Raw genomic sequence first — 68,746 nt, 5'->3', positions numbered from 1 at the left:
TGACAGTCCCAAGGGAACCCTACAAACTGACATCAGGAACCTGGGCTGGCCACTTTTCTTTCCCAAGGAAAAAGGCTGATCTTTGCCTCCAGGGGTCTGTGGCCCTGACATGCCCTTTTCCCTGGGAAAGAAAAGTGGCCAGCCCTGGTTCCTGATGTCAGTTTGCAGGTGGTGTTTGGCTTTGCCCTGTCCACTAAAATTGTATTTTGCTGCAGCTTTGGTCTGGGATATGTGGACTGCCCCCTCCAAATGTCCCTCTTCCCTCTGCCCTGTTCTGCTCTGTCCCCGTCTCCACCCCTCACCCCTACTTGTCCTTCCAGCCCACCCCTTCCCCAGTCTCTCTCCACCCTTCACCCCTCCCCATCCCGCCCCTGCCCCATCCCTCACTCCTCCCATGCCCCAGGTGTGACTCCCTGCAGCAGGACATGGGAGCCCGGACTCGTGGGGATAGTGCGGCCCTCGCAGCAGGACAACACCCAAAGAAAACAGGCAGGGACGGCGTCTGTGGGCCGCGCGGTGTCACAAAGGCACCTGGGGCTGAGGGGAGGGGGCTGGAGGGTGACACAGAAGATGGGGGCAGCTGAGAGGCAGAAGGGGTCTTTAGGAGTTAAAAAGGGGGGCTCCAGGGTGGCACAGAGACGCTGAGAGGCTGCGGTGGGAACCTGAGGGTGACACAAGGAGGCTGAGAGGCAGGGGGTGCCTGAGGGACAAAGTGGGGGGGTGCCTGAGGGTGACAGGTGAACCAGCCCTCACAGCACCCTTAACCCCACCCTTAAAACCACCCCTACAAGGGTGGAAAGTGCACGGTGGAGGTTAGGGGGCCACAGGACAGTGTCGGGGGGCTTGGGGTGACACACAGACATTGCGGGCTGAGGGGCAAAAAGGGGGGGACTTGACAGGTGGAGAGCTGACCCTGAGGGTTAGGGGTACAAAGGACAGGGCACGGGGTACCAGGAAGGGTTAGGGTACAGCAGCAGCCCTCACCCCAACCCTAAGCTCACCCTAAACACACCCCTAGAACACCAGTTTTCCTCAACAGCAGCTGCAGGCAGCAACCCTACTGCTGGGACAGCCCCAGAACCCTCCCAGCAGCTGCAGGCAGTGACCCTAATGAAAAGGTAGGGATGATGTTTGCTGGCTAGAGAGTGACTGGTAGAGGTTGGGGACTGAGCACTTTTTTAGGGGTTTTTTAGGGCTTTAAAAAGATATTTTAGGGGTTTTTTCACAGGAGCTTTTTAGGAATTTTCTGTGACTATTTAGGATACTTTTAGGGCTTTTTTAGGGCTTTTAAAAGATTTTTTTTAGGGTATTTTCATGGCTTTCTTACTACTAATTAGAATTTTTATGGGGTTTTTTTGGGGTGTTCTTGGGGCTTTTTTTAGGTCTATTGAGGGTATGTGGAGGACTCTTAGGACTAGGGTATTTTTAGGTCTTTTGAGGGAACTTTTAGGTTTTTTTAGGGTCTTATCAGGGCATTTTAAGTATTTTGGGGTATTTTTAGAGCTCTTTTAGGAATATTGAGGGATTTCTTAAAGGTTTTTTAGGGATATTTAGGTGTGTTTTAGGGTTTTTTTAAAAGTAGGGTATTTTTCTTGTATTTTAAGGGTATTCTGAGGCTATTGTTATGTTTTTGTGGGGCTTTTAGAACATTTTGAAGATGAGGGGTTTTTAGGGAAATTTTATGTTTTTTCATGGCACAGCACCTAGAGGCTGAGGGGCACTGTGGGGGCTTGAGGGTGACAGAGGCTGGGAGCTGAGGGAGGCACGGGGAAAGGGGACAGTGGGTGACAGAGAGATGCTGAGGGGGGCAGGGGCAGCTGGAGCATGACACAGAGAAGCTGGGGGCTGAGGGGCAAAGGAGAGGGATTAAGGGTGACGCACAGGAGCTGAGGGGCAGCTGAGAGGGGGCTTGAGGGGCAAAGGGGGGGCTCGAGGGTGACACACAGAGCCTGAGGGCTGGGGGGCAGAGGGAGAGGTTGAGGGGTAAAGGGCGAGGGCTTGAGGGCTGGACAGTGCAGTGGAGATCAGGGCTACAGGGTACAGCTTAGGAGGCAAGTTAGGGTACAGGAGCACCACCTCTCCCCCCAGCCCTAACCTCAGCCTAAGCAGCCCCCCTAACAAGAGCCTTTTCCCTTTTCAGCCCTGCCAGCAGCAGCACCACACAGCAACCCTAACAGCGAGAGCACACCGGAACGCTCCCGCTGGGACAAGGCAGTGACCCTCACACCAGGACAACGACAGAACCCTCAGAGGACAACAGGACCCCCTGGAGAAAGGTAGGGATGACATCTGTGGGCTAGAGAGCACCAGGAAGGCTTTGGAGGCTGAGCAGGTTTCCTTGAGTGTTTTTGCAGGACTATTAGGAATATTTAGGGGATTTTGGAAGGCTTCTTAGGACTTGTCTGGTGTCTTTTAGGGCATTGTTACACCTTCCTAAGGGCTGTTTTAGAATTCCTTAGTGCATTTTAAGGGTCAGGATGAGGGTCAAACAGGCTGAACCGCTGGAAATGCAGAGTATTACTGGAATCTAGTGAAATGCTTTGGAAAGGTGCCAGTGGAGGGCACATCCTGGCTTGTTGGGATTTTTTGGAGGTGTCCGGCCACTCAGGGCCACAGGCCCCTGGAGACACAGACCGGTCCTTTTCCCTGGGAAAGAAAAGTGGCCAGCCCAGGTTCCTGATGTCAGTTTGTAGGGTTCCCTTGGGACTGTCAGGGCAGCAGAGGTTTGAGGTGGGGGCAGCTTGGGTCTGCGACACATCTTCGATCATTTGGATTTTTGGAGGTGTCCGGCCACTTCAGGGCCACAGGCCCCTGGAGGCAAAGATCAGCCTTTTTCCCTGGGAAAGAAAAGTGGCCAGCCCAGGTTCCTGATGTCAGTTTGTAGGGTTCCCTTGGGACTGTCAGGGCAGCACAGGTTTGAGGTGGGGGCAGCTTGGGTCTGCGACACATCTTCGATCGTTTGGATTTTTGGAGGTGTCCGGCCACTTCAGGGCCACAGGTCCCTGGAGACACAGACCGGTCCTTTTCCCTGGGAAAGAGAAGTGGCCAGCCCAGGTTCCTGATGTCAGTTTGTAGGGTTCCCTTGGGACTGTCAGGGCAGCACAGGTTTGAGGTGAGGGCAGCTTGGGTCTGCGACACATCTTCGATCATTTGGATTTTTGGAGGTGTCCGGCCACTTCAGGGCCACATGCCCCTGGAGGCAAAGATCAGCCATTTTCCTTGGGAAAGAAAAGTGGCCAGCCCAGGTTCCTGATGTCAGTTTGTAGGGTTCCCTTGGGACTGTCAGGGCAGCACAGCTTTGAGGTGGGGGCAGCTTGGGTCTGCGACACATCTTCGATCGTTTGGATTTTTGGAGGTGTCCGGCCACTCAGGGCCACAGGCCCCTGGAGGCAAAGATCAGCCTTTTTCCTTGGGAAAGAAAAGTGGCCAGCCCAGGTTCCTGATGTCAGTTTGTAGGGTTCCCTTGGGACTGTCAGGGCAGCACAGGTTTGAGGTGGGGGCAGCTTGGGTCTGCGACACATCTTCGATCGTTTGGATTTTTGGAGGTGTCCGGCCACTTCAGGGCCACAGGCCCCTGGAGACAAAGACCGGTCCTTTTCCCTGGGAAAGAAAAGTGGCCAGCCCAGGTTCCTGATGTCAGTTTGTAGGGTTCCCTTGGGACTGTCAGGGCAGCACGGGTTTGAGGTGGGGGCAGCTTGGGTCTGCGACACATCCTCGATCGTTTGGATTTTTGGAGGTGTCCGGCCACTTCAGGGCCACAGGCCCCTGGAGGCAAAGATCAGCCTTTTTCCTTGGGAAAGAAAAGTGGCCAGCCCAGGTTCCTGATGTCAGTTTGTAGGGATCCCTTGGGACTGTCAGGGCAGCACAGGTTTGAGGTGGGGGCAGCTTGGGTCTGCGACACATCCTCAATCGTTTTTATTTTTGGAGGTGTCTCGCCACTTCAGGGCCACAGGCCCCTGGAGACACAGACCGGTCCTTTTCCCTGGGAAAGAAAAGTGGCCAGCCCAGGTTCCTGATGTCAGTTTGTAGGGTTCCCTTGGGACTGTCAGGGCAGCACAGGTTTGAGGTGGGGGCAGCTTGGGTCTGCGACACATCTTCGATCGTTTGCATTTTTGGAGGTGTCCGGCCACTTCAGGGCCACAGGCCCCTGGAGGCAAAGATCAGCTATTTTCCTTGGGAAAGAAAAGTGGCCAGCCCAGGTTCCTCATGTCAGTTTGTAGGGTTCCCTTGGGACTGTCAGGGCAGCACAGGTTTGAGGTGGGGGCAGCTTGGGTCTGCGACACATCTTCGATCGTTTGGATTTTTGGAGGTGTCGGGCCACTCAATGCCCCAGGCCCCTGGAGAAAAAGACCGGTCCTTTTTCCTTGGGAAAGAAAAGTGGCCAGCCCAGGTTCCTGATGTCATTTTGTAGGGTTCCCTTGGGACTGTCAGGGCAGCACAGGTTTGAGCTGGGGGCAGCTTGCGTCTGCGACACATCTTCGATCGTTTGGATTTTTGGAGGTGTAGGGCCACTCAATGCCCCAGACCCCTGGAGACAAAGACCGGTCCTTTTTCCTTGGGAAAGAAAAGTGGCCAGCCCAGGTTCCTAATGTCAGTTTGTAGGGTTCCCTTGGGACTGTCAGGGAAGCACAGGTTTGAGGTGGGGGCAGCTTGGGTCTGCGACACATCTTCGATCGTTTGGATTTTTGGAGGTGTCGGGCCACTCAATGCCACAGGCCCCTGGAGACAAAGACCAGTCATTTTTCCCTGGGAAAAGTGGCCAGCCCAGGTTCCTGATGTCAGTTTGTAGGGTTCCCATTTTTATACATCGTTTCCATGTGTTTTGCTGGAGTGTAAATAAAAAAAAATATTCAATAAATTTGAATCAACCCTAATAATGATGCCCCCCGCTCCCTCCCCTTCCCCCTTTGGCTCCTGTGTTTTTTTGGTGTGGTTTAGTAATTTTTTTTTCCCCACTGTATTTCTTCCTTTGCTTCCTCTCTTAGTTTTCTTTCTGTCACGTCATTTCTGTCCGTCCCTAACTTTGTTTCTGTTTCTCCCTGTTTCTAACTCTCTCTCTCTCTCTGCTTCTCTATTTCCCTGTATGTCTTTTCTTCTGTGTCTCTGTTTCACTATTTCTAACTATTTATTTGTCTCTCTAGTTGATGCTTTTACTCTTTATTTCTTTTTCTCTCCAGCTTCTCTTCTTTTTTTTCTCTATTCTTTTGTCCTCTTTTTCACTCTCACCCTCTTTTTCACTGTAACCCTTCTCATTTTTTTATTCTTTGCCATTCTTTTCCTATTTATTTTCCTCTCTTAAGTCGTATCTTAAGTCCTCTCTTAAGTGCTCTCTTAAGTGCTCTCTTAAGTCCTCTCTTAAGTGCTCTCTTAAGTGCTCTCTTAAGTGCTCTCTTAAGTGCTCTCTTAAGTCCTCTCTTAAGTCCTCTCTTAAGTCCTCTCTTAAGTCGTCTCTTAAGTCCTCTCTTAAGTCTGTCTTTTTCTTTCTTTCCATCTTTTCATTTCTAACTTTGTTTCCCTTTCTAGCTTTCAAAAAGCAGCAGTAGAAACTTTCAGGCTCCATGGGAGTAAAATAAAAAACAAACTTTAAATAATTATTAAAAAAAAAAAAAGAGAATTTACTCCCCGGGAGCCTGAAACTTTCTACTGCTGCACCGGACATATAGTTTTTCTTCTTTTTTATATATACCTATACAACCCCTAATTAGTGCTCCACCTGGCACATTACAATACCCACTAAACACATCACCCCCACCATGTAGACACCGCCACCTTGCTCCCCATCACGTGACCCTATGGGCGCCACCATCTTGCTCCTTGTCACATGACCACACAGGTGCTGCCATTTTACTGCCCATCATGTGACCACAGGGGTGCCACCATCTTGTAGGGTTAGGGGTTAGGGTTTGGGTTTAGGGTTTAGGGTTAGGCCCTCAGTGGCCGGCTGCGTCCCAAAATTCAAACGATCGAGGATGTGTCGCAGACCCAAGCTGCCCCCACCTCAAACCTGTGCTGCCCTGACAGTCCCAAGGGAACCCTACAAACTGACATCAGGAACCTGGGCTGGCCACTTTTCTTTCCCAAGGAAAAAGGCTGATCTTTGCCTCCAGGGGTCTGTGGCCCTGACATGCCCTTTTCCCTGGGAAAGAAAAGTGGCCAGCCCTGGTTCCTGATGTCAGTTTGCAGGTGGTGTTTGGTTTTGCCCTGTCCACTAAAATTGTATTTTGCTGCAGCTTTGGTCTGGGATATGTGGACTGCCCCCTCCAAATGTCCCTCTTCCCTCTGCCCTGTTCTGCTCTGTCCCCGTCTCCACCCCTCACCCCTACTTGTCCTTCCAGCCCACCCCTTCCCCAGTCTCTCTCCACCCTTCACCCCTCCCCATCCCGCCCCTGCCCCATCCCTCACTCCTCCCATGCCCCAGGTGTGACTCCCTGCAGCAGGACATGGGAGCCCGGACTCGTGGGGATAGTGCGGCCCTCGCAGCAGGACAACACCCAAAGAAAACAGGCAGGGACGGCGTCTGTGGGCCGCGCGGTGTCACAAAGGCACCTGGGGCTGAGGGGAGGGGGCTGGAGGGTGACACAGAAGATGGGGGCAGCTGAGAGGCAGAAGGGGTCTTTAGGAGTTAAAAAGGGGGGCTCCAGGGTGGCACAGAGACGCTGAGAGGCTGCGGTGGGAACCTGAGGGTGACACAAGGAGGCTGAGAGGCAGGGGGTGCCTGAGGGACAAAGTGGGGGGATGCCTGAGGGTGACAGGTGAACCAGCCCTCACAGCACCCTTAACCCCACCCTTAAAACCACCCCTACAAGGGTGGAAAGTGCACGGTGGAGGTTAGGGGGCCACAGGACAGTGTCGGGGGGCTTGGGGTGACACACAGACATTGCGGGCTGAGGGGCAAAAAGGGGGGGACTTGACAGGTGGAGAGCTGACCCTGAGGGTTAGGGGTACAAAGGACAGGGCACGGGGTACCAGGAAGGGTTAGGGTACAGCAGCAGCCCTCACCCCAACCCTAAGCTCACCCTAAACACACCCCTAGAACACCAGTTTTCCTCAACAGCAGCTGCAGGCAGCAACCCTACTGCTGGGACAGCCCCAGAACCCTCCCAGCAGCTGCAGGCAGTGACCCTAATGAAAAGGTAGGGATGATGTTTGCTGGCTAGAGAGTGACTGGTAGAGGTTGGGGACTGAGCACTTTTTTAGGGGTTTTTTAGGGCTTTAAAAAGATATTTTAGGGTTTTTTTCACAGGAGCTTTTTAGGAATTTTCTGTGACTATTTAGGATACTTTTAGGGCTTTTTTAGGGCTTTTAAAAGATTTTTTTTTAGGGTATTTTCATGGCTTTCTTACTACTAATTAGAATTTTTATGGGGTTTTTTTGGGGTGTTCTTGGGGCTTTTTTTAGGTCTATTGAGGGTATGTGGAGGACTCTTAGGACTAGGGTATTTTTAGGTCTTTTGAGGGAACTTTTAGGTTTTTTTAGGGTCTTATCAGGGCATTTTAAGTATTTTGGGGTATTTTTAGAGCTCTTTTAGGAATATTGAGGGATTTCTTAAAGGTTTTTTAGGGATATTTAGGTGTGTTTTAGGGTTTTTTTAAAAGTAGGGTATTTTTCTTGTATTTTAAGGGTATTCTGAGGCTATTGTTATGTTTTTGTGGGGCTTTTAGAACATTTTGAAGATGAGGGGTTTTTAGGGAAATTTTATGTTTTTTCATGGCACAGCACCTAGAGGCTGAGGGGCACTGTGGGGGCTTGAGGGTGACAGAGGCTGGGAGCTGAGGGAGGCACGGGGAAAGGGGACAGTGGGTGACAGAGAGATGCTGAGGGGGGCAGGGGCAGCTGGAGCATGACACAGAGAAGCTGGGGGCTGAGGGGCAAAGGAGAGGGATTAAGGGTGACGCACAGGAGCTGAGGGGCAGCTGAGAGGGGGCTTGAGGGGCAAAGGGGGGGCTCGAGGGTGACACACAGAGCCTGAGGGCTGGGGGGCAGAGGGAGAGGTTGAGGGGTAAAGGGCGAGGGCTTGAGGGCTGGACAGTGCAGTGGAGATCAGGGCTACAGGGTACAGCTTAGGAGGCAAGTTAGGGTACAGGAGCACCACCTCTCCCCCCAGCCCTAACCTCAGCCTAAGCAGCCCCCCTAACAAGAGCCTTTTCCCTTTTCAGCCCTGCCAGCAGCAGCACCACACAGCAACCCTAACAGCGAGAGCACACCGGAACGCTCCCGCTGGGACAAGGCAGTGACCCTCACACCAGGACAACGACAGAACCCTCAGAGGACAACAGGACCCCCTGGAGAAAGGTAGGGATGACATCTGTGGGCTAGAGAGCACCAGGAAGGCTTTGGAGGCTGAGCAGGTTTCCTTGAGTGTTTTTGCAGGACTATTAGGAATATTTAGGGGATTTTGGAAGGCTTCTTAGGACTTGTCTGGTGTCTTTTAGGGCATCGTTACACCTTCCTAAGGGCTGTTTTAGAATTCCTTAGTGCATTTTAAGGGTCAGGATGAGGGTCAAACAGGCTGAACCACTGGAAATGCAGAGTATTACTGGAATCTAGTGAAATGCTTTGGAAAGGTGCCAGTGGAGGGCACATCCTGGCTTGTTGGGATTTTTTGGAGGTGTCCGGCCACTCAGGGCCACAGGCCCCTGGAGACACAGACCGGTCCTTTTCCCTGGGAAAGAAAAGTGGCCAGCCCAGGTTCCTGATGTCAGTTTGTAGGGTTCCCTTGGGACTGTCAGGGCAGCACAGGTTTGAGCTGGGGGCAGCTTGGGTCTGCGACACATCTTCGATCGTTTGGATTTTTGGAGGTGTCCAGCCACTCAATGCCACAGGCCCCTGGAGGCAAAGATCAGCCTTTTTCCTTGGGAAAGAAAAGTGGCCAGCCCAGGTTCCTGATGTCAGTTTGTAGGGTTCCCTTGGGACTGTCAGGGCAGCACAGGTTTGAGGTGGGGGCAGCTTGGGTCTGCGACACATCTTCGATCCTTTGGATTTTTGGAGGTGTCCGGCCACTCAGGGCCACAGGCCCCTGGAGACACAGACCGGTCCTTTTCCCTGGGAAAGAAAAGTGGCCAGCCCAGGTTCCTGATGTCAGTTTGTAGGGTTCCCTTGGGACTGTCAGGGCAGCACAGGTTTGAGGTGGGGGCAGCTTGGGTCTGCGACACATCTTCGATCGTTTGGATTTTTGGAGGTGTCCGGCCACTCAGGGCCACAGGCCCCTGGAGACACAGACCGGTCCTTTTCCCTGGGAAAGAAAAGTGGCCAGCCCAGGTTCCTGATGTCAGTTTGTAGGGTTCCCTTGGGACTGTCAGGGCAGCACAGGTTTGAGGTGGGGGCAGCTTGGGTCTGCGACACATCTTCGATCGTTTGGATTTTTGGAGGTGTCCGGCCACTTCAGGGCCACAGGCCCCTGGAGACAAAGACCTGTCCTTTTCCCTGGGAAAGAAAAGTGGCCAGCCAGGGCTGTTAAGACTCGTTCTGTGCCTTCTTTGGGGGCCAGGAAAAAGGGGTGAAGACTCGGGGCTCTGGTGTCATTTGGGGCACCCTAAGGTCCCTAGGAGAGGGACGCACGCTGCGGCGGAGGAGCAGGTGGGTGGTGAATGAGGGGGAGGTCCTGCCGGGTGCCGTCCCCCCGAGGGACCCAAAGCTGCCCCAAAATGCACAGGGAGGGGGGTGTGTAGAATACTACATCCTGTCAAGTGCTTCGTTTTTATAGGTATTGGTAAAAATAGGAATTTGTCTCTAAATTCATTTGGAAAGAAAGCCAGAGCAGCCCCAGGTGTGAACTGTGAGGATAAGGAGGGGCCGGCTCCTGCCGGCGGCTGTTTTAGGGGCTTTGCCTCAGCTGATTTTACAGGGAGCTGCTGGAGAAGAGGAGTTTATGGGCGGCTCCTGGGGCTGTCCTTGCAGGGACGGTGACAGCTTCGGACAGGGTCTGCGGGATCACCTGGATACGCACTTGGATACCTGGAGCATTGCTCAGAGGAGGTGCCGAGGGACAAACCTTTGTGCCGGGTAGCGGCAGCCAAACAGGTGAGCCCATGTGCATTTGTAGCGGGGACATTTCTCCTTTCCCTTTTAAATTTCATCTTGCCAATCCCTCCCCGGTGCTCCCAGAAAAAAAAAAAAAAAAGAAAAAAAAAAAAAAAAAAAAAAAAAAAAAAAAAAAAGTATTTTGAGTACAAAAGAAATTCAAATTGAGGGTAGCGACTTGTCTTCCATTATTGACCGTGTCTGAACTGGTGGGGGATCCCCTTTCACGTGTGGTTTTGAGGGTATTGATTGAAGGAAAACCTGCCTTTTCCAGGATGTTAGGGGTATCCCAGGGGTGTCAGGGAATCCCTGTGTTCTATTTTAAATGGAAGGGGGGAAATATTGTTGTCGTATGATGGGTTTGATTTGAGGGTAACCCCCCCCCCCACACCATTTTCATCACCCTAAGGTTTAAATTTGGGTGGGCAGCCCTGTTGTCCCTACTTTTAAAGGATTTGGATGGAGGTAAAAATCCCCCTTTCCCCATCATTTCTGTCGCCAGCCGGGGGTCTATGTACAAATCAGGAACGGGACGGGACTGCTGAGGAAGGCGTCTCCAGCTGTTTTATTTTTTTGCATCACTCTCATGACATGGTTATGACAATGGGAAGGTGCCAGCAGCTCACATCCCCGCCAGCAGACCAAGAACTTAATGTTAGAATTTACTTTAAAGTTTTTTGACCAGTCACACGAAGCAAAAGCATATTGACACCCGTTCTATCCCACCACTGCAAGCACACGTACCTTTGGTTAAAACAACGCTCGCTTTTTTCCAATGCAATGCCTGCTCGTAAGCCTTAAAGCACAATGCACAGGGCTCCATTCTTAAGCTTAGAACTTCCTAACATCTCGCTAGATACACTTTTCTGTGGCTTAGGGAGTTATTCCAGACAAGCGATAATACACAGCCCATTGTTCTATTTGTAGTTAACCTCTACTTCTTATATAATTTTTCTGCTGACAAGTCTTATGCTTAGCTCGAATCGCAGTTCTGCTGTTTCTGAAGCCTGCCTTTTGCAGCTTTCCCAAAACCCTCTGGTTTGAAAGATTCCCACAACTTGAGGGATTTCATTTGAGGACAAGCCCTTCTTTTCTGCTCTTATAGGGGATGAAACTGAAGGGGAGAACACATTTATTTGCCCTTGTTGAAGTGAGGCGAGCACCTGAGTGTGGCGTAAGTTCCGGGGGTTGAATTGAAGGAGGCTGCAGCTCTCGCAGCGTTTGAAGGGTTGGAATCGGGCTGTGCCGCTGCATTGGAGGGCGCTTCTTCTGCCCCTGGCCCGGCAGCCAAGGCTGTGGCGCGGGAGCTGCTGGCGTTGCCTGGGGAGCTGCCGAGGTGGAAGGGGACTTGGGCGCGGCCGGGCTGGCGCGGGACTGCCGGAGCCGCGCCGGAGCGAGGCGTGCGGAGCCGCGGGGAGCTTTGCCGGGCCGGCGGGCGGGAGAGGCGGCGCGGGCGCTGCGCCGGTGCCGGCCGGTGCCGGCCGCTCCGTCCGCTCCGGGAGCGGGGCTCGGGCGCCGCCGGGGCCCCCTGGACCCGGTGCCGGCCCCGCCGGGCAGGGGGAGCGGGCGGGGGGCTCCCGGCGCGGCGCCGCCTCTGCCTGCCGCAGGAGCCGCTTTCCTGCCGGGAGCCGCGCTCCGCCCGGGGCCGGCAGCGCGGCTTTTCATTTTCCGAAGGTCCTTGGTGTAGCGGTTTGGAAGTGGTTCTTAGGAATTGGTTGTATCGTTTTGTTTTGTTCGTAGCTGGTGTATGCTAAGGGACATGGTGTGCTTCTTGAGTGTTATGGTTCTTGGTTCAGGTGCTGATGGCAAGGATTTATTTGGATTGAGTTTTGTTGTTGGATTTTTTTTTTTTTTGATGGTGTATTATGTTTTTAAAGGACATGTTTTTAAGTTTCACAGTGTTTTTTATGGGTCGTAGCATGAAGTCGCGGGTAGGTTTTAAATTCTGTTCTGGTGGCTCTTATTAGCGTATGTAGTGTTTGTTTTGGTGGGTTTCAGGTAGTGTCCTGGAGTTAATTAGTGAGGTTTTTAAAATATTGTTATCTGCATTATAGTTTATTATAGGGATTTTATTTCTTTGGTTGGTTTGATTGTAGTGTATGTTTTATGGTTACAGATCCTTTGGGAGATATTGTTTATGGTTACATTTATCTTTTGGCATCCTGTTTATTTCTAGGTGGTATTTTTGTTTTGATGGTTGAGGCATTGTGGGTTCATTGAGTTAGGAATAATTTTTGTATTGTTTTTAATGGAAGTGTTTTTTTGTAGTTTTATGTATTTGGTTGTTTTTTATTAGTTTTATTTTGGGAACATGGGTATTTATATGGTGGAATTTTTTAGGTAGTTTTATTTTGGTAGTGATTTTTTATTTCTTGGTGGTTTAGATTTTTTTATATGGTTAATTAGGTTGGTGGGGTTTTTTTAGTTAGTTTTATAGAGTATTGGTTGCTCTTTATGAGCTAGTGTAGAGGTAGAGTTTTGGTTATTTTTTTTTAGTAACAGTCAGTGTCTGTTGTACGGTTTGGAGTTTAGTAAGTTGGTTGGATTTATTTTTTTAGTGGCTTTTGTGATTTGCTGTGTGGGTTTCTATATGGTTGTTTTTTATTTCTGTTTCATTTTTGTGATCTGATAAGAATTGTTAGTGAAAAGAGTGTAGTGTGTTTTTTTGCTGGTAGTTGGTTCTATGGTGGCGTTTCTTTAGTGTTATTTGGTTTTGGGGGTTTTTTGTTAGTTAGAGATTAAACTTTTTATTTTGGGGTTAATTTGTAATGATTTTTAAGGATTTAGGGCAATTTAGATTTTTGACAGGGTTGTGCTGTATGATGAGAGTAATTTATTTCTTGTATTTCATTGCAGAAGTGTTGCACACACACTTGTATTTCATTATGGAAATGAAGCAAGGAAGCTGGAGAATAATCAGTATGAAAATCAGGGGCCTGGCTTCTCATTTATGTTGAAACAAGCAAAACTTTTCACCTGCTTGCTTTCCATCCAGCAAACGGCTGGACTCTAGCTGAGCCTCACAACAGCAGCTTGAATCCCAAAATCCGGATGAAGCCCCAAGTCTGGTTTGTTTTACGTGCCTTTGCTGGAACTTGGACTATTTTATGTGGCTGTTAAATATACATGTGGCATGAAATCAGTTGAAATATTATGCAGCAATCACAGATGGTGATAATTGTAGATCCAAAATAGCTTGTAAAATAATAATTAAAAAATGGTTGCCAGAAGCTGAAATTACATAGCTGGTGGCAGCTATTGCTCTCTGCTTTGAAATGGGTGGGCTGGTCTGTGTTGTGTATTTGAAAATCTGTTGCTGTTGTAGCAAAACCTGAAGTAATTTAATATGAATTTAATTTAATGAATGAATTTAATTTAGTAATTTAATATGAATTTTATGTTTTTAGAGACCATTGAGTAGAAATTAAAACCAAACACTTTTTTTCCTTCTTTATGCAGGGGATTTGGGAAGCAAGGATTCCAGTGCCAAGGTAAGCCACAACTGCTTTGCTGGCACACACAGGTGGTGGCACCTCATTTTGAAGGTACCCAAAACTCGCCAGCAGCAAGGGAGAAACAGTCCTGGGAAAACCAAGCAAACATCATTGCCTATGTGAATTCTAAAAGAAGGCAATTATTCAATTAAGTAATTAGTGATTTTTATATAATTGACATTGAACAATCAAGTAATTATTCATACTGTGATAATATAAAAGGTTGGATTTGTTTGTTGGTGTTTTTTTTTTTAATCCCAGCACAGTAAATATTGTATAATCTGCAAGATTCTACCTTTTCATGGAAATAATCTGTGCAGTTTAGCTTTGCAGAGATCATTTTTCTCATCAGAAGCTCTTGTCTGTGTGGGTGTTTTGGAACATGGATTCACTCTTTAGTCACATGGCTTCTTTTCATAACCCAAAGTCCCTGGTTTTCATTTCCCTACAATGCATGTTCAGGAGGACCTTTGGCTTTATCTCTGTATTAGGACAAGACAGTTCAGCCTTACGTAATACTGAATTACAAAAAAGAAAATTCCACCTGTATAAAATCACTGATTTAATGAATCTGCTAACCTTGAGAAACTGAAAGCTGCTGTAGTAGAACTGTAAATGCTGTATTCTCACGGAGCCTGTACTTCTGCCAAATACTTACCATTATTTAGCATTTAATCATGAAAAAAAACACGCCCAACTAGTGCAGGTTTTTTCCTTTGTCATATGGTTGCTTAATCAGGATGAGCTTTTTGATGTCCCTCTCACTTCTCCCTGTCCCTTCTGCTGCAGCTGCATGTTGGGTATTCATTAGTTGGCCTTTCCCTTCCTTCTTTCATGGCATTTCTGATGGGTATTTGCTCTTGCCTTAGAGCACGTTTGACTCTCCTGAACATTGCTCTTACTTAGCAGTTAGGGAAATGATGGATTCTGTGGTGTTTTTGTGAAAGTTGATGTGAGCTGATGCTTCTTGAAATTAAACCCCTGAGAAAGTGGATGTCAAAGACTGATGCCTATTAAAGATTAGTGATCAATAAGTTTTCTTTCTGCAAGTTGAGCCTTGCAGACACACACACAGAGCATTTCCTGATGGAGCTAAGCAGACATCCATGATTTTTCCTCTGTGCCCCAAAACATTGATATGAAATTTTGTAGCTATCGTCCAGGTTTTTGCCCCCCATCACATCCAAAGCAGCGCCGTAGATGAGTGTGCAGTGCTTAGGTGGTAATGGAATGGCATTTCCCCAGTCTCATTCAGGACAGCTCAGTGGTTACTAGTTCAGGAATTATTTAGAGGTTCATTACAGATTCCTCTTGGTATACAGAAAATAATTGGGGCTGCATTATCCAGCTTAGCTTTTGCAGCTTGCACGGTGCTGACTTTCTCCTGTCTCCCAGCTGGGGGCTCAGGCTGGGCAGGATGCCCTGCCCTGAGCCACAGATCCACCCTGGCCTGGCAGCTCATCCCCAGGCCTTTGGGTTTCCTTTCCTTTTCAGTTTCCTTTCCTCTGCCTGGAATTCCTTCTACCATCGTCATTCTGCTGAGCCAGGAGCAGTTCTGCTGCTGAGGACTGATCTGTACAGAGCCAGCTGAAGTTCTGGAGTCAGTCTTGTTTCCCCGGCAGATGCTATTCATGGATACAACCAAGAGTAAAAGCAGTAGGGCAGCTCTGTTTGTTCTTAAGTGCCTCAGAAGTGACTCTTTTTAGGAATCTACACATGGTCAAACTTGACTTTTGTCTCTATCAGAGCGAGAACCTACACTTTTTCTTTGGAGACTGCTGTATCCAGTGGTTTTGTCTGTTTTCTTGGTCAAAATCTCTGAGAAAAACTCTGCTTATACATGGTTTGTAGCAAGCTGTTGTTTGTGCTCTAACAAGTTTGAGTAATGGGGTTTTGTAACCATCATTCATTACACTTGTGTTCAAAATCAATGCGTTCGTACTCTTGGGATAATACTCTTGAAAACATAAAGCTTCCATGATAAAGTTAAGCCACCAAATCAATGTTTTTTCAGTTGAACTTTCTGAAGCTTCTGTCTAAAGCGTCACCACCTAAAGCTGGAAAGTCCAATCAGTGATCAAAGTTACTGAGAACACGTGGAATTAAAGCCAAAATTCTGAAACTAGAAGGTAGGCTGCAGAAAAAAAAACCTAAATTCTATAATCTATATATTACTGTCTTTACAGAGAAGAATGACAAATGGAGAATTAAGTGGAATTTTCAGTAGGACACGAAGGAAAGAATACTGCAGCGACAGCTCTTAGCATGACTGCAGTTCTTGGTCCTTCAGCGTTTCCATTATAAAAAGCCTTTTTTACTCTGTTTTCAAGAGTGTTGTAAAATCTCTCACTAGATACAAACTTGATCTCGGGCAGAATTCAGAGCTGGGGGTTTTGTTCTTTCCAGTTGTTTGAAATTCCCCTGGCCTTTTGATACAAAGGGGAAGAAGAGGAAGGCCCACAACAGTCACACACCACACTCAAGTGATGTTTCTACGATAAAAAACTGCAATTCTATCAGTGTTTGCATTACAGTGCTTTAATTAAACAAAAGGTCTTAGTTGTTGTGCAGTTTTAAGTATTGCAGCAAATGTAGTATGTTTTTATATATTTTTTAAACTTCCATTAAAAAAGTCACACAAAATGCAGTCCTAGTTTTATTTTTGAGATGCCCTCAAACAAAATATTTCAATATTTTAATAAAGATTTTATTAGAATTTAAACTGTGCTGTAGTGAAATGATCTGATTTTGGACCATCAATACCTTTCTTCATTGGACTTGCTTAGATCCTGTTCCCACTCGTATGTTATCACTTTGGTTTTCAGATTTTGATGCCTGTTTCTGCTGTAGTGTTCAGCTTCAGCATTCCATAAAGACATTTAAATGAGCTCTTAAGAATTGAAGAGAATTATTTCCATTTATTTTCCTAAAACATTTTGCAATATCATTATTTTCACCTCCTTATTTATGGGATCCTGATGAATTTGCAAGAGACAGCAAATTAAATTTTGGTGTGGTTTTCATGCCCTGAATGTGGCAGAGGGTCAGGTGCAATTGCATTATTACCACACAAATGCTCAGCAAGGGACAGTCCACATCCTAAGTAGTTTGTCTTTCTTGATGGGTGTATTTTAATGTGGCTGCTGAATATTCCAGCAAACAGAACCTCAGAAAGACTGCTGAGGTTTGCAGCCAGGAACTGGGATGTGTTAGTTCATGGAGAGGAGGCAGAATTCTGTTGCACGATTGAAAAGAAGTTTTTTAGATAAGGGGGTTGGGGATCATGAAGTAGCAGTGGAAAAGGTCTGTCTTTGTGGCCGTGTGTGGGCTGGAAAATCAGCTTGAAAGACTTCAGCTGGATTAGTGTTCACATAGGGATAGGATTCAGGAAGAATTTCTTCACAGGAAGGATGGTCAGGCATTGGAAGGGGCTGCCCAGGGAGATCTGGAGTCTCCTCCATCCCTGGAGGTGTCCAAGGAATAACTGGACGTGGACTCAGGTTTCTGGGCTGGTGATAAGGTGGGGATTGGTCGCAGGTTGGACTCGATGCTCTGCGAGGTCTTTTCCAACCTCAGTGATTCTGGGATTCTATGCAATTTTTATTCCTGTTACTAGAAAGCATTTTGCCATTTGATATTTGTGGTTTGTTGTTGATTTATAGAAACATGAAGTATTTTCAATATTGTGCTTGTGAAACAGGAGTTCTCATTCTGCTGTTTTGCTTTGGCTCTTTGCTGTTGATCATGTCTGTGGCAGTACAAACACGATGGGAGGATTATTCCAGGGAGTTTTGGCTTTGTTTTGTTTTCTTACATTGTCAAGCAGGCCCGCACGCTGTCTGTAGCACTGAAAGCTTTCCTCTGATGTGCACCTGCAAGAACAAGTTGAAAAACAGAATAATTTAAATCTTTTTCAATCTGCCACAGCATGAAAGTTCCTCTTTTGAGACAGCCAACTTTAAATTAAGCAAGCAATTAAGTTAAATTTTGGCTTCATCATTCTTTTGATAGACTGTTCCACTCTGAGTGTAACCTACACTTGTTTCTTTCTGTTGGATTTGTAAGAAGCATTTTTCTGGCAAACAGAGATCAACAAATAGGAACTCACTCACTAAGATGTGAGGAGCCAACATTGTAGACCATGTATTTCTGTAGAGGTTGTTGGAGGTTGTTTTAAGTTCAGCACTGAAGGCTCAGCACATTTCCTCAGGGCAGAAATATTTTTAGTTACAGTCATATAAATGTGATCAGCTCATGTTCCTGATCAAGGGTCTGTTGTTAATTCTCTCCTAAATGGTCAGAATTTGTAGTTATTGCAGCAAGGTTTCCCTCTTTTACATGGTTGCTGCAGGCTTTACTGAAGTGCAATATTCTGCTGTAGTTCACCCGTGAAATACATTTGGCTTTAGGAGAGTAATGAGCTAAGGAAGAGTTTCACATTTGTGTCCTAATTTGCATAAATAAAAATTAGAGAAATCAATTGAAGCAGATCATTATGCTTCCCTATCTGAGCAACTATTGCTCTTTCCACTGTTTTTTCCTGTCTTCCCTCAATTTCTTTTCAGATCAGCTTTCTCTGAATGTTGAATTTTACCTTCCATTCTTGCCCTAAGCTGCTTGGAACAGCTTGTGCCACGCTGGCTCTGGGCTGGGCAGACATCTACAGCAATTCCTTCAGTAAAAAGGAAAATGGGGACATTTTATTAGTTTTTAATACTCAACTATTGTAACATTGGCACATCAAACCAGCACTTCATTTCCTCTGCATTGTTTATCTTTTATCTGATGATTCTTGACCTCTCTTCTACAACAAAAAGACCAAAGAACCCCTTGGTGCCACCTCATTTTTAAATCATGTCTTTTCATTAGAAATGTTGTATTAAATGTCTGTGTAGTGATTTGGTTTTGAAACTAATTTTTCATGTTCTATGATCTGAAGATTTGAACCAATGAAAACTCTGACCACTTCCAACCCGGTTGACACACAGAGTTTTTCATCAATGCTCAGTGCTGACATATTTATAGTAGGAGCGGCACCATTCTTTTCTGTCTTTGCATCAAGACTTAATACTTGGTTTTCCATCCTGAAGGCTGTGTTTCCCCTACAGTTTCTACTTCCTTTTACAGTCTTCATTTTCCTTTGTAACCTAAGAAAAATCTATTGCCTTGTGACATTGCTTCTCATAAAAATAATTTCTCTTCCTTACTTGGAAATATTTTTGCCAAAGGTGAACAAGACATAAAGCAAGTTCTCTTTGCTATGCCAGAACTGCTGCTCTTGTGTCATTATCATTTTCTGTGGTGAGATGGGGTATTAAAGACCAGGGCTTGAACAATGGGGGTGTTTTCCTTTGTGCTCTTTATATTATTTATTAGTTATGTGCTACAGTCTACATTAACTAATGCTGCTGTAAGCCTGAGACTGAGAAATTAATTCCATGGAAGGCTGTGACTGTGGAGCTTGAAAGCCAGCGTGAAATCTTCTCCAACAGGAACTCAGTAAAAACACACTTCCAGCAGCTGCCTCATTCATGTATTTCCAGGTGCATAACTTGGAGGTATCTGTTCAAAAATGGAACCCCCCAGAGCAAAACCCAAACAGTTACACACGCTCCCCAAAAAATCACAACCCAAACAAAATAATAAACAGCACCTGGGAGCATAAATTGAATCTGCACTCAGTTTCCATGATTCCTCGCTCTCCTTTGTCCTTTCCTTTGGCCTTTTGCCCTCAGCCTGATCTGTGGACTGTGCATTTCTGGACCTCTTCTCAAAGGGCAGTAATTTTACTGACCTGCAGATAATTTGACATATACACACACAGAGATAAGATGCTTCTTGTGCATTTGTCTTGTCAGCTTCTATTTATTGTTCCTCCCTTCGTTTGGCTGTCCTTATTTTTCCGACATCTGACCCCTTTTATGAGGCAATATGGTGCCATTAATTGCTGATGCCTGTGGAAGTTGAGATTGTTCCTTTTTCTGCAGGTGAACTCTGAGCGATCTTTGAAAAATTGCCCATGTTCTGAGTTCCTCCTGAGAACGGCAGTGATGGGTGAAACTCCTGAGTCTTAATGAGTGCAGACCCATCAGTGCTGGTTCAGACCAGGAGAACCCTTTGGAAATGTGTATCCCAGTCATCCCAGCTCTGTCTGTGTTGCTGGGTGGTCCTGGGGCATGGAGCTTGTTTTTGGTTCCTGGATCCCACTGCAGCTCATTGGACATAAAAGCCCTGCCATGGAGAGCTTAGTTCACAGCATTTTCCTCCACAGATGTGCTCCCGTTGGCTGGCTCTCTGCATCTTGGAGAGCACAAGGTAGGCATTTCTGGCAGCTGGGCATCAGCAGGCCTTAAAATGGGGGCGTGTTGTGGAGCGAGCCCAGCTGAGATACCCTGAGGGGAGCCCAGTGCTCCTTGCTCCTCTCTGCTGACACGGGAGCGTCTGTCTGCCTTCGGGACGGCCCTGGCTGTGTCAGGGGTGCTACGTGGACACGAGACAGCCGGTCCTGTCCCGCTGGGTCCCAGCAGTGCCTCGCAGCAGTCCTGCATCCACGTCAGGATGCTGGCCAAGAGAGGCCCTGGAAGCTGAGGCAGCTGATTTTAAGCTTTTGCAGATACACGCAGGGGATGGCCAACAGTGCTCCCTCAGGATACTGCAGTCCTCAAGTGCCTCCCCAGAGCTGCCTGATGCTGCCCACTCCTTGTGGCACCAGTTGCTTTCCTCTGGAATGTTCTACCTCCCCCGAGAGTGAAGAGGGAGCTGGAGAAAGAGCTTGCCAGGCTGCTCTCCATCCTTTCCCAGCAGCCCTGGCTGAGTGGAGAAGCCCGAGCTGAGCGCAGATGTGCCAATGGAACAGCCGTGCACAGGAAGGCTCGGTGGGAAGGATGAGCCAGGATCCATAGGCCTGGCAGCCTGAGCTTGCTGCCAGGGAAGGCCTTGGAGCAGATGCTCCCGAGTGCCATCCCACGGCACGTGCAGGGAACCAGGGGGTCTGCTGGAGGGTGGGAAAGCTCTGCGGAGGGACGGGGACAGCTGGGGCTCCTGGTGGGCTGTTGAGGGCTTCTGTGGGAATGTTTGCGGGGGGTTGGTCTTGGGGAGCGTGTTGGGGAAGGAGTTGTCTGCAAGGTGAGAGGTCTAGGCTGGAATTGGAGTCAGCTTGAAGGCAGCATCTGTGCTTTGGCACAGCTTTGCTTATGGAGGGCAGCAAGAATATCTGTGACTATTTCTGTTCATGGTCCTGATTCTCCTGCAGGGAACAAGATGGGAGAGCTGTACTTTATTGGCCACTTAGATATCTGTACTGGGGGAGGATGAGCCCTTCTTCCATCTACTCATTTGTTTGGGCTACTTTTGTAAGACTGAGTGGACTTTCATTCCTTGAGAGCTTTCATTCCTTAAGAGAATCACAATATTATCATCCCTTCATCGAAAACCATTTGCACTGAAACATAAACTTTAAGAGATTTAGAGATTCTAGAGGAGCTAAGATTTTAGTTAGAGATAAGCCTTTCTAGAGTTAATTAAAATAAAGGGATTCTGTAAGTAGGCCTTGATGAAGTTAAGGGTTAGTAGTTAACTAAGAATTGATTGCTTGTCAACACAATGTTTAGTGAGCTGAGTTTATAATGAAGACTATAGAAACTGACAAATAGCTTTTAGGAACATAAGACAATTGTGGGCCTCCTCTCTTCTGAAACCAATTGAAGACAAGGAATGGGAGTTCTACCAAGGTTCATATTTGCATTGAAAAGGTAGAAAGGTCAGAATGAGGAAGACTTCATTGACTTCCTCATTTTGGGACCCCTCCCCATGAAAGGGACCACCGACCCATTTCAAGGAACAAACTACGCATGCTTAATAGCTTTTGAAATGATTAGCACAGGAAGCGAGGAATGGGATGTACCAAAATTATGAATATGTCTTTGTATTTTAAATATTCAATTCTTGTGTGGATAAAAGGACTCTGTAATCATTGGAAAGGTGCGGTGGGTATTTGGGAGCTATCCCGCACGCTGTCCGGCATCGCAATGAACATACACTTTCTAACTTTAAACTGTTAGAGAGTTTTTGTCCGTCACAGTTGGATATTGGTGCTAGATCAATATCCATATTTCTTTAATAAATCAGCACACCAAAGAATGGCCTTCTTTTTGCCTCTGTATAGTGCTATGTTTCCAAAGTGACTTTCAATGGAATGTGTTAAGGCAAATTAATTGCTGCTTTTAGATGGGAACAAACTTCCAAATCCTTCACATTCTCCGGCAATCGCTATTAATTTGAGAAGTTTGCAAATGTTGGAAACTCCTTCAGTTGTGCAATGAGAAGTAAAGCCTTTAAGAATTGAGGATTCTTAAATGCCCTGATCCCGCAGAGCAGGGCAGGGTTTGCTGGTGGTTTGAGCTGTTCCTAAAGATCCTGTCGGGCTGTCTAAGACACTTGGAGCCAGGGATTCCTTCCAAGCTGGGCCATTTTGGGGGGGCTGGGGGTGGCCCCAGGGCAGGTGACGGTGTGTGCAAGGTCCCTTTGTGACATGCTGCACCATGGTCAGCCTGGAATGGAACAGGACAGGGTTTCCAAGGGCCCTCCCTTTGTGACACGTGGTGACATAGGAGCTGGCGGTGACAAGAGCACGCCACAGTGCTTGGTGCACGCATCAGGACAGGACAGAACCGAGTAGTGCTGTGAGGAGCCCCCCCACAGCGTGCTCATTTGTGTCTGACCCAGCAATTTTCCAAGGCGTTATTCCTGCAGCTGACCTCGCGACCAGACTGTGGGACTTGGTGATCAGAATCATTTACGAGGAGTCTCCTGTCATTGTGGCAGGAGCCCTCCAGACCAGAGTGCAGGACTTGCTGTCCTGCAGCCTTCCTGAGGCTCCTCTGTCTCAGGTGTCTTCAAGGGTCAACTGCAATTGTTGACTTGGATATATCCTGAGGCATCTCTCTAGAAGGTGCCTTCAAGGCTAGCTGGTGGAATGGCGGGCAGATTTCTCAGCCTGTGCAAAGTGTTCAGGAGGGGAAAAAAGAAAGGCCCTGGAGTTGCCCCAGCACAACAGCCTGAAGAGCCAGAGCAGATCCAGACACTGCAGGATGGTGAGTGGCAGAGTGGGGCCACAGGGCTGATGCCTGCAGCCAGCTTGACCCCATCCTATCTCATCCCATCCCATCCCATCCCATCCCATCCCAGCCCATCCCCTGGGGACATGCCCATGGACAGGACAGAAGAGGGGCCGTGCTCCATCCCCTGGGGCATCCCGGGGCTCTCCCTGCTTGGGGAGCGCAGGGCTGGGCTGTGTTCTCCGGCCTCTCCCGCAGCCCCTCAGCTCTGGCTGCGCTCGCTCTTTGCCAGATGCAGCCCTGGGCCGGACACAGGAGCGGGAACCCGCCCGTGGCCGCTTCCACAGAACCCTGAAGGTACCAGCAGCCATCCCCACCTGGGCTGGGCCTGCTGTCACTGCTCAGCCCAGCACCACGCTTGGAGCACTCCATGGAACACTCCCGGCTTCCCTGTCCTTTGTTCTCCTGCAGATGTTCCGGAGGTTACTGCACATTCGGCGTAGAAAGACCTCAGTGAATGAGGATGTGGCCATCACAAACACCAAAACGAGGGAGACTCAGGGCCTCACAAATACTGGTACCACGCCTGCTCCAACTATGATTCCCGCTCCCACTATGGATTTTTTCAAAGAGACTGCTGTTCCTTCTCAGCAGCGGGTAAGCAGCCGGGGGCCAGGCCTGGAGGCCTCCCAGGATGGTGTGTCCCCTCAAGCCAGGGTCACTGGGCCCCTCAGCCTTTGAGGCCAGCACAGTGTGGCAGGAACAGAGGCACTTCTTGGGGGAAGCTGGGCAAGTTTCTCCCTTGGACAGTGCTCCAAGTCTCCCCCATGTCTCCTCCAGGTGCCAGCCAAGGTGAAGGACATCCACCAGAGTCTCCTGTCCCACGTCTCTGCAGATGCCAGGCTGCAAAGGGACATTGTGAGGCTGGCTGAAGAACACCCTGCTGACGTGGTGCTGACCCTCCTGCGCTGTGCCCCAACATGTGACAGGTACGGGGCCCACGAGTCTTGAGAGCTCAGGGCTCAGCAGCCTTTAGGGCCCGTGGCCCTGCGCAGCCTGTCCAATGGGGTCTGCCAGACAGGCAGAGAGGCCCAGGACCCTCGGGCCCCTCTGTTTCCTGAGCCTGCTGCCAGTGCTCCTTCCCTGCCCTTCAGGGCACCGGGGCTCTGTCACCTGGGCCCCCACAGCTGCACAGGGCATGGTGCTGTGACTGAGATGCCCCTGACACAGAGCTCCCATCCCACAGAGCAGCTGCAATGATGTGGAGAGCCATAGGCTCATCGGGACCAGCAGTGGAGAAAGTGCTGCCAACACTGCTCTGTGTGATGGAGGACTGGCCACAGCACAGAATGTGCACCTCCGATGGGGACAACGAGGCTGTTTTTGCCCTGGCTGTGAGTTTCTGGACCTGGCCTCTACTCGCCCCCAGGTCACCTTTCCAGCAGCACTCCATCCTCTCCATGCCCCAGGCGCTGGGCTGAAACCGGGGCTAGGGGCAGGCTCAGGGGGCACCAGGCCCGCTGCTCCCCCTGCCTCTGCCCTTGGGCCCTGCCCATGGACACCTCGGCACTGAGCGCTGCCTTGGGCTGCTTCTTTTGCAGGCAACTCTGGTGATCTGGGTGATCGTGCCCGTGTACAACAAGGCGACGATCCCTTTTACTGGGCGATTGTTTGTGGCTCTGCTCTTCCATGTTGCCATCGCCACACAGCAGATGCCACCAGAGGAAGTTGCTAACTTCTGGAGGGCGTGCCGGGAGGAACACCGCCTTCCCAGCAAGCCCAACAGGTCCCAGTCCTCCTGTCCTTCCCGTGCCCTGGTGGCCAGTGCCAGTGCTCCCAGTGTGACCTGGGCTTTGCTCTGCACACAGGTTTGCAGTGCAGGCCATGAAGGCTCTGCTCTACCGACTGCCGTGTGACAAGCTGGTGATGGCTATGGAGCGCAAGCGTGGCTGGGACACGCTGCTGCGTGCTCACACCCAGCACTATGCCGTGGGTCTGCTGGCCAGGTGAGACCCCCTTCTCCCCACTGCCCCCGGCATTTGTGCCCTGTCCCCAGGTGCCACTCACAGTCCCTGTGGTCATGGGCCAGAGGGCCTTGTCACCGAGGAACAGCCGAGCAGACTGGAAAAGGCTGGGAAAGGAGGGTGCCCAGAAAGGGCTGCCTCACAACGTGCCCACATCCCCTCCAGGGATGCTGGGGAAAGACCAGAGCTCTGTGACTCAGTCCTGGGAGAGGATTGGTCTCCCCACCTCAGCGCCTTTTTCCCCCCTGCCAGGGAGATGCACCGTGTCTCGATCCTTTTCTGTTCTTGCATCGCACCCCACGTGCTCTGGCACCTCAGCAGGGAGGAGCCGTGCTGGGATCTGCCTGCCCTGGCATTCCTTGTGGAGGTGAGCCTGTTGGTCAGCGCTGCCTCGCTCAGCTGCCTCCCAGCTCTCTGCCCTCTCGTAGCCACAGCTGCCTGGGACAGTGCCCACGCCCTGTGCTGCTGCCTGGGCCCAGCCCTGTGCGCTTCTGGGCTCCTGCCGGCCGGCTCCCCTGTCACTGCCCTGTGCCTTTCAGGTCCTGGATTGCCTGGACTTCAGTAAATGTGGTGGCAGCGTCCTGAACATCATGTCAAGGCACCTCCAGAGTGAATGCAGTCAGAGGCGTCGCCTGGCACTCAGAGGCCTCGTGCTGCTCAGCAAGGATCCCTCGATGGTGAGAAGGGGGCAGCAGCTGAAGCTGCGCCAGGCAAAGCAGCCCCTTGGGCTGGCAGGGCTTCAGGAGCTGAGGCAGCTACTCCCAGCTCTCCTGCCTCACCTGCCCCAGTGCTTTGGGACAGGCCTTTGGCCTGTGGGCCCTGCAGCAGCAGGGTGGGGTTGCAGTGCCAGGGCGGTGTTGGCCATGCAGCCGTCCATGGCTTCCCAGCACAGCCTTGTGTTCCACACAGGCCGGAAGGATGTGCAGTCTGTCTTGCAGCCTTCTGGAGCTGCTGAGGGATGCAGATGGAGAGGTGGTCAGCATGAGCCTCCGTGTGCTCACGAATGTGCTCCCGCACCACGGCATCCTGCGATCCAGCATCATTGCCCCAAAGCTGGCTGAGGTGCTCCTGCTGCTCTTTGACCACGTAAGGTTCTGCATCCTGAGCCACAGGCATCGGGTGCTTCCCAGAAACTTTGTGCCCTGTGGATTTTCAGGCCTTTGCCCAGGTGGGCCTGGAGTAGCTGGTGTAGGTCTTTTCCTTTCCTCTAGAAAAACAGCCACGTGCAGTTGCTCTGTATTCAGCTCTTCTGTAAGCTGATGGAATTGGTAGTGGATGAGGGGAAAAAGCCCCTGAAGACAATTGTGAACAAGAGCCTGTACACACTTTTAATCTACTGCCATGATGACAACTGGCACGTGGCAAAGGTGAGCATTTCTATGATGCTGGGAGGGGGCTCGGCTGCCTCCTGCCCTGGCGCCTGGCGGGCTGCAGCCTCCTCCAGGCCTTGGCACAGGGACACAGGTCTTGTGCCCTGGGCTGTGGGGCCATCTCTGGGTCTCTGCTGCTCTCCAGGCCTCTCGGGAAACGCTGCATTGTGCGGCCAAGTTCCTGATGAGGAGAGATCTCGAACAGCTGGTGGAGAAGGAGCAGCTGTCAAAGTTTGTCAAGTGCCTGGTAAGAACGGCCTGGAAGGCCCAGCCTCAGCCTGGAGAAGCCCCCTGAGCGCGGTGCTCAGTGTGTGGGCTGGCAGCTGTGCCCCTGCCCGCTGCTGCACCCAGAGGCCGCGCGGGCTCTTCTCCAGGCTCCCGTGGGCCCCAGCCGGGTGCCGATGGAGCCCCGGCCCGGCGGGGCTGCAGGGCGGCCCCGCAGCTCCCCGGGCAGCAGCCGGCCCTCTGCCCCCTCCAGAGCCCGGCGCCAGCGGCTGCTGGCCGGGCCTCAGGGCTGTGCGGGCAGGGGAGGCCGGGGCTGGGCGCAGGGAGCGGCCGGCCCAGGGGCTGAGCCCGCGCCAACTCTTCCCTCCTGCCGCTCTCTCCAGCTGGCAGAGGACAGGAGCCGAGCGGCCGAGCACCTGCGCCCTAACACTGAAATTCACGCCAAGTTAGCCCTAAGAGCTGAAGAAGTGGGGTCATCCTCTGGATCCCGGCAATCAGTGTCCCAAGAACAGCACCAGGAGACACTGAAGAGCACATCACCTCTTAGTGCTGCTGGCGCTCCAGGCAGAGCTGACGCTGGCCACAATTCTTGTGGCTTCAGCCCTCTCCCTGCCTCTACATAGCTCCCTCCCTCTAGATAGCTCCCTCCCTCCAGCCCTCAGACACTGTCCGTCCCCATTTTTTCCCTCCACTCTTCCTGCCTTTTGACAGCTCCATTCCTCTAGCCCTCAGACCCTGCCCATTCCCTTTTTTTACCTCCCCGCTCATCCCTTTGTTTCATCTTCCATTAATAAAGAGTTTGGCTTTTTCACTTTGCCTCCGTCTCTGTGGAGATGAAACTACGCCAATCCCGAGCCCTGGGACACACAGACCCCTGCTGCCGTTCTCTTCCACACCGTCTTTTGTGCACACACACAGAGGAACGAGGGCAGATCAGGCTGGAAAGCTGCCTGTGCTGAAGCTGCAGTTCCACAGCACTGTGGAGCTGCAGATCTTGCTGAGCACCCTGGAGCCCCTGGAATTTGGAAGAGCCAACCTGAGGATGCTCTGAAGCCAGCTGTGAGGGATTCCATGGCAAGCATCCACGGAGGGCAAAGGAGCTTGGAATGCTGGAAGGTTTCAAGAATAGCTTCCTGAAAGCACAGCAGTGCTCCATCCCTGCACAGCATGAGGAAGAGGACAGAACCAGCGACCATCTGGGCTTAACAGGGAGCTTTAGGTGTGCCTAAGAGCAAATGAAGCAGCAGCGCAGTGCCCGAGACTGGGACGCGCCACCGTGCCAGTGCCCGGAGCGCTGTCAGGCAGTGCTGGGATCCCGGGTGTGGTTCTGGTCTCCAGAGGTGAGGAATGGCAGCCCCAGGCTCGGAGCCAGTCAGAAAGCCAACCAAGTGAGCCCACAGAGAGGGCACCCTTCCAGTTTCTCTTGGGCATGGCTGCAAAACAGCCCCTGCTGCTTCTTCCTCCGCCTGTGTTTGGGGTGTGCTGCTGGCAGAGGCAGCCAGGTTGTGCTCTGCCTTCCAAAGCCTGTTGGGAGCGGGCATGAAAAGCGCTGCCTGCACAGCGGAGAGTCCTGGAAGGTGCTGGTAAGAGCATCCTGTGGGAACAGGGCTCTGGTCTGTGGCCGGGAACAGCCTGGTTTTGGTGCCGTGAGCGCAGGCAGGAGTTGAGGCAGGTGAAGAGGCAGTGAGCAGCTTGTGTTTGTAGAGGGCCTGGGGCTGCACGTCTGAACCTCCACCTGGAAACACACTTGGGGGAATAGGAGCGAGAGCTGGAGTGCCTGGCCTGAAAGGACATGAAGTCCTTCAGCCTTGCCAGCGTTCCTTAAGGGTGTGTTGGTGTTCCCCAGAAAAGCTGCACCTTTGGGAAAACGCCTTTGGAGGAAAGGGGCTTGCTTCTCAGGGAAAGCGCTTCCCAGGGAGCTCCCAGTGAGGCAGGTGCAAGTGGGCACCGGCGGAGGCGCGGTCGCAGCGCTCACGGGCCGGGGGCGGCGGGCGAGGGGCGAGCGGCGTCGGAAGAGGGCTGCACCCCGCTTTCCTGACCCCCGCACGCGTCCCTCTCAAGACGCTGGAAGCGACCGCGTGCTGGAAAATCTCGCGGGGTGGCGTGCAGGCGGCGCAGGCGGCGGAGCGGGGCCCCGGCTTTCCCCGCCCTTTCTGCCGGCATCTGTGGAAGGTCAAGCGAGTCGTCCCCGTCCCGCCGCGTCCCTGTCTCGTCCCGCCGCGTTCCCACTGTCTCCACTCTCACACAAACCGCCCCCGTCCCGGACCCCCTCCGCTGCAGGGAAATGCAGGAGAACGCGAAAGCATCGGGGCAGAGCAGCCGCTGGAGGTGCCCGAGCCGTCTCCCCCTTGCCCGCAGGGCCGGAGTTGCCCACCGCCGGGAGCTGACAGGTACGCTGACAGCACGGGCGGCTCCGGCACGCTTTGCCTCGCTGTGTTCCGGTGCCGTGCTGCTGCGGGAGGACGGGGCCAGCGCTCCAAAGGCCAGAGCAGAGCGCTGGCGAATGGGAGGCGAGGAAGGCTTGGGCTAAGGATGGATTTGCAACTGGGCTGCCTGTAAGTGCGCAGAGAGACCTTTGTCGTCCACGCTGCCAAAAGGAGCACCTGGCACACCCTAGGTGTGCCTTGTGTTTCACGTGTTTTCATTTCCTGTTTGTGTCATCCCAAAAAGCAGGGACGGAGCAAATGGGACTGATTTCCATTATTGCTGTGTGAAGGCTTTTTACAGGCTGCTGTATTGATGTCATCTTTTTTTCACCCCAAGCTTGGCTTCTCCCATCCTTTTCCCGTGGCTGCTGAATTGGGTGTCCCCAGGAGGGCTGGGTTCCTCAGCAGGGGGTCTTAGGAGTTGCTGTGGATTCTGATTTTTCTGAAGCTGTATGGAGGCGTGCTAGCGAATCATCTCTTTTCTCTCCTGAAAAGCTTTCCATCTATGTCCACCCGTGCGTCTCTGTGTTTTAATCACATAGCCGGACGCACTGAGGTTTTTACTTTCTAAGCCAAAAGCTGAAGCAGATGAGTGTTTGCTTTGTGTGTGTGAGGAGTGGCATTTGTGCTGGAGAGCTGCGGTTGGGAACAAAAGATGGACTTAATGTGCTCTGGGGACGGGCACGGGAGGAAACGCACAGAAAGGCAAGCAGTGATGATTGCGGAGGAGAAATGAGAGGTGGTTGCTTCCGATCCGTGGGGACTTTCCTTGGGAATGATCGATCAGAGAGCATATGGAAGTAGAGAGCATCTTCTGGCTGCTTCTGTTCTGTAAACTTCTCCCTGGCTTCACAGGTCCGTGCTGGAGAGCAGGAGAAGGGTCCCTGCTGGCTGCCGTGTCCTGGGTGGGCACAGAGCTCTGACCTTGGCCAGATGGGCTGGTGAGTATTGAATCAATCCCTGCCTCCTCGTGAACAAGTTGTTTGAAGGAGTTTGAGGCAGGGACGGCTTTTAGCCGGCTGCAGTTCGGTTTCTTTCTCACAGGTTTCCGGGTGTTTTGATCCTGACGTCACCAAACCCTCAGATTTGCTGAACTGGGGCTCTTACCTGTGTGACCCGTGAAATGTCCCGGAAGCTGATCGATGTCTTTGTGCTCCCGCTGTGTTCATTTGGGCTGTGCTTCAGGCTTCTCTCCCAGGGCCCTTGCCGTTGCTGTATCTCTTGGATGCCGTGCAGAACGGAATCAGGCAGCCAAGCCTCAGGTTCACCTTCTCCCTCACCCTCTGCGCTGCTCGTGTGGCACAGCAGATCCTGAAGCCAGGTACTGGAACGTGCTGCGTGTGTCACTGCTGGGGTGAAAAACAGAGCCCTGGGGAGTGTCGATCCCCTCACCTGCTCTGTGCTCGTGCGCTCTTGCCTGAGCTTTTCCTCCTGGGCAAGAGAAGGGGAGGGTGGGCAGCAATGGGAACGCGCCTCAGAGCAAAGGCCTTCTGCAGTTGCCGGGCTGTTCTCCCAGCTCGGAGCGCTGCACGCTCACTGACTGCAGCTTCCACGAATTGTCGTCCGTGCTTGTGGATTGGGAGCGCTGTCCTCCTCCACCATGCCAGCTTTTTCTCTTTACAGAGGAGCACGTGTACATAAGGGTAAAGAGATTCCTTCTGTCACACCGGTGTTTGGACCTGAGGAAGGTACCAGGTTTTCTCCAGCTTTTCTACAGTTTTGATTTTGAGGTAAGAGTCCCATTTTAGGTACCCAGTAATTCTTCAGAAATGTATTAGAAACAGCCGCAAAAATACAATGAAACCTCATTCTCCCACAGGTAGTTAATTAGAAGCGTCTTTCTTCTGTTTCATATAGGAATTCAAAATGTTATTTCTGTGAGGTTTTTGTTGTCTTCTTGATACTAATGCACAATGAGTTGTGCTGTGTATGCTCTGTGAGCACAAGAAAAGAATGTTCTGCCCCGGCTAGCTACAATTCCTCTTTGAGTTTAGGTTAGTAACTTTGAGTTCAACTGAAGTCTTTTAGAAACAGCAACTTCTAAAATTCCATTTCCACTGCATGTTTGGGCTGCAGACTGACTGTTCCCAATGGATGTTAGCGATTAAATTTGATAGGAATGGAAAATTGAGAAGTCCAGAACAAGCTGTGGTAATTCCTGAGCTGGCACTCGGAGGGAACCGGGGTTTTGTGCTCTTAGGAGCATGTATCCTTTGGAAATGTCTGAATGTCTGACGGTGGTATTTTTCTTTGTGGCTTCCAGTACAGAACAGCACGAGTGGATCCTCAGATTTCTTGGGGAAGGGCTGCGTGACAAACATTGCTGTGAGCTCTATGTCTACCAGAGGATTTTCCAGGTCATTCTTGCCTTTTTCAGCAGTCCTTTGTGTGACCAGGGCTCCCAGGTAAGAATTGAAAAAGAACAGTTCCCAAATACCCCAAACCACAAAAGCTTGTATTGGCCTCGAGATCTCAAGTACCAAACAGAAAGGAATAGCTGATTCTGCCTTGGTCCTCTTGAAAATCTGTTCCTTGTTGGTTTTGTGGATGTGTGGAGGGAGAAATAATTTTGCTTGTGTCTAAACCGGTCCCATCCTTATCCCCTGAAACTGGGACCGGTTCCTGCCTTCGTGGAGCCTCACGGGGGTGCCGTGGTTTTGCTCCTGCAGTCGGGGCCTTTTCTTTTTGGGGTCTCTATTTCCCCAGCCAGCACGTTTGTCACCTGCACAGTGCTTCGGCAGGAGGGAAACTCGCCTGCCGGGAGCTCTCAGGTTTGGGAGCATCCACCCTGAGGATTTCAGGTATCAAAACCTCGGACAAAAAGAGAAAATTGTCTTGCTACCTGAATACTTCTTGTAAGAGCAGCACCTGTGGTGCGAAGCGTTGAAGGGAGAATGTCTTTCCTTCTCTGGAGTTGCTGAGAACAGGCGGTGTTCATTTTAGCTGGGAGTTGATCGGGTACCAGCCAAATTGCTCATTTTATTTTAGATAATCAGATCTTGGCTGTAAAAGAACAAGTTGCATTCTCTGTTTCAGCGTCGTATTCTGGAGATATGACAGAGTGCTGCCCGTGTCACCTCTAGAGCTGCCCATGAGCTGATAGAGGATCACAGCCTCCTCTCGGGGGTCCTGCACGGCTTAGAGAAAAGGTAACCAGCCAAGTACGGGAGAAATGGGGACAATTTCCTGTCCACGGCTGAAGAATGACGTGGCTGAGGATGAAAGCAAGGGGGACAGACCTGGAGACAGGGGCACCGAGGGCTGCACTGGCAGAACTTGCTGAACTCTGAGGTGTCCCTTGTGTTTTTGAGAAGAGAATCAAGAGGCTTTCAGGTGGTGGTAGGAGGGACGATGGTGGGGGGGCTGTGTGATTTGGGAATCACTTCCTTGACAAAGCAAAAGGACACCTTGTGCTGGTGTCCTTAGCTTTTAAATTTCAAGCAGCCTCAGTTCCCATCCTGTCACAGGACCTGCTGCACAGGAAGTGGCACAGTAATGGATTTGAGCTGTCTCGAACGTTATTTCTCCTCCCCTTGCCTCTCCCTGACAAAAAAAAATCTCTTCTGCAGGCACAGAGTGCCCTGACAGGTTCAGGCAAGTGCACCAAAAGTGCCCTAGAATATGGTCCCCCGTAGGAGATGGACCAGCTGCTGGTGAGGATCTGCCTTTCAAATGTGGTTTTCTTTTTTTTTTTTTTTTTCTTCTGTTTTATTTTGTTTTTCAGGTTTCTGGAGAACAAGGTGATAAATAAAATAATTTCCTTACTCCATCCTCTATGGCTAATAAATTTAGGAGACAAGAGAGAAAACAGGAATCGGTCCCAGATGCTGCTGTTGAGATGGATATATGATCTATCTATCTATCTGTAGATAGATAGATGTATATACGTATATCTGTGTAGTGATAATAATGGGATTTTTTATGATACGTTGCTTCACCGTTTTATATTTTTAATAAAGTGAGATTTTAAGTTATTAGTTATGATATTTTATTATAGTTTTTGGCTAAAGTAACATTTTCTTGTATTTTATTGGTATCAAGTAATTAATGTTAATCATTAATTGGTAAGAGTTTGTAATGAATTATTAAGGTGTGAATATGTTCATTAAGGTACGTCTTTTTTAACTGTAGGTATTTTCATGTGTTTATATGGGTTTTTATGTTAATGATTTGGGGTTTTGATGTTATGAATATATTAGTATTTTATTAGGTTTTTCTTGTTAGTTTAGTTGTTTGGTGTGTAGATTATTCATGAAGTATGTTTATCTATAAATGTTTTAAATTTAAGTTATAAATCTACTTGTTAAGGATTTTTGTAGAGTTCTATGTAAAAATTTAAATCGGTAGGGGAGATAAAAAGCGGTAATTATTAATAAGATGAGTATTTTAGTTTTTAATAATGATTTAAGTTATTTAGTGATGTTTTAATTCTTGAAAATATTATTTCGTTATTTTTTATTTATGTGTGATTGATTAATTTAAAATTTTTGTAATGTTTTTGTAAATTGATTTCTTGTGATTTCATCAATTTATATATTTTTTTAATGTTTTATATTTATGATTGTGTGTGAATAATAAAAAATGAACAGTTGTTTTATTTTGTAAGGTAGTATGTTTAAAGATGTTCCTATTTGGCAGTCATTTATTTAATGTTATAGATGTGTTATTGTTTCATTTGGCTAGTTAATAAGTAAGTTCATTTAATGTGGTTCAAGTGTGAGTTGTAGTTATTTTAGGTGTTAAAAGAGATGCAGAAATAATAGAATTAGGTTATTAAAAGGTCGTACTGTTTTGATACTGAGAAGTAAATTTGTGTTGGAGCGATTGGGTATTTTTGGGTGGGTGTTCTTTTTTTTTTGGTTGTTTGTTTGTGGTTTTTTTGGGGTTTTTTTTGGTGTTTTTTTAATGTATTATTGTTAAGTTTGGTCTTAGTGGATTAATTGTTTTAAATTGTAGGTTTGCTGTTTTGAGGTAACTTCTTTGTGGTTTTGTGTGGTTTGGGGGTTGTTTTGTAACTAAATATTGTACAAGTATTTGTTTGTAATGATTTGAGTAATTTGACTTTTGGTGGTTTACCTGTCATTTGGGGTATGAGTGTATAAACGTTATTTGAAGAGTTTATGTTATGTGTAAGTTTTTTTTGATTTGCAATTTAGTGTTTGTAAAGGATAAGGTTAGTTGTGAGGAGGTATACAAACGAGACACGTTGAAAAGAGATTTTTCGGATTGTATTTGGATGCGTGGTTTTAGTTAGTGTTACTTGTTTGTTCTGTTTTGGTTGTGGAACTATTTCTTTTAGGGTTTTTTTTTGTGTGTTTTAAATAAGGCTTGACACAGTGAGTAGGACTCGTGTGTGATTTTTCTTTTTTTAAGTGTGGAAACTTAAGTATAACGTGTTCTTTAGGTTCTGAAATTGACGGGACTACTTTCTCGGCTACTTACTGAGTCTTGTAGTTGAGTAGGTTTTTGTAACTCTGATTTTGAACTCAAAGAAGAAAACTGAGGAGACGAAGGAGCTAGAGGAGTTGATCTCCTTCTAGGACAGAAAGGGTTTAGCGCAGAAACTGCTGGCTCTGATGTGGCGCGGGGGTTTCCGTGCGCCGGCCGGGCCGGGCGCGGGGCTCGGCGGCAGGAGAGCGGCGAGCTGTGCGCGTGCGCGGGAGGCGCGCTGCCGCGGGGAGCCGAGCGGAGCCGAGCGGAGCCGAGCGGCTCCGAGTTGAGGCGAGCCGAGCTGCGCCGAAGAGGCGAATCCAGCCGAGTCTAGCGGAGAACAGCCCGAGTGTAGGCGAGGAGCCGAGTGGGGCCGAACCGAGCCGAGCTCCGCCGAGCGCAGCATCCCGTGCAGGGCGGGCCGCCGGGGCGGGCTCGGGGTGGATCGGCGCTCTCTGAGGCTCCCCCTCTTGTCCCTCTCTCTACCAATCCTTCTTCCTTTCTTCCTCCTTCCCGTATTCCCCTTCTTTCTCTCTCTATCCCTTAGTTCCCTCTCTCCCCAAAGCCGACCCCTTTCTCTCCCTTTTCGGTCTCCCCTCCCGTCCCCCCGTCTACCCTTCCTTCCTCCTCCCCGTATTCCTGTTCTTTGTCCGCGGACCCTCCCCTCCTCTCCCTCGCAAACCCGACCCCCACTGCCCTGTCCCTATCCCGCTCCTCCGTTCTATTCCTCTTCTCTCCCTCCTCTGTGCACCGTCCCTCTTCCCCGCTCCCGGCCTTTCCCTTGCCCTCCCGCTTTCCTCCACAGCCCGACCTCCCTCCCTCCATACGCTGTCTCACGCCCTGCTAGCCCTCCTCTCTTGCCGTCGCCCCGTTCCTTCTTTCCCCGCAGCCGCGGGGCCGGGGGCGCCGGAGCATAAAGCCCAGAGGGCCGGAGCCCGGCGGCCCCGGGCCCTTGCGGGAGTCCCCGCACGGGGCCGGAGGCTCTCGGCGGATCCCCCCGTGCCGGTCAAACCCCGCCCGGCCCCGCCGGACCTGCGGCTTTGCCGGCATCGCGCTGAGAGCGGCCCCCGCTCGGTGCCGTGCCGTCCGTGCCGCGTCCCCGCCGTCTCTGCCGCTCCCTCTCTCTGCCCCTCGCCCGTGACAGCGAGGCTGGGCAGGAGCTTCGACCCTTCTGGCGGCTGCCCCCCTTTCTTGTTGCGGCAGAGTCCCTTTCGGGGGGGATGTACATGTGGAAAGGGATGGAAGCAAGTGCTGGGCTGCTGTCCGGGGCAGTTAGACTCGTTCTGTGCCTTCTTTGGGGGCCAGGAAAAAGGGGTGAAGACTCGGGGCTCTGGTGTCATTTGGGGCACCCTAAGGTCCCTAGGAGAGGGACGCACGCTGCGGCGGAGGAGCAGGTGGGTGGCGAATGAGGGGGGGTCCTGCCGGGTGCCGTCCCCCCGAGGGACCCAAAGCTGCCCCAAAATGCACAGGGAGGGGGGTGTGTAGAATACTACTAAATCCTGGCAAATGTTTCGTTTTTATAGGTATTGGTAAAAATAGGAAAGTATTGCTAAATTCATTTGGAAAGAAAGCCAGAACAGCCCCAGGTATGCGCTGTGAGGATGTAATGTATAATTAATATACGTGTATATAGAAATAGAAATAGAAAATAGAAAAAAAATACAAAATCACAGAAATCGATACAATACCTAATAGATATTCTAGTGTATATGTCTTATTATACCACATTACATGTAATATATTATATCTATCTAAATATAGTACGTCAATATACTGTAATATAATATACAAGAGCATATAGATGTAAATATCAAAAGCATGAATATAGAAATATTCAAATATAGTTTAAAATAAAAGGATTTTTAAAATTTTGTATTTGTTAGTAGGCAGGGTTTTTATTGTAAAAATTAGAAATATAAATAAGTTAGAAATCTATGTATAGAAGTATATCATACGTACATTAAAATCTATATAAAAATTAAAATGTAAGTAAATAGAAGTATTAGCAGTATGTATGAAATATAATATATATAATATTTTATCTATCTTGTTATCTTATTATATATATGATATCCATTTATAAATATAATCCATCCATAGAAAGTATAAATGCAAATGTGATTATAATGATGAAAATATGCTATAAATATTTAAATATTGTTTAAAGAAAGGGCTTTTTTGGTTTTTATTTGGTTCGAGGCAGGGTTTTTATTAAAAAAAATATGAATATACATTTTATTTTGATAGACTTCTAAATATAAAAATATATAATCAATGTATAAAGATAGATATAAAAATATAAAATATAAGTAAAAATAAGTAATAGGAAGAGATAGAATATAAATAACGACATATATCAATCTACCTTTAAAATGCAAATTTGAATATAAATGCGAAAAATATATAGATAAATTTACAAACAGTTTAAAAGAAAGTGGGGTTTTTTTTAGGTTTTTACTTGGATAGATGCAGGGATTTTATTTTTAAAAATATAAACCTTTTAGAAATATCAATCTAAATATAGAAATATGTAATCCATATATTAAGACATGCATAAAAATATAAAATAAAATAAACTTTAAGTAATATGAATGAATGTAAGAAATTATAAAATGATCATTATACATCAGTATACATTTTAAATCAAAATGTGAATATAAATATTAAAAATATAAAAATAATATAGATTGAAATATAGCTTAAAAGAAAAGATTTTTTATTTTGGTTATTATTGGGTTAGAGGCAGGTTTTTTTTGTTGTTTTTTTTTTTTGTCGGTGTTTTTTGGTTTCGTGCGGGCTGTTTAGGGGCATTTATTGCAGAGGATGTTTTGAAGGGGGTCGCGCCTGTTCTTCTTTGCGCGCCTTCCCCGCCTGCAGCCCCAGGGCGGGCGGCAGTGCCGCCGCCTTGTGGCCAGAGTGCGGGACTGCAGCCCTCGCCCGAGGTCCTCCCGCGGCCGCCATCTTGGGAGTGGGTTGTCGCGGACTCGCTTGACCTTCCCAATATGGCGGCAAAAAAAGGCGGGAAAAACGAGGACGACGGTCTGTTTACTGCACTGCCTGCACGCCACCCTGACGCCGGCGCCGCCCCGCGGGATTTTTTTCGCTTTTTCCCGTGTCGTGGCCACGGACTGTGAGCTCAGCGGCTGCGCGGGCGGTCAGGTTGTGAGCGGGCGCCGACAGGCATCGGCATAATCGCCTCTCCCTTCCGAGGGCCTCACCCTGCCGCCATCTTGAAAGTGTCGCGGCGGCCAGGACACTCTTGACCTTCTCAATATGGCGGATAGAAGGAGAAAAAAAAAAAAAAAAAAAAAAAAAAAAGCGCGGGAAAATCGTGGTCCGCGTGCTGCACTGCCCGCGCGCCACGCAGGCGCCGCCCCGCCGGGATTTCCCGCGGCCTTGCCAGTACTGCGGACACGGGCTGTTGCCACACTTGCGCCGCGGGCGGGTGGGTTTCAGGCAGCATTTTTCTTTTAAATAAGAGATCGTTAATATTAATATCATAGAGCTAGAATTTGGTTACAGGCAGGGCTTTTATTTTAAATAACAGAACTATTTTTGCAATATAAATATAGAAATGCATAATATATATATCTAGATCTATAAAAAGATAAAATAGAAATAAATTGAAGTCATAGGAAGATATTTAATATAGAATCGAAATAACATCATGCATCAATATACATGATAAATGGGAATGTGAAAAGTATAAATATGAAAGATAGTTAGAGAGAGTTTAAAAGAAAAGGATTTTGGAGGGGTTGTATTGGGTTAGAGGCAGTGTGTTTTAGTTTGTGTGCGGGTGGGTTTGGGCCATTTATTTTTCAGGATTTTTCCAAGGGGATCGCCCCCGTTCTTTTCTGCCTCCCTTCCCTCCGGGCGAGCGGCAGCCCCCGGCTGTGGCCGGCGGCGGTGCTGCCGCCTTGTGGACAGAGAGCGGTACTGCAGCCCCCCCCAGCCAGCGCCCTGCCCCTCGCCGCTGGGTGCCGGCTGAGGGGGGAAGGACGGCCGCCGAGCGTGGGAAGGGCGAGGCGCGGGAGCGAGCGGCAAGCGGGGCGTTGTCTGTAAATAGAGGGGAGGGGTGAAGGAGATTCGGGAGAGCAAAGGGACCCGATGACCGAGAAGAACGGCAGCGGCGAGGGCGGCCCGGCGGGGCCGCTTTCGGCGGGCGGCGGAGGCGCGGTCGCAGCGCTCACGGGCCGGGGGCGGCGGGCGGGGGGCGAGCGGCGTCGGAACAGGGCTGCACTCCCCTTTCCCGATCCCCGCGCGCCTCCCTCTCTAGACGCTGGAAGCGACCGCGTGCCGGAAAATGCCGCCGGGGCGGCGCGCGGGCGGCGGAGCGGGGCCCCGGCTTTCCCCGCCCCTCCTGCCGCCATCTTTGGAAGGTCAAGCGAGTCGTCGCCGTCCCGCCGCGTCCCCGTCTCGTCCCGCCGCGTTCCCGCCGCCTCCCCGAGCTTCCCCGCCGTCTCCACTCTGACACGATCCGCCCCCGTCCCGGACCCCCTCCGCTGCAGGGAAATGCAGGAGAACGCGAAAGCATCGGGGCAGAGCAGCCGCTGGAGGTGCCCGAGCCGTCTCCCCCTTGCCCGCAGGGCCGGAGTTGCCCACCGCCGGGAGCTGACAGGTACGCTGACAGCACGGGCGGCTCCGGCACGCTTTGCCTCGCTGTGTTCCGGTGCCGTGCTGCTGCGGGAGGACGGGGCCAGCGCTCCAAAGGCCAGAGCAGAGCGCTGGCGAATGGGAGGCGAGGAAGGCTTGGGCTAAGGATGGATTGAAACCGGGCTGCCTGTAAGTGCGCAGAGAGACCTTTGTCGTCCACGCTGCCAAAAGGAGCACCTGGTACGCCCTATAGGTGTGCCTTGTGTTTCACGTGTTTTCATTTCCTGTTTGCGTCGTCCCAAAAAGCAGGGACGGAGCAAATGGGACTGGTTCCCACTGTTGCTGTGTGAAGGCTTTTTACAGGCTGCTGTATTGATGTCATCTTTTTTTCACCCCAAGCTTGGCTTCTCCCATGCTTTTTCCGTAGCTGCTGCATTGGGTGTCCCCAGGAGGGCTGGGTCCCTCAGCAGGGGTCTTAGGAGTTGCTATGGATTCTGATTTTTCTGAAGCTGTATGGAGGCGTGCTAGCGAATCAGCTCTTTTCTCTCCTGAAAAGCTTTCCATCTATGTCCACCCGTGCGTCTCTGTGTTTTAATCACATAGCCGGACGCACTGAGGTTTTTACTTTCTAAGCCAAAAGCTGAAGCAGATGAGTGTTTGCTTTGTGTGTGTGAGGAGTGGCATTTGTGCTGGAGAGCTGCGGTTGGGAACAAAAGATGGACTTAATGTGCTCTGGGGACGGGCACGGGAGGAAACGCACAGAAAGGCAAGCAGTGATGATTGCGGAGGAGAAATGAGAGGTTGTTGCTTCCGATCCGTGGGGACTTTCCTTGGGAATGATCGATCAGAGAGCATATGGAAGTAGAGAGCATCTTCTGGCTGCTTCTGTTCTGTAAACTTCTCCCTGGCTTCACAGGTCCGTGCTGGAGAGTGGGAGAAAGGTCCCTGCTGTTTGCCGTGTCCTGGGTGGGCACAGAGCTCTGACCTTGGCCAGATGGGCTGGTGAGTATTGAATCAATCCCTGCCTCCTCGTGAACAAGTTGTTTGAAGGAGTTTGAGGCAGGGACGGCTTTTAGCCGGGTGCAGTTCAGTTTCTTTCTCACAGGTTTCCGGGTGTTTTGATCCTGACGTCACCAAACCCTCAGATTTGCTGAACTGGGGCTCTTACCTGTGTGACCCGTGAAATGTCCCGGAAGCTGATCGATGTCTTTGTGCTCCTGCTGTGTTCATTTGGGCTGTGCTTCAGGCTTCTCTCCCGGGGCCCTTGCCGTTGCTGTATCTCTTGGATGCCGTGCAGAACGGAATCAGGCAGCCAAGCCTCAGGTTCACCTTCTCCCTCACCCTCTGCGCTGCTCGTGTGGCACAGCAGATCCTGAAGCCGGGTACTGGAACGTGCTGCGTGTGTCACTGCTGGGGTGAAAAACAGAGCCCTGGGGAGTGTCGATCCCCTCACCTGCTCTGTGCTCGTGCGCTCTTGCCTGAGCTTTTCCTCCTGGGCAAGAGAAGGGGAGGGTGGGCAGCAATGGGAACGCGCCTCAGAGCAAAGGCCTTCTGCAGTTGCCGGGCTGTTCTCCCAGCTCGGAGCGCTGCACGCTCACTGACTGCAGCTTCCACAAATTGTCGTCCGTGCTTGTGGATTGGGAGCGCTGTCCTCCTCCACCATGCCAGCCTTTTCTCTTTACAGAGGAGCACGTGTACATAAGGGTAAAGAGATTCCTTCTGTCGCACCGGTGTTTGGACCTGAGGAAGGTACCGGGTTTTCTCCAGCTTTTCTACAGTTTTGATTTTGAGGTGAGAGTCCCATTTTAGGTACCCAGTAATTCTTCAGAAATGTATTAAAAACAGCTGCAAAAATACAATGAAACCTCATTCTCCCACAGGTAGTTAATTAGAAGCGTCTTTCTTTTGTTTCATGTAGGAATTCAAAATGTTATTTCTGTGAGGTTTTTGTTGTCTTCTTAATACTAAGGCACAATGAGTTGTGCTGTGTATGCTCTGTGAGCACAAGAAAAGAATGTTCTGCCCCGGCTAGCTACAATTCCTCTTTGAGTTTAGGTTAGTAACTTTGAGTTCAACTGAAGTATTTTAGAAACAGCAACTTCTAAAATTCCATTTCCACTGCATGTTTGGGCTGCAGACTGACTGTTCCCAGTGGATGTTAGCGATTAAATTTGATAGGAATGGAAATTGAGAAGTCCAGAACAAGCTGTGGTAATTCCTGAGCTGGCACTCAGAGGGAACCAGGGTTTTGTGTGCTCTTTGGAGCAGGTATCCTTTGGAAATGTCGGAATGTCTGACGGTGGTATTTTTCTTTATGGCTTCCAGTACAAAACAGCACGAGTGGATCCTCAGATTTCTTGGGGAAGGGCTGCGTGACAAACATTGCTGTGAGCTTTATGTCTACCAGAGGATTTTCCGGGTCATTCTTTCCTTTCTCAGCAGTCCTTTGTGTGACCAGGGCTCCCAGGTAAGAATTGAAAAAGAACAGTTCCCAAATACCCCAAACCACAAAATATATATTTGTGGCCATATTTGAGGCCAATATATTTGAGGCCATATATTTGTATGGCCTCAAGATCTCAAGTACAAACCAGAAAGGAATAGCTGATTCTGCCTTGGTCCTCTTGAAAATCTGTTCCTTGTTGGTTTTGTGTATGTGTGGAGGGGGAAATAATTTAGATTGTGTCTAAGCCAGTCCCATCCTGATCCCTTGAAATTGGAACAGGTTCCTGCCATCGTGGAGCCTCACGGGGGTGCCGTGGTTTTGCTCCTGCAGTCGGGGCCTTTTCTTTTTGGGGTCTCTATTTCCCCAGCCAGCACGTTTGTCACCTGCACAGTGCTTCGGCAGGAGGGAAACTCGCCTGCCGGGAGCTCTCAGGTTTGGGAGCATCCACCCTGAGGATTTCAGGTGTCAAAACCTCGGACAAAAAGAGAAAACTGTCTTGCTACCTGAATACTTCTGGTAAGAGCAGCACCTGTGGTGCGAAGCGTTGAAGGGAGAATGTCTTTCCTTCTCTGGAGTTGCTGAGAACAGGCGGTGTTCATTTTAGCTGGAAGTTGATCGGGTACCAGCCAAATTGCTCATTTTAAGTTAGATAATCAGATCTTGGCTGTAAAAGAACAAGTTGCATTTTCTGTTTCAGAGTCGTATTCTGGAGATATGACAGAGTGCTGCCCGTGTCACCTCTAGAGCTGCCCATGAGCTGATAGAGGATCACAGCCTCCTCTCGGGGGTCCTGCACGGCTTAGAGAAAAGGTAACCAGCCAAGTACGGGAGAAATGGGGACAATTTCCTGTCCACGGCTGAAGAATGACGTGGCTGAGGATGAAAGCAAGGGGGACAGACCTGGAGACGGGGGCACCGAGGGCTGCACTGGCAGAACTTGCTGAACTCTGAGGTGTCCCTTGTGTTTTTGAGAAGAGAATCAAGAGGCTTTCAGGTGGTGGTGGGAGGGACGATGGTGGGGGGGCTGTGTGATTTGGGAATCACTTCCTTGACAAAGCAAAAGGACACCTTGTGCTGGTGTCTTTAGCTTTTAAATTTCAAGCAGCCTCAGTTCCCATCCTGTCACAGGACCTGCTGCACAGGAAGTGGCACAGTAATGGATTTGAGCTGTCTAGAACGTTATTTCTCCTCCCCTTGCCTCTCCCTGGCAAAAAAAAATCTCTTCTGCAAGCACAGAGTGCCCTGACAGGTTCAGGCAAGTGCACCAAAAGTGCCCTAGAATATGGTCCCCCGTAGGAGATGGACCAGCTGCTGGTGAGGATCTGCCTTTCAAATGTGGTTTTCTTTTCTTTTTTTTCTTTTTGTTCTGTTTCATTTTGTTTTTCGGGTTTCTGGAGAACCAGATGATAAATAAAATGATTTCCTTACTCCATCCTCTGTGGCTAATAAATTTAGGAGAAAGAGAGAAAACAGGAATCGATCCCAGATGCTGCTGTTGAAAGGTTTGTTTAAAAGGTCTTCATCCTGGATTTAGTTCATGTGTTTTTCTGTAATAGTAGTAGTTTAATAAAGTTTTTTTCCTTTGTTATTAAGCTTGGCCTGCTCTGCTCTGTTCCTAATAACATCTCACAGCATTTATTTAGAAAAGGTGCGTTTTCATGGGGACGCTGGCATTGCGCCAGTGTCCAACCATGACATCTTTGTATATGATCTACCTGTATATAGATATATGTGTATCAATGTATATCTGTGTAGTGATAATAATGGGAGTTTTTATGATACGTTGCTTTACTGTCTTATATTTTTAATAAAGTGTGATTTTAAGTTATTAGGTATAACATTTTATTCTGCTTATTGGCTAAAGTAACATTTTCTTGTATTTTATTGGTATCAAGTAATGTTAATCATTAATTGGTAAGAGTTTATAATGAATTATTAAGGTGTGAATATTGTTCATTAAGGTACGTCTTTTTTTTTACTGTAGGTATTTTCATGTGTTCGTATGGGTTTTTATGTTAATGATTTTGGGTTTTTGTGTTATGAATATATTAGTATTTTATTAGGGTTTTTTTGGTTAGTTTACTTGTTTGGTGTGTAGATCAGTCCTGTTAAGTATGTTTATCTATATATGTTTTAAAATTTAAGTTATAAATCTACTTGTTAAGGATTTTTGTAGAGTTCTATGTAAAAATTTAAATCGGTAGGGGAGATAAAAAGCAGTAATTATTAATAAGATGAGTATTTTAGTTTTTAATAATGATTTAAGTTATTCAGCGATGTTTCAATTTTTGAAAATATTATTTAGTTATTTTTTATGTGTGATTGATTAATTTTTTTTAAAGAATTAGTAATGTTTTTGTAAATTGATTTCTTGTGATTTCATCAATTTATATATTTTTAAAAATGTTTTCTATTTATGATTGTGAATAATAAAAAATTAACAGTTGTTTTATTTTGTAAGGTAGTATGTTTAAAGATGTTCATATTTGGCAGTAATTTATTTAACGTTATACATGTGTTATTGTTTCATTTGGTTAGTTAATAAGTAAGTTCATTTGATGTGGTTCAAGTGTGAGTTGTAGTTATTTTAGGTGTTAAAAGAGATGTAGAACTAATAGAATTAGGTTGTTAAAAGGTTGTACGATTTTGATCCTGAGAAGTAAATTTGTGTTGGAGTGATTGGGTATTTTTGGGTGGGTGTTCTTTTTTTTTTTGGTTGGTTTTTTTTTGGTTGGTTTTTTTTATGTCTTATTGTTATGTTTGGTCTTAGTGGGTTAATTGTTTTAAATTGTAGGTTTGCTGTTTTGAGGTAAAGGATAAGGTTAGTTGTGAGGAGGTATACAAACGAGCTACGTAGAAAAGAGATTTTTCGGATTGGTGACTGATAAACAGAGCGTATTTGGACGTGTGGTTTTAGTTAGTGTTACTTGTTTGTTCTGTTTTGGTTGTGGAACTATTTCTTTCGGGGTTGGGTTTTTTGTTGTTTTTTTTTTTTTTTGGTGTGTTTTAAATAAGGCTTGACACAGTGAGTAGGACTCTTGTGTGATTTTTTTTTTTTTTTAATTGTGGAACCATAAGTATGACGTGTTCTTTAGGTTATGAAATTGACGGGACTACATTATTGGCTGCTTACTAAATCTTGTAGTTGTGAGTAGGTTTTTGTAACTCTGATTTTGAAATCAAAGAAGAAAACTGAGGAGACGAAGGAGGTAGAGAAGTTTATCTCCTTCTAGGACAGAAAGGATTTAGCGCAGAAAGTGCTGGCTCTGATGTGGCGCGGGGGTTTCCGTGCGCCGGCCGGGCCGGGCGCGGGGCTCGGCGGCAGGAGAGCGGCGAGCTGTGCGCGTGCGCGGGAGGCGCGCTCCCGCGGGGAGCCGAGCGGAGCCGAGCGGAGGTGAATGGAGCCGAGCGGAGGTGAACGGAGCCGAGCGGAGGTGAACGGAGCCGAGCGGAGCCGAACGGAGCCGAGCGGAGGTGAATGGAGCCGAGCGGAGCCGAACGGAGCGAGCGGCTCCGAGTTGAGGCGAGCCGAGCTGCGCCGAAGAGGCGAATCCAGCCGAGTCTAGCGGAGAACAGCCCGAGTGTAGGCGAGGAGCCGAGTGGGGCCGAACCGAGCCGAGCTCCGCCGAGCGCAGCATCCCGAGCAGGGCGGGCCGCCGGGGCGGGCTCGGGTGGAGTCGGCGCTCTCTGAGGCTCCCCGTCCTGTCCCGCTCTCTACCCCTCCTTCTTCCTCCCCGTATTCCTCTTCTTTCTCTCTTTCCCCCATTTCCCGCTCTCCCCAAAGCCGACCCCTTTCTCTCCCTTTTCGGCCTCCCCTCTCGTCCCCCCCTCCATCCTTCCTTCCTCCTCCCCGTATTCCTGTTCTTTGTCCGCAGACCCTCCCCTCCTCTCCCTCCCAAACCCGACACCCCGCGCCCCCCCCCCCCCCACTCCTTCCTGCTCTGTCCCTATCCCGCTCCTCCGTTCTATTCCTCTTCTCTCCCTCCTCTGTGCACCGTCCCTCTTCCCCGCTCCCGACCTTTCCCTTGCCCTCCCGCTTTCCTCCGCAGCCCGACCTCCCTCCCTCCCTACCCTTTCTCACGCCCTGCTGTCCCTCTTCTCTTCCCGTCGCCCCGTTCCTTCTTTCCCCGCAGCCGCGGGGCCGGGGGCGCCGGAGCATAAAGCCCAGAGGGCCGGAGCCCGGCGCCCCCGGGCCCTTGCGGGAGTCCCCCCGCACGGGGCCGGAGGCTCTCGGCGGATCCCCCCGTGCCGGTCAAACCCCGCCCGGCCCCGCCGGACCTGCGGCTTTGCCGGCATCGCGCTGAGAGCGGCCCCCGCTCGGTGCCGTGCCGTCCGTGCCGCGTCCCCGCCGTCTCTGCCGCTCCCCCTCTCTGCCCCTCGCCCGTGACAGCGAGGCTGGGCAGGAGCTTCGACCCTTCTGGCGGCTGCCCCCCTTTCTCGTTGCGGCAGAGTCCCTTTCGGGGGGGATGTACATGTGGAAAGGGATGGAAGCAAGTGCTGGGCTGCTGGCCAGGGCAGTTAAGACTCCTTCTGTGCCTTCTTTGGGGGCCAGGAAAAAGGGGTGAAGACTCGGGGCTCTGGTGTCATTTGGGGCACCCCGAGGTCCGTAGGAGAGGGACGCACGCTGCGGCGGAGGAGCAGGTGGGTGGTGAATGAGGGGGGGTCCTGCCGGGTGCCGTGCCCCCGAGGGACCCAAAGCTGCCCCAAAATGCACAGGGAGGGGGGTGTGTAGAATACTACATCCTGTCAAGTGCTTCGTTTTTATAGGTATTGGTAAAAATAGGAATTTGTCTCTAAATTCATTTGGAAAGAAAGCCAGAGCAGCCCCAGGTGTGAACTGTGAGGATAAGGAGGGGCCGGCTCCTGCCGGCGGCTGTTTTAGGGGCTTTGCCTCAGCTGATTTTACAGGGAGCTGCTGGAGAAGAGGAGTTTATGGGCGGCTCCTGGGGCTGTCCTTGCAGGGACGGTGACAGCTTCGGACAGGGTCTGCGGGATCACCTGGATACGCACTTGGATACCTGGAGCATTGCTCAGAGGAGGTGCCGAGGGACAAACCTTTGTGCCGGGTAGCGGCAGCCAAACAGGTGAGCCCATGTGCATTTGTAGCGGGGACATTTCTCCTTTCCCTTTTAAATTTCATCTTGCCAATCCCTCCCCGGTGCTCCCAGAAAAAAAAAAAAAAAAAGGAAAAAAAAAAAAAAAAGTATTTTGAGTACAAAAGAAATTCAAATTGAGGGTAGCGACTTGTCTTCCATTATTGACCGTGTCTGAACTGGTGGGGGATCCCTTTTCACGTGTGGTTTTGAGGGTATTGATTGAAGGCAAACCTGCCTTTTCCAAGATGTTAGGGGTATCCCAGGGGTGTCAGGGAATCCCTGTGTTCTATTTTAAATGGAAGGGGGGAAATATTGTTGTCGTATGATGGGTTTGATTTGAGGGTAACCCCCCCCCCACACCATTTTCATCACCCTAAGGTTTAAATTTGGGTGGGCAGCCCTGTTGTCCCTACTTTTAAAGGATTTGGATGGAGGTAAAAATCCCCCTTTCCCCATCATTTCTGTCGCCAGCCGGGGGTCTATGTACAAATCAGGAACGGGACGGGACTGCTGAGGAAGGCGTCTCGAGCTGTTTTATTTTTTTGCATCACTCTCATGACATGGTTATGACAACGGGAAGGTGCCAGCAGCTCACATCCCCGCCAGCAGACCAAGAAGTTAATGTTAGAATTTACTTTAAAGTTTTTTGACCAGTCACACGAAGCAAAAGCATATTGACACCCGTTCTATCCCACCACTGCAAGCACACGTACCTTTGGTTAAAACAACGCTCGCTTTTTTCCAATGCAATGCCTGCTCGTAAGCCTTAAAACACAATGCACAGGGCTCCATTCTTAAGCTTAGAACTTCCTAACATCTCGCTAGATACACTTTTCTGTGGCTTAGGGAGTTATTCCAGACAAGCGATAATACACAGCCCATTGTTCTATTTGTAGTTAACCTCTACTTCTTATATAATTTTTCTGCTGACAAGTCTTATGCTTAGCTCGAATCGCAGTTCTGCTGTTTCTGAGGCCTGCCTTTTGCAGCTTTCCCAAAACCCACTGGTTTGAAAGATTCCCACAACTTGAGGGATTTCATTTGAGGACAAGCCCTTCTTTTCTGCTCTTATAGGGGATGAAACTGAAGGGGAGAACACATTTATTTGCCCTTGTTGAAGTGAGGCGAGCACCTGAGTGTGGCGTAAGTTCCGGGGGTTGAATTGAAGGAGGCTGCAGCTCTCGCAGCGTTTGAAGGGTTGGAATCGGGCTGTGCCGCTGCATTGGAGGGCGCTTCTTCTGCCCCTGGCCCGGCAGCCAAGGCTGTGGCGCGGGAGCTGCTGGCGTTGCCTGGGGAGCTGCCGAGGTGGAAGGGGACTTGGGCGCGGCCGGGCTGGCGCGGGACTGCCGGAGCCGCGCCGGAGCGAGGCGTGCGGAGCCGCGGGGAGCTTTGCCGGGCCGGCGGGCGGGAGAGGCGGCGCGGGCGCTGCGCCGGTGCCGGCCGGTGCCGGCCGCTCCGTCCGCTCCGGGCGCGGGGCTCGGGCGCCGCCGGGGCCCCCTGGACCCGGTGCCGGCCCCGCCGGGCAGGGGGAGCGGGCGGGGGGCTCCCGGCGCGGCGCCGCCTCTGCCTGCCGCAGGAGCCGCTTTCCTGCCGGGAGCCGCGCTCCGCCCGGTGCCGGCAGCGCGGCTTTTCATTTTCCGAAGGTCCTTGGTGTAGCGGTTTGGAAGTGGTTCTTAGGAATTGGTTGTATCGTTTTATTTTGTTCGTGGTTGGCGTATGCTAAGGGACATGGTGTACTTCTTGAATGTTATGGTTCTTGGTTCAGGTGCTGATGGCAAGGATTTATTTGGATTGAGTTTTGTTGTTGGATTTTATTTTTGTGGAATTTGTTGGATTTTTTTTTTGTTGTTTTGATTTGTTTTGATTTTTTTGGTTGGATTTTTAAATAATATTTTTATATTATAAAAAGATAATTTAAAATTATATATTTTAAGGTTTACAATGTTTTTTATGGGTCGTGGCATGAAGTAGCGGTTAGGTTTTTAATTGGATTGTGGTGGCTTTTATTAGCGTGAGTATGTAGTGTTCGTTTTGGTGGGTTTGAGGCAGTGTCCTGTAGTTAATTAGTGAGGTTTTCGTAATATTGATGATTGCATTATTGTTTATTGTATTATAGAGGTTTTATTCATTTGGTATGTTTGATTGTCGTGTATGTTTTGTTGTTGCAGAGAATCTGGGAGATATTGTTTATGGTTACATTTATCTTTTGGCTTGGTGTTTATTTCCAGGTGGTATTTTAGTTTTGATGATGGTTTGAGGCATTATGGGTTTATTGAGTTAGGAATCATTTTGTTGTTGTTGTTAATTTAAGTTTTTATAATTTTTTGTAGTTTGATGTATTTGGTTGCTGGTTTTTATTCGTTTTATTTTTGGGAACATGGTTGTTTATATGGTGGATTTTTTTGGGTAGTTATTTTATTTGGGTGGTGATTTTTTTGTTTCTTAGTGGTTTAGATTTTTTTATATCGGTAATTGGTTTGGTGGGTTTTAAAGTTTATTTTATAGCGTATTGGGTTCTCTTTATGAGTTAGTGTTGAGGTAGAGTTTTGGATTTTTTTTTTTTTTTTTTTTTTTTTTTTTTTTTTTTAGTAACGTTCAGGGTCTGTTGTAGGGTTTGGAGTTTAGTAAGTTAGTTGGATTTTTTTTTTTCTTTTTAGTGGTTTTTGTGATTTGCTGTGTGGGATTCTATAGGGGTTTTTTTCATTTTTGTTTAATTTTTGTGATGTGATAAGAATTGTTAGTGAAAAGAGTGTAGTGTGGGTTTTTTTTTGCTGGTAGTTGGTTGGCTGGTGGAGCCATTCTAATATTTTTGGACGGTATGGGTGGGAATTTGTTGCTGTTTGTATTGGCATTTTAGTTTTAGGTATTGGATCTTAAATGCAAAATTATAACTATAACTATAATGTAAGAAAACAAATCTAGAAATATAAAAATGGGAATATAAAACTTCCATTTTAAATATAAATAGAATACATATAAATAGAACATGTAACATAAATAATATCATCTATCACCGTAAGATGTTATAATGTTTGATATAGAGTATTTTATACTCTATAGAGTATTTTAGAGTATGTTTATATAAGTACATATGAATATAGATTATACATATAAATCAAATCCATAGAAAATATCAATATAGAAATGTATAATTAATATATGTAGATAGATATAAAATACAAAATCATAGAAATTGATACAATACATAATGGATATTATACTGTATATGTCTTATTATACCACATGACATGTCATATATTTTATATATCTAAATATAGTACATCAATAGACTGTAATATAATATGTAAGAAACTATAAATGTAAATATCAAAAGCATAAATAGAAAAATATTCAAATATAGTTTAAAATAAAGGGTTTTTTTAAATTTTCTATTTGGTAGTAGGCAGGGCTTTTATTATAAAAATTAAAAATATAAATAAAATAAACTAGAAAGGGCTTATTTGGTTTTTATTTGGTTAGAGGCGGGTTTTTATTTTAAAAAATATGAATATACATTTTATTTTGATACAATTCTAAAAATAGAAATAGATAATCAATGTATAAAGATAGATAAAAAATAGAAAGTGTAAATAAAAATAAGTAATAGGAAGAGATAGAATATAAATAACAACATACATCAATCTACATTTACAATGCAAATTTCAATATAAATGCGAAAAACATAGATAAATTTAAACACAGTTCAGAAGAAAGGGGTTTTTTTTTAGGTTTTGACTGGGGTAGAGGCAGGGGTTTTATTATAAACAATATAAACCTTTTAGAAATATTAATCTAAATATAGAAATATGTAATCAATATCTTAAGATATGTATAAAATATAAAATAAAATAAATTATAAGCAATAGGAAAGAATGTAAGAAATGATAAAATTATCGTTATACATGAATATACATTCTAAATCAAACTGTGAATATAAATATGAAACATAAGAATAAAATAGATTGAAAAATAGTTTAAAAGAAAAGATTTTTTATTTTGGTTCTTATTGGGTTAGAGGCAGGGTTTTCTTTGTTGGTGTTTTTTTTCGTGCGGGCTGTTTAGGGGCATTTATTGCAGAGGATGTTTTGAAGGGGGTCGCGCCTGTTCTTCTTTGCGCGCCTTCCCCGCCTGCAGCCCCAGGGCGGGCGGCAGTGCCGCCGCCTTGTGGCCAGAGTGCGGGACTGCAGCCCTCGCCCGAGGTCCTCCCGCGGCCGCCATCTTGGGAGTGGGTTGTCGCGGACTCGCTTGACCTTCCCAATATGGCGGCAAAAAGGGCGGGAAAAAGGAGGACCACGGTCTGTTTACTGCACTGCCTGCACGCCACCCTGACGCCGGCGCCGTCCCCGCGGGATTTTTTACGCTCTTTCCCGTGTCGTGGCCACGGGCTGTGAGCTCAGCGGCTCCGCAGGCGGTCAGGTTTTCAGCGGGCGCCGACAGGCATCGGCATAATCGCCTCTCTCTTCCCAGGGGCCTCACGCGGCCGCCATCTTGGAAGTGTCGCGGCGGCCGGGACATTCTTGACCTTCTCAATATGGCGGATAGGAGAAAAAAAAAAAAAAAAAAAAAAAAAAAAAAAAGCGCGGGAAAATCGTGGTCCGCGTGCTGCACTGCCCGCGCGCCACGCAGGCGCCGCCCCGCCGGGATTTCCCGCGGCCTTGCCAGTACTGCGGACACGGGCTGTTGCCACACTTGCGCCGCGGGCGGGTGGGTTTCAGGCAGCATTTTTCTTTTAAATAAGAGATCGTTAATATTAATATCATAGAGATAGAATTTGGTTACAGGCAGGGCTTTTATTTTAAATAACAGAACTATTTTTTGAATATAAATATAGAAATGTATATTAATATATCTGGATATATAAAAAGATAAAATATAAATAAATAGAAGTCATAGGAAGATATTTAATATAGAATCGAAATAACATCATGCATCAATATACATGATAAATGCGAATGTGAAAAGTATAAATATGAAAGATAGTTCTAGAGAGTTTAAAAGAAAAGGATTTTGGAGGGGTTTTATTGGGTTAGAGGCAGTGTGTTTTAGTTTGTGTGCGGCTGTGTTTGGGCCATTTATTTTTCAGGATTTTTCCAAGGGGATCGCCCCCGTTCTTTTCTGCCTCCCTTCCCTCCGGGCGAGCGGCAGCCCCCGGCTGTGGCCGCCGGCGGCGGTGCTGCCGCCTTGTGGACAGAGAGCGGTACTGCAGCCCCCCCCAGCCAGCGCCCTGCCCCTCGCCGCTGGGTGCCGGCTGAGGGGGGGAAGGACGGCTGCCGAGCGTGGGAAGGGCGAGGCGCGGGAGCGAGCGGCAAGCGGGGCGGTGTCTGTAAATAGAGGGGAGGGGTGAAGGAGATTCGGGAGAGCAAAGGGACCCGATGACCGAGAAGAACGGCAGCGGCGAGGGCGGCCCGGCGGGGCCGCTTTCGGCGGGCGGCGGAGGCGCGGTCGCAGCGCTCACGGGCCGGGGGCGGCGGGCGGGGGGCGAGCGGCGTGGGAACAGGGCTGCACTCCCCTTTCCCGATCCCCGCGCGCGTCCCTCTCTAGACGCTGGAAGCGACCGCGTGCCGGAAAATGCCGCCGGGGCGGCGCGCGGGCGGCGGAGCGGGGCCCCGGCTTTCCCCGCCCCTCCTGCCGCCATCTTTGGAAGGTCAAGCGAGTCGTCGCCGTCCCGCCGCGTCCCTGTCTCGTCCCGCCGCGTTCCCGCCGCCTCCCCGTGCTTCCCCGCCGTCTCCACTCTGACACGATCCGCCCCCGTCCCGGACCCCCTCCGCTGCAGGGAAATGCGGGAGAACGCGAAAGCATCGGGGCAGAGCAGCCGCTGGAGGTGCCCGAGCCGTCTCCCCCTTGCCCGCAGGGCCGGAGTTGCCCACCGCCGGCAGCTGACAGGTACGCTGACAGCACGGGCGGCTCCGGCACGCTTTGCCTCGCTGTGTTCCGGTGCCGTGCTGCTGCGGGAGGACGGGGCCAGCGCTCCAAAGGCCAGCGCAGAGCGCTGGCGAATGGGAGGCGAGGAAGGCTTGGGCTAAGGATGGATTGAAACCGGGCTGCCTGTAAGTGCGCAGAGAGACCTTTGTCGTCCACGCTGCCAAAAGGAGCACCTGGTACGCCCTATAGGTGTGCCTTGTGTTGCACGTGTTTTCATTTCCTGTTTGTGTCATCGCAAAAAGCAGGGACGGAGCAAATGGGACTGGTTCCCACTGTTGCTGTGTGAAGGCTTTTTACAGGCTGCTGTATTGATGTCATCTTTTTTTCACCCCAAGCTTGGCTTCTCCCATCCTTTTCCCGTGGCTGCTGAATTGGGTGTTCCCAGGAGGGCTGGGTTCCTCAGCAGGGGGTCTTAGGAGTTGCTGTAGATTCTGATTTTTCTGAAGCTGTATGGAGGCGTGCTAGCGAATCAGCTCTTTTCTCTCCTGAAAAGCTTTCCATCTATGTCCACCCGTGCGTCTCTGTGTTTTAATCACGTAGGCGGACGCGTTGAGGTTTTTACTTTCTAGGCCAAAAGCTGAGGCAGATGAGTGTTTGCTTTGTGTGTGTGAGGAGTGGCATTTGTGCTGGAGAGCTGCGGTTGGGAACAAAAGATGGACTTAATGTGCTCTGGGGACGGGCACGGGAGGAAACGCACAGAAAGGCAAGCAGTGATGATTGCGGAGGAGAAATGAGAGGTTGTTGCTTCCGATCCGTGGGGACTTTCCTTGGGAATGATCGATCAGAGAGCGTACGGAAGCAGAGAGCATCTTCTGGCTGTTGCTGCTCCGTAAACTTCTCCCTGGCTTCACAGGTCCGTGCTGGAGAGCGGGAGAAGGGTCCCTGCTGGCTGCCGTGTCCTGGGTGGGCACAGAGCTCTGACCTTGGCCAGATGGGCTGGTGAGTATTCAATCAATCCCTGCCTCCTCGTGAACAAGTTGTTTGAAGGAGTTTAGGTTAGTAACTTTGAGATCAACTGAAGTATTTTAGAAACAGGTACTTCTAAAATTCCATTTCCACTGCATGTTTGGGCTGCAGACTGACTGTTCCCAATGGATGTTAGTGATTAAATTTGGTAGGAATGGAAATGGAGAAGTCCAGAAGAAGCTGTGGTGAGCCCTGAGCTGGCACTCGGAGGGAACCGGGGTTTTGTGCTCTTAGGAGCAGGTATCCTTTGGAAATGTCGGAATGTCTGACGGTGGTGTTTTTCTTTGTGGCTTCCCGTAGAAAACAGAGCGCGAGTGGATCCTCAGATTTCTTGGGGAAGGGCTGCGTGACAAACATTGCTGTGAGCTCTATGTCTACCAGAGGATTTTCCGGGTCATTCTTGCCTTTTTCAGCAGTCCTTTGTGTGACCAGGGCTCCCAGGTAAGAATTGAAAAAGAACAGTTCCCAAATACCCCAAAACCACAAAAGCTTGTATTGGCCTCGAGATCTCAAGTACCAAACAGAAAGGAATAGCTGATTCTGCCTTGGTCCTCTTGAAAATCTGTTCCTTGTTGGTTTTGTGGATGTGTGGAGGGAGAAATAATTTTGCTTGTGTCTAAACCGGTCCCATCCTTATCCCCTGAAACTGGGACCGGTTCCTGCCGTCGTGGAGCCTCACGGGGGTGCCGTGGTTTTGCTCCTGCAGTCGGGGCCTTTTCTTTTTGGGGTCTCTATTTCCCCAGCCAGCACGTTTGTCACCTGCACAGTGCTTCGGCAGGAGGGAACCTCGCCTGCCGGGAGCTCTCAGGTTTGGGAGCATCCACCCTGAGGATTTCAGGTATCAAAACCTCGGACAAAAAGAGAAAATTGTCTTGCTACCTGAATACTTCTTGTAAGAGCAGCACCTGTGGTGGGAAGCGTTGAAGGGAGAATGTCTTTCCTTCTCTGGAGTTGCTGAGAACAGGCGGTGTTCATTTTAGCTGGAAGTTGATGGGGTACCAGCCAAATTGCTCATTTTATTTTAGATAATCAGATCTTGGCTGTAAAAGAACAAGTTGCATTGTCTGTTTCAGCGTCGTATTCTGGAGATACGACAGAGTGCTGCCCGTGTCACCTCTAGAGCTGCCCATGAGCTGATAGAGGATCACAGCCTCCTCTCGGGGGTCCTGCACGGCTTAGAGAAAAGGTAACCAGGGAAGTACGGGAGAAATGGGGACAATTTCCTGTCCACGGCTGAAGAATGACGTGGCTGAGGATGAAAGCAAGGGGGACAGACCTGGAGACGGGGGCACCGAGGGCTGCACTGGCAGAACTTGCTGAACTCTGAGGTGTCCCTTGTGTTTTTGAGAAGAGAATCAAGAGGCTTTCAGGTGGTGGTAGGAGGGACGATGGTGGGGGGGCTGTGTGATTTGGGAATCACTTCCTTGACAAAGCAAAAGGACACCTTGTGCTGGTGTCTTTAGCTTTTAAATTTCAAGCAGCCTCAGTTCCCATCCTGTCACAGGACCTGCTGCACAGGAAGTGGCACAGTAATGGATTTGAGCTGTCTAGAATGTTATTTCTCCTCCCCTTGCCTCTCCCTGACAAAAAAAAAATCTCTTCTGCAGGCACAGAGTGCCCTGACAGGTTCAGGCAAGTGCACCAAAAGTGCCCTAGAATATGGTCCCCCGTAGGAGATGGACCAGCTGCTGGTGAGGATCTGCCTTTCAAATGTGGTTTTCTTTTTTTTTTTTTTTTTCTTTTTGTTCTGTTTTATTTTGTTTTTCAGGTTTCTGGAGAACAAGGTGATAAATAAAATGATTTCCTTACTCCATCCTCTCTGGCTAATAAATTTAGGAGACAAGAGAGAAAACAGGAATCGGTCCCAGATGCTGCTGTTGAGATGGATATATGATCTATCTATCTGTAGATAGATATATGTATATACGTATATCTGTGTAGTGATAATAATGGGATTTTTGATGATACGTTGCTTCACCGTTGTATATTTTTAATAAAGTGAGATTTTAAGTTATTAGTTATGAGATTTTATTATAGTTATTGGCTAAAGTAACATTTTCTTGTATTTTATTGGTATCAAGTAATTAATGTTAATCGTTAATTGGTAAGAGTTTGTAATGAATTATTAAGCTGTGAATATTGTTCATTAAGGTACGTCTTTTTTAACTGTAGGTATTTTCATGTGTTTATATGGGTTTTTATGTTAATGATTTGGGGTTTTGATGTTATGAATATATTAGTATTTTATTAGGTTTTTCTTGTTAGTTTAGTTGTTTGGTGTGTAGATTATTCATGAAGTATGTTTATCTATAAATGTTTTAAATTTAAGTTATAAATCTACTTGTTAAGGATTTTTGTAGAGTTCTATGTAAAAATTTAAATCGGTAGGGGAGATAAAAAGCGGTAATTATTAATGAGTATTTTAGTTTTTAATAATGATTTAAGTTATTTAGTGATGTTTTAATTCTTGAAAATATTATTTCGTTATTTTTTATTTATGTGTGATTGATTAATTTAAAATTTTTGTAATGTTTTTGTAAATTGATTTCTTGTGATTTCATCAATTTATATATTTTTAAAATGTTTTATATTTATGATTGTGTGTGAATAATAAAAAATGAACAGTTGTTTTATTTTGTAAGGTAGTATGTTTAAAGATGTTCCTATTTGGCAGTAATTTATTTAATGTTATAGATGTGTTATTGTTTCATTTGGCTAGTTAATAAGTAAGTTCATTTAATGTGGTTCAAGTGTGAGTTGTAGTTATTTTAGGTGTTAAAAGAGATGCAGAAATAATAGAATTAGGTTATTAAAAGGTCGTACTGTTTTGATCCTGAGGAGTAAATTTGTGTTGGAGCGATTGGGTATTTTTGGGTGGGTGTTCTTTTTTTTTGGTTGTTTGTTTGTGGTTTTTTTGGGGTTTTTTTTTTTGGTGTTTTTTTAATGTATTATTGTTAAGTTTGGTCTTAGTGGATTAATTGTTTTAAATTGTAGGTTTGCTGTTTTGAGGTAACTTCTTTGTGGTTTTGTGTGGTTTGGGGGTTGTTTTGTAACTAAATATTGTACAAGTATTTGTTTGTAATGATTTGAGTAATTTGACTTTTGGTGGTTTACCTGTCATTTGGGGTATGAGTGTATAAATGTTATTTGAAGAGTTTATGTTACGTGTAAGTTTTTTGATTTGCAATTTAGTGTTTGTAAAGGATAAGGTTAGTTGTGAGGAGGTATACAAACGAGACACGTTGAAAAGAGAGTTTTCGGATTGTATTTGGATGCGTGGTTTTAGTTAGTGTTACTTGTTCTGTTTTGGTTGTGGAACTATTTCTTTTAGGGTTTTTTTTTGTGTGTTTTAAATAAGGCTTGACACAGTGAGTAGGACTCGTGTGTGATTTTTCTTTTTTGAAGTGTGGAAACTTAAGTATAACGTGTTCTTTAGGTTCTGAAATTGACGGGACTACTTTCTCGGCTACTTACTGAGTCTTGTAGTTGAGTAGGTTTTTGTAACTCTGATTTTGAACTCAAAGAAGAAAACTGAGGAGACGAAGGAGGTAGAGGAGTTGATCTCCTTCTAGGACAGAAAGGGTTTAGCGCAGAAACTGCTGGCTCTGATGTGGCGCGGGGGTTTCCGTGCGCCGGCCGGGCCGGGCGCGGGGCTCGGCGGCAGGAGAGCGGCGAGCTGTGCGCGTGCGCGGGAGGCGCGCTGCCGCGGGGAGCCGAGCGGAGCCGAACGGAGCCGAGCGGCTCCGAGTTGAGGCGAGCCGAGCTGCGCCGAAGAGGCGAATCCAGCCGAGTCTAGCGGAGAACAGCCCGAGTGTAGGCGAGGAGCCGAGTGGGGCCGAACCGAGCCGAGCTCCGCCGAGCGCAGCATCCCGAGCAGGGCGGGCCGCCGGGGCGGGCTCGGGGTGGATCGGCGCTCTCTGAGGCTCCCCCTCTTGTCCCTCTCTCTACCAATCCTTCTTCCTTTCTTCCTCCTTCCCGTATTCCCCTTCTTTCTCTCTCTATCCCTTAGTTCCCTCTCTCCCCAAAGCCGACCCCTTTCTCTCCCTTTTCGGTCTCCCCTCCCGTCCCCCCCTCTACCCTTCCTTCCTCCTCCCCGTATTCCTGTTCTTTGTCCGCGGACCCTCCCCTCCTCTCCCTCGCAAACCCGACCCCCACTGCCCTGTCCCTATCCCGCTCCTCCGTTCTATTCCTCTTCTCTCCCTCCTCTGTGCACCGTCCCTCTTCCCCGCTCCCGGCCTTTCCCTTGCCCTCCCGCTTTCCTCCACAGCCCGACCTCCCTCCCTCCATACGCTGTCTCACGCCCTGCTAGCCCTCCTCTCTTGCCGTCGCCCCGTTCCTTCTTTCCCCGCAGCCGCGGGGCCGGGGGCGCCGGAGCATAAAGCCCAGAGGGCCGGAGCCCGGCGGCCCCGGGCCCTTGCGGGAGTCCCCGCACGGGGCCGGAGGCTCTCGGCGGATCCCCCCGTGCCGGTCAAACCCCGCCCGGCCCCGCCGGACCTGCGGCTTTGCCGGCATCGCGCTGAGAGCGGCCCCCGCTCGGTGCCGTGCCGTCCGTGCCGCGTCCCCGCCGTCTCTGCCGCTCCCCCTCTCTGCCCCTCGCCCGTGACAGCGAGGCTGGGCAGGAGCTTCGACCCTTCTGGCGGCTGCCCCCCTTTCTCGTTGCGGCAGAGTCCCTTTCGGGGGGGATGTACATGTGGAAAGGGATGGAAGCAAGTGCTGGGCTGCTGTCCGGGGCAGTTAGACTCCTTCTGTGCCTTCTTTGGGGGCCAGGAAAAAGGGGTGAAGACTCGGGGCTCTGGTGTCATTTGGGGCACCCTAAGGTCCCTAGGAGAGGGACGCACGCTGCGGCGGAGGAGCAGGTGGGTGGCGAATGAGGGGGGGTTCCTGCCGGGTGCCGTCCCCCCGAGGGACCCAAAGCTGCCCCAAAATGCACAGGAAGGGGGGTGTGTAGAATACTACTAAATCCTGGCAAATGTTTCGTTTTTATAGGTATTGGTAAAAATAGGAAAGTATTGCTAAATTCATTTGGAAAGAAACCCTCTCTCTATCCACTCATTTGTATCCAGGAATGTAGGAAACTCTGACTGGGCATGGGTAGTAGTTTTGAAAATAATGCCATAACGTTTTGATCTAGGAATGAACCAAGCAAGTGCCCTGAAACCATCAGAACAGCTGCAGGGGCTGAAGGGAATAGAAAGGACGCTCTGGCACCTTTTGCCTCCATTCTCTGCCAGTCCCCAAAACGTGTCGCAGTCCCGTAAGAGGCGTTTGTCATCCAGACTGCCAAAATGAAGACCTGTAAAATCCTAGCTCTGCCTTTTGTTTAACGTGTTTTTACTTCATATTTATGTCATCACAGAAAGCAAGGAAAGGAGAAATGTGACTGGTTCCCACTATTGCTGTGTGCAGGCATTTTGAAAGGCTGGTGTACTTATGTTCTCTTTTTCCACTCCAAGCTTGACTTTTCCCCTCCTTTTTCGAGGTCTGCTGCTTTGGGTGTCCCAAGGAGGGCTGGGTTCCTCAGCAGGGGTCTTAGGAGCTGGTGCTGATTCTGCTTTTTCTGAAGGTGTATCAAAGTGTGCTTCCAAAATGAGTATTTTCTCCACTGGAAAGCTTTCCCTCAATGACCATCAATGCACGTGCGTGTTTTAATCGTCCAACCAGACGGACTAAGAAAAGCCAACACCCCTAGTGGATTTCTGCTTGGTGTGTGTCTGTGAGAAGTGGGCTGTGTGCTGGACAGGGAGAGGCGCTGTTGGAGAGTGGCAACAGCACCAGGTGTGAGCTGTGAGGATGATGAGGGCTCAGAGCAGCCCCAGGTGTGAGCTGTGAGGATGATGAGGGCTCAGAGCAGCCCCAGGTGTGAGCTGTGAGGATGATGAGGGCTCAGAGCAGCCCCAGGTGTGAGCTGTGAGGATGATGAGGGGGCGGCCCCTGCTGGCGGCTGTTTTAGGGGGTTTGCCTCAGCTCACTCTTGCACGGAGCTGTTGGAGAAGAGGAGTTTGCGGGGGGGGCTCCCGGGGTTGTCTCATGGAAGGACGGTGAGAGCTTCAGACAGGGTCTGGGGGATCGCTTGGATACCTGGAGCATTGCTCAAAGGAGGTGCCGAGGGACAAACCTTTGTGCCGGGAAACAGCAGCCGAACAGGTGAGACGGTGTGCCTTTGTAGTGGGGACTTTTCTCCTTTCCCTTTTAAATTTCGTTTTGCCAATCCCTCCCCATTGCTCCCCGAAAAAAAAAAAAAAACCACCAAAAAAACCAAAAAACCAAAAAAAAAAACCCAAACAAACTAGGGTTTATTAAGACAAAAGAAATTCAAAATGAGGGGAAGCAACTTCTCTTCCATTATTGCCTGTGTTTGAACTGGGCGGGATTCCCGTGCACTCGTGGTTTTGAGGGTCTTGATTGAAGGAAAACATGCCTTTTCCAGGGTGTTAGGGGTATCCCGGGGTGGCAGCAAATCCCTGTGTTCTATTTCAAATAGAAGGGGAAAAATATTGTTGTTGTATGCTGGGTTTTAACTTGAGGGTAGCCCCCCCCCCCCCCCCCCATTTTCATCATCCTGAGGTTTAAATGGAGGGGGTAGCTGGTAGGGGACGTGTTGTCCGTCCTTGTAAAGGGTTTGGACTGCGGTAAAAATCCCCCTTTTACCATCATTTGAGGAAAGTACTTTCTTTTCTGCTCTTATAGGGGCTGAAACTGAAGGGGAGAACACATTTATTTGCCCTTGTTGAAGTGAGGTGAGCACCTGAGTGTGGCGTAAGTTCCGGGGGTTGAATTGAAGGACGCTGCAGCTCTCGCAGCGTTTGAAGGGTTGGAATCGGGCTGTGCCGCTGCATTGGAGGGCGCTTTTTCTGCCCCTGGCCCGGCAGCCAAGGCTGTGGCGCGGGAGCTGCTGGCGTTGCCTGGGGAGCTGCCGAGGTGGAAGGGGACTTGGGCGCGGCCGGGCTGGCGCGGGACTGCCGGAGCCGCGCCGGAGCGAGGCGTGCGGAGCCGCGGGGAGCTTTGCCGGGCCGGCGGGCGGGAGAGGCGGCGCGGGCGCTGCGCCGGTGCCGGCCGGTGCCGGCCGCTCCGTCCGCTCCGGGCGCGGGGCTCGGGCGCCGCCGGGGCCCCCTGCAGCCCTCAGGAGCCGCCGGAGGAGCCACTTTCTTACCGGAAGCCGCGTTCCGCCCGGTGCCGGGAGCGCGGCTTTTAATTTTCCAAAGTTTCTTGATGTTGTGACTTTGAGGTGTTTTTTAGGAATTGATTGTATCGTTTTATTTTGTTCGTAGTTGATGTATGATAACGGACATGGTGTACTTCTTGAATGTTATGGTTCTTGTTTCAGGTGCTGATGGCAAGGGTTTTTTGGGATTGAGTTTTGCTGAACATTTTTTGTTGTGGAATTTGCTAGATTTTTTTGTTTTGATATTGTTTTTTACTATGTAGTAATATTTTTATGCTATAAAAATATAATTAAAACAGTAAAATTTTAAGAGGATCTGTTGTTTAAGGTCTACAAAAGTCTATATGGGTCATACCATGAAGTAGAGGGTAGGTTTATAATTCTGCTGGACTGGGTTTTATAAGTGTGGGTAAGTAGTGTTTGTTTTGATGGTTTTAGGTACTGTCCTGTAGTTAATCAGTGAGGTATTTATAATATTGGAAATTGCATTATTATTATTTATTGTATAATAGGGGTTTTATTCATTTAGTTTGTTTGGTTGTCGTGTATGTTTTGTTTTTTGTTGCAGAGAATCTGTGAAATACTGATTATGGTAACAGGTTTCTTTGGTGTTCTTGATTGTAGCTGAGCAAGGGGCCACAGTCAGTGACTCTAGGAAACTGGGAGTGGGCGAGGCGGCCTTCCTCAGCACCGGACGTGGATTCTCGTCCCCGGACGTCCGAGAGATAAGTCGAGGGCTGGGACCCTGAGAGGGGATGGAAGCGAGGCGCTGGGAGGGCTTTTGGAGGCAGCTTTGGAGATGGGGGTGGCCCTTTAGGCCACATAAAGGAAAAGCCTCACAGTGCTGAAGTGCTCAGGGCAGAGCAGTGCCGGTGCACGGTGTGTCACTTGTCTGTCGTGCCTTCTGTGTCTTTTGCCTTAGTCCTTTGAGGGGCTTCTCGGAAGCCCGGGCGTCCATCTTAGCATCTCTCATCTCTGTGTTCCTCGGCCCCGTGCTGATTCCTTCTTACCTTTGGCTCGGGAGCCCGGACAGGCCTCGGAGTAGCATCCGGTCAGCTGTCTTTTGAGGTCTTGTTCTGGGCTGTTCTCGACAGCTGTGATTTGTGACCATTGTGACAGCAAGGATGCGTTCTAGCAGATTAGGACTCGTAGCAATGCGGAGATCCGTAGAGCATTCTGACGCTAGGATTCTCGGGCATCCTTCTCTGCCTTGCTTGGAATAGGTCATTCAGTTAGCATCTTGTTCCTGCAGGGTTCTCTGAGCCTTAGAGGCTCGCCATCAGTCTCAGCTAGGTCATCTCATTCTGCAGTCTCTGGCTCCCTGAGGGCATTCTTCTCGCTCAGAGCTTTCTCCCCCTGTTGTGTCCCCTTGTTTGTCTTGTTCTGTGTCACGGGTGTCTGGGTATTTGGCTGGAGCTGCTCTGCCCTGCTGCATAGCCTGGTGTAGGTCTAGAATGGGGCGTGTCCTGGGGCCTGGAAATTTGTAATGTGGGGTGTATTTGGACTCTAGATGGGATCTGTAGATTGATGAAGGCTATCTGGAGCTGTTCAGTTATCCTGCAGTGCTCTGACTTTTGTGCTAACGTTCTTTCAGACGCAGCCAGATGGAATCCGTGGCAGAGGGCCCCGTCCCGGGTGAGGGGGGTCCCCCGAGAAGGTCAGTCACCGTTTGTCTTTGCAGGGGGAGTATAAATGGTTGCCTCTGTATTACAGCTATTTTCTTTGTTGTTATTTTTAGGAACTAAAGCCAGATACTAGCGGTCAAGGTAAGTGGGCAAGGTGAGCAGTGAGCGGTGGCAGGCAGCAGTTGTTCTTGCTCCGGTCTCAATTCCCGGTGCAGCTCTTAGGCTCCGTTCTTGTTTGCGTGCTCTAGGCGGTCCGCTCGTATGACGCCGAGACCCCCCTCAGCAACGGGGCCGCAGACCCGCTTGGTCACTCTCGTGGGAATTCGGGAAGCAGCGCACGGATCTGTGATGAAGCCTTGATCCTTGTCATTTGAAGGTGTCACCCGGGGAGCCTTCAGGAGCGGCCGAGGAGTTGCTGTAAGTCGGGGAGCTAGGGAGGAGGAGCCGGGGTCCACTCGAGTTTCAGCAATGCCACGTCACCTCGTCTCCTCTTCACCCAGGCAGACCCTGCCGCGAGGGCATCGGCCTCCGGGCGCGGCCAGATGAGGCGGACGTTCTTAGGAGAATGGTGAGTAGCAGAATTGTTATTGGTTATTGGCCGCTGTGCAGCTAAGATCCTGCAGTGATGTTTGGTGTTCTTGATTGTAGCTGAGCAAGGGGCCACAGTCGGTGACTCTAGGAAACTGGGAGCGGGCGAGGCGGCCTTCCTCGGCACCGGACGTGGATTCTCGTCCCCGGACGTGCGAGAGATAAGTCGAGGGCTGGGACCCTGAGAGGGGATGGAAGCGAGGCGCTGGGAGGGCTTTTGGAGGCAGCTTTGGAGATGGGGGTGGCCCTTTAGGCCACATAAAGGAAAAGCCTCACAGTGCTGAAGTGCTCAGGGCAGAGCAGTGCCGGTGCACGGTGTGTCACTTGTCTGTCGTGCCTTCTGTGTCTTTTGCCTTAGTCCTTTGAGGGGCTTATCGGAAGCCCGGGCGTCCATCTTAGCATCTCTCATCTCTGTGTTCCTCGGCCCCGTGCTGATTCCTTCTTACCTTTGGCTCGGGAGCCCGGACAGGCCTCGGAGTAGCATCCGGTCAGCTGTCTTTTGAGGTCTTGTTCTGGGCTGTTCTCGACAGCTGTGATTTGTGACCATTGTGACAGCAAGGATGCGTTCTAGCAGATTAGGACTCGTAGCAATGCGGAGATCCGTAGAGCATTCTGACGCTAGGGTTCTCGGGCATCCTTCTCTGCCTTGCTTGGAATAGGTCATTCAGTTAGCATCTTGTTCCTGCAGGGTTCTCTGAGCCTTAGAGGCTCGCCATCAGTCTCGGCTAGGTCATCTCATTCTGCAGTCTCTGGCTCCCTGAGGGCATTCTTCTCGCTCAGAGCTTTCTCCCCCTGTTGTGTCCCCTTGTTTGTCTTGTTCTGTGTCACGGGTGTCTGGGTATTTGGCCTGGAGCTGCTCTGCCCTGCTGCATAGCCTGGTGTAGGTCTAGAATGGGGCGTGTCCTGGGGCCTGGAAATTTGTAATGTGGGGTGTATTTGGACTCTAGATGGGATCTGTAGATTGATGAAGGCTATCTGGAGCTGTTCAGTTATCCTGCAGTGCTCTGACTTTTGTGCTAACGTTCTTTCAGACGCAGCCAGATGGAATCCGTGGCAGAGGGCCCCGTCCCGGGTGAGGGGGGTCCCCCGAGAAGGTCAGTCACCGTTTGTCTTTGCAGGGGGAGTATAAATGGTGCCTCTGTATTACAGCTATTTTCTTTGTTGTTATTTTTAGGAACTAAAGCCAGATACTAGCGGTCAAGGTAAGTGGGCAAGGTGAGCAGTGAGCGGTGGCAGGCAGCAGTTGTTCTTGCTCCGGTCTCAATTCCCGGTGCAGCTCTTAGGCTCCGTTCTTGTTTGCGTGCTCTAGGCGGTCCGCTCGTCTTACGCCGAGACCCCCCTCAGCAACGGGGCCGCAGACCCGCTTGGTCACTCTCGTGGGAATTCGGGAAGCAGCGCACGGATCTGTGATGAAGCCTTGATCCTTGTCGTTTGAAGGTGTCACCCGGGGAGCCTTCAGGAGCGGCCGAGGAGTAGCTGTAAGTCGGGGAGCTAGGGAGGAGGAGCCAGGGTCCACTCGAGTTTCAGCAATGCCACGTCACCTCGTCTCCTCTTCACCCAGGCAGACCCTGCCGCGAGGGCATCGGCCTCCGGGCGCGGCCAGATGAGGCGGACGTTCTTAGGAGAATGGTGAGTAGCAGAATTGTTATTGGTTATTGGCCGCTGTGCAGCTAAGATCCTGCAGTGATGTTTGGTGTTCTTGATTGTAGCTGAGCAAGGGGCCACAGTCGGTGACTCTAGGAAACTGGGAGCGGGCGAGGCGGCCTTCCTCGGCACCGGACGTGGATTCTCGTCCCCGGACGTCCGAGAGATAAGTCGAGGGCTGGGACCCTGAGAGGGGATGGAAGCGAGGCGCTGGGAGGGCTTTTGGAGGCAGCTTTGGAGATGGGGGTGGCCCTTTAGGCCACATAAAGGAAAAGCCTCGCAGTGCTGAAGTGCTCAGGGCAGAGCAGTGCCGGTGCACGGTGTGTCACTTGTCTGTCGTGCCTTCTGTGTCTTTTGCCTTAGTCCTTTGAGGGGCTTATCGGAAGCCCGGGCGTCCATCTTTGCATCTCTCATCTCTGTGTTCCTCGGCCCCGTGCTGATTCCTTCTCACCTTTGGCTCGGGAGCCCGGACAGGCATCAGAGTAGCATCCGGTCAGATGTCTTTTGAGGTCTTGTTCTGGGCTGTTCTCGACAGCTGTGATTTGTGACAATAGTGACGGCAAGGATGCGTTCTAGCAGATTAGGACTCGTAGCAATGCGGAGATCCGTAGAGCATTCTGACGCTAGGGTTCTCAGGCATCCGTCTCTGCCTTGCTTGGAATAGGTCATTCAGTTAGCATCTTGTTCCTGCAGGGCTCTCTGAGCCTTAGAGGCTCGCCATCAGTCTCAGCTAGGTCATCTCATTCTGCAGTCTCTGGCTCCCTGAGGGCATTCTTCTCGCTCAGAGCTTTCTCCCCCTGTTGTGTCCCCTTGTTTGTCTTGTTCTGTGTCACGGGTGTCTGGGTATTTGGCTGGAGCTGCTCTGCCCTGCTGCATAGCCTGGTGTAGGTCTAGAATGGGGCGTGTCCTGGGGCCTGGAAATTTGTAATGTGGGGTGTATTTGGACTCTAGATGGGATCTGTAGATTGATGAAGGCTATCTGGAGCTGTTAAGTTATCCTGCAGTGCTCTGACTTTTGTCCTAACGTTCTTTCAGATGCAGCCAGATGGAATCCGTGGCAGAGGGCCCCGTCCCGGGTGAGGGGGGTCCCCCGAGAAGGTCAGTCACCGTTTGTCTTTGCAGGGGGAGTATAAATGGTGCTTCTGTATTACAGCTATTTTCTTTGTTGTTATTTTTAGGAACTAAAGCCAGATACTAGCAGTCAAGGTAAGTGGGCAAGGTGAGCAGTGAGCGGTGGCCGGCAGCAGTTGTTCTTGCTCCGGTCTCAATTCCCGGTGCAGCTCTTAGGCTCCGTTCTTGTTTGCGTGCTCTAGGCGGTCCGCTCGTCTTACGCCGAGACCCCCCTCAGCAACGGGGCCGCAGACCCGCTTGGTCACTCTCGTGGGAATTCGGGAAGCAGTGCACGGAACTGTGATGAAGCCTTGATCTTTGTCGTTTGAAGGTGTCACCCGGGGAGCCTTCAGGAGCGGCCGAGGAGTAGCTGTAAGTCGGGGAGCTAGGGAGGAGGAGCCGGGGTCCACTCGAGTTTCAGCAATGCCACGTCACCTCGTCTCCTCTTCACCCAGGCAGACCCTGCCCCGAGGGCATCGGCCTCCGGGCGCGGCCAGATGAGGCGGACGTTCTTAGGAGAATGGTGAGTAGCAGAATTGTTATTGGTTATTGGCCGCTGTGCAGCTAAGATCCTGCAGTGATGTTTGGTGTTCTTGATTGTAGCTGAGCAAGGGGCCACAGTCGGTGACTCTAGGAAACTGGGAGCGGGCGAGGCGGCCTTCCCCGGCACCGGACGTGGATTCTCGTCCCCGGACGTGCGAGAGATAAGTCGAGGGCTGGGACCCTGAGAGGGGATGGAAGCGAGGCGCTGGGAGGGCTTTTTGAGGCAGCTTTGGAGATGGGGGTGGCCCTTTAGGCCACATAAAGGAAAAGCCTCGCAGTGCTGAAGTGCTCAGGGCAGAGCAGTGCCGGTGCACGGTGTGTCACTTGTCTGTCGTGCCTTCTGTGTCTTTTGCCTTAGTCCTTTGAGGGGCTTATCGGAAGCCCGGGCGTCCATCTTTGCATCTCTCATCTCTGTGTTCCTCGGCCCCTTGCTGATTCCTTCTCGCCTTTGGCTCGGGAGCCCGGAGGGGCATCAGAGTAGCATCCGGTCAGATGTCTTTTGAGGTCTTGTTCTAGGCTGTTCTCGACAGCTGTGATGTGTGACAATAGTGACAGCAAGGATGCGTTCTAGCAGATTAGGACTCGTAGCAATGCGGAGATCCGTAGAGCATTCTGACGCTAGGGTTCTCGGGCGTCCTTTTCTGCCTTGCTTGGAATAGGTCATTCAGTTAGCATCTTGGTCCTGCAGGGTTCTCTGAGCCTTAGAGGCTCGCCATCAGTCTCAGCTAGGTCATCTCATTCTGCAGTCTCTGGCTCCCTGAGGGCATTCTTCTCGCTCAGAGCTTTCTCCCCCTGTTGTGTCCCCTTGTTTGTCTTCTTCTGTGTCACAGGTGTCTGGGTATTTGGCTGGAGCTGCTCTGCCCTGCTGCATAGCCTGGTGTAGGTCTAGAATGGGGCGTGTCCTGGGGCCTGGAAATTTGTAATGTGGGGTGTATTTGGACTCTAGATGGGATCTGTAGATTGATGAAGGCTATCTGGAGCTGTTAAGTTATCCTGCAGTGCTCTGACTTTTGTCCTAACGTTCTTTCAGATGCAGCCAGATGGAATCCGTGGCAGAGGGCCCCGTCCCGGGTGAGGGGGGTCCCCCGAGAAGGTCAGTCACCGTTTGTCTTTGCAGGGGGAGTATAAATGGTTGCCTCTGTATTACAGCTATTTTCTTTGTTGTTATTTTTAGGAACTAAAGCCAGATACTAGCAGTCAAGGTAAGTGGGCAAGGTGAGCAGTGAGCGGTGGCCGGCAGCAGTTGTTCTTGCTCCGGTCTCAATTCCCGGTGCAGCTCTTAGGCTCCGTTCTTGTTTGCGTGCTCTAGGCGGTCCGCTCGTATGACGCCGAGACCCCCCTCAGCAACGGGGCCGCAGACCCGCTTGGTCACTCTCGTGGGAATTCGGGAAGCAGTGCACGGAACTGTGATGAAGCCTTGATCTTTGTCGTTTGAAGGTGTCACCCGGGGAGCCTTCAGGAGCGGCCGAGGAGTTGCTGTAAGTCGGGGAGCTAGGGAGGAGGAGCCAGGGTCCACTCGAGTTTCAGCAATGCCACGTCACCTCGTCTCCTCTTCACCCAGGCAGACCCTGCCGCGAGGGCATCGGCCTCCGGGCGCGGCCAGATGAGGCGGACGTTCTTAGGAGAATGGTGAGTAGCAGAATTGTTATTGGTTATTGGCCGCTGTGCAGCTAAGATCCTGCAGTGATGTTTGGTGTTCTTGATTGTAGCTGAGCAAGGGGCCACAGTCGGTGACTCTAGGAAACTGCCAGCGGGCGAGGCGGCCTTCCTCGGCACCGGACGTGGATTCTCGTCCCCGGACATCCGAGAGATAAGTCGAGGGCTGGGACCCTGAGAGGGGATGGAAGCGAGGCGCTGGGAGGGCTTTTTGAGGCAGCTTTGGAGATGGAGGTGGCCCTTTAGGCCACATAAAGGAAAAGCCTCACAGTGCTGAAGTGCTCAGGGCAGAGCAGTGCCGGTGCACGGTGTGTCACTTGTCTGTCGTGCCTTCTGTGTCTTTTGCCTTAGTCCTTTGAGGGGCTTATCGGAAGCCCGGGCGTCCATCTTTGCATCTCTCATCTCTGTGTTCCTCGGCCCCGTGCTGATTCCTTCTCACCTTTGGCTCGGGAGCCCGGACAGGCATCAGAGTAGCATCCGGTCAGATGTCTTTTGAGGTCTTGTTCTGGGCTGTCCTCGACAGCTGTGATTTGTGACAATAGTGACAGCAAGGATGCGTTCTAGCAGATTAGGACTCGTAGCAATGCGGAGATCCGTAGAGCATTCTGACGCTAGGGTTCTCGGGCATCCTTCTCTGCCTTGCTTGGAATAGGTCATTCAGTTAGCATCTTGTTCCTGCAGGGTTCTCTGCGCCTTAGAGGCTCGCCATCAGTCTCAGCTAGGTCATCTCATTCTGCAGTCTCTGGCTCCCTGAGGGCATTCTTCTCGCTCAGAGCTTTCTCCCCCTGTTGTGTCCCCTTGTTTGTCTTGTTCTGTGTCACGGGTGTCTGGGTATTTGGCTGGAGCTGCTCTGCCCTGCTGCATAGCCTGGTGTAGGTCTAGAATGGGGCGTGTCCTGGGGCCTGGAAATTTGTAATGTGGGGTGTATTTGGACTCTAGATGGGATCTGTAGATTGATGAAGGCTATCTGGAGCTGTTAAGTTATCCTGCAGTGCTCTGACTTTTGTCCTAACGTTCTTTCAGATGCAGCCAGATGGAATCCGTGGCAGAGGGCCCCGTCCCGGGTGAGGGGGGTCCCCCGAGAAGGTCAGTCACCGTTTGTCTTTGCAGGGGGAGTATAAATGGTGCCTCTGTATTACAGCTATTTTCTTTGTTGTTATTTTTAGGAACTAAAGCCAGATACTAGCGGTCAAGGTAAGTGGGCAAGGTGAGCAGTGAGCGGTGGCAGGCAGCAGTTGTTCTTGCTCCGGTCTCAATTCCCGGTGCAGCTCTTAGGCTCCGTTCTTGTTTGCGTGCTCTAGGCGGTCCGCTCGTCTTACGCTGAGACCCCCCTCAGCAACGGGGCCG

General features: G+C 49.7%; 1 protein-coding gene and 3 long non-coding RNA genes across 6 annotated transcripts; all 4 read left to right on the top strand.

Moving 5' to 3' along the window:
* The first annotated feature begins 13,060 nt into the window (after positions 1-13,060).
* LOC128806622 (uncharacterized) lies at positions 13,061-15,337 on the top strand. The gene is made up of 3 exons (XR_008436886.1): positions 13,061-13,088; positions 13,480-13,511; positions 15,009-15,337. It is a non-coding gene; the product is annotated as an uncharacterized LOC128806622 (long non-coding RNA).
* A 6,970-nt stretch (positions 15,338-22,307) lies between these two features.
* LOC128806145 (uncharacterized) lies at positions 22,308-26,812 on the top strand. Its single transcript, XM_053975506.1, has 13 exons — positions 22,308-22,606; positions 22,863-22,927; positions 23,042-23,227; positions 23,411-23,559; positions 23,817-23,964; positions 24,172-24,356; positions 24,439-24,576; positions 24,847-24,961; positions 25,134-25,271; positions 25,504-25,680; positions 25,806-25,961; positions 26,110-26,211; positions 26,573-26,812. The coding sequence occupies exons 1-13, from the start codon at positions 22,489-22,491 to the stop codon at positions 26,810-26,812; spliced, it is 1,917 nt and encodes a 638-aa protein (XP_053831481.1). The 5' UTR covers positions 22,308-22,488.
* A 3,076-nt stretch (positions 26,813-29,888) lies between these two features.
* Positions 29,889-54,198, top strand: LOC128806187 (uncharacterized). Of its 3 annotated transcripts, XR_008436733.1 has the most exons (4): positions 29,889-29,936; positions 30,239-30,345; positions 40,967-41,108; positions 54,145-54,198. It is a non-coding gene; the product is annotated as an uncharacterized LOC128806187 (long non-coding RNA). The 3 variants fall into 3 exon arrangements; XR_008436732.1 differs by lacking the exon at positions 29,889-29,936 and having other exon boundaries at positions 30,084-30,345; XR_008436734.1 differs by lacking the exons at positions 29,889-29,936; positions 30,239-30,345; positions 40,967-41,108 and adding exons at positions 40,648-40,696; positions 53,183-53,512 and having other exon boundaries at positions 54,145-54,190.
* A 13,124-nt stretch (positions 54,199-67,322) lies between these two features.
* LOC128806189 (uncharacterized) lies at positions 67,323-68,474 on the top strand. The gene is made up of 3 exons (XR_008436737.1): positions 67,323-67,372; positions 67,453-67,524; positions 68,423-68,474. It is a non-coding gene; the product is annotated as an uncharacterized LOC128806189 (long non-coding RNA).
* Positions 68,475-68,746: the final 272 nt, after the last annotated feature.

This window comes from Vidua macroura, chromosome 4, assembly GCF_024509145.1.
Source record: "Vidua macroura isolate BioBank_ID:100142 chromosome 4, ASM2450914v1, whole genome shotgun sequence".
Lineage (NCBI taxonomy): Eukaryota > Metazoa > Chordata > Aves > Passeriformes > Viduidae > Vidua > Vidua macroura.
The sequence above is the reverse complement of the archived record's forward strand: the minus strand, read 5'-3'. Positions and strand labels throughout refer to the sequence as shown.

Bases quoted from the DNA above. Each gene is read 5' to 3' on its own strand.
- LOC128806145 (XM_053975506.1), top strand. From the start codon at position 22,489: ATGGCGGGCAGATTTCTCAGCCTGTGCAAAGTGTTCAGGAGGGGAAAA. The intron at 23,560-23,816 runs GTACGGGGCCCA...CCCATCCCACAG, and splicing joins TGTGCCCCAACATGTGACAG to AGCAGCTGCAATGATGTGGA. The intron at 24,357-24,438 runs GTCCCAGTCCTC...CTCTGCACACAG, and splicing joins CTTCCCAGCAAGCCCAACAG to GTTTGCAGTGCAGGCCATGA.